Source organism: Acomys russatus, chromosome 30 (genome assembly GCF_903995435.1).
Source record: "Acomys russatus chromosome 30, mAcoRus1.1, whole genome shotgun sequence".
Taxonomy (NCBI): Eukaryota; Metazoa; Chordata; class Mammalia; order Rodentia; family Muridae; genus Acomys; species Acomys russatus.
The window spans coordinates 7,776,665-7,848,753 of record NC_067166.1 but is presented as its reverse complement, the minus strand read 5'-3'; the positions used below and the strand labels follow the sequence as shown (position 1 = coordinate 7,848,753).

The 72,089-nt window shown below is 39.9% G+C and overlaps 1 protein-coding gene across 2 annotated transcripts; it reads right to left on the bottom strand.

Annotated features, from left to right (window-relative positions):
- Positions 1-13,109: 13,109 nt before the first annotated feature.
- On the bottom strand, positions 13,110-64,121 carry Gpbp1 (GC-rich promoter binding protein 1). Of its 2 annotated transcripts, XM_051172537.1 has the most exons (12): positions 63,815-64,121; positions 48,037-48,156; positions 42,479-42,602; positions 42,124-42,347; positions 37,101-37,167; positions 36,067-36,126; positions 25,545-25,729; positions 24,198-24,338; positions 22,642-22,809; positions 21,431-21,618; positions 17,840-17,942; positions 13,110-14,152 (listed from the first exon to the last, which is right to left on the bottom strand). In XM_051172537.1, exons 2-12 carry the CDS (start codon positions 48,097-48,099, stop codon positions 13,994-13,996), a joined length of 1,482 nt encoding a protein of 493 aa, XP_051028494.1. In that variant the 5' UTR covers positions 48,100-48,156; positions 63,815-64,121; the 3' UTR covers positions 13,110-13,993. The 2 variants fall into 2 exon arrangements, with proteins under 2 accessions (XP_051028494.1, XP_051028495.1); XM_051172538.1 differs by lacking the exon at positions 36,067-36,126 and having other exon boundaries at positions 13,111-14,152.
- Between the last annotated feature and the right edge of the window lie 7,968 nt (positions 64,122-72,089).

Genomic DNA, 72,089 nt, shown 5'->3' with positions numbered 1-72,089 from the left:
AAAAGATTGCAGATTTGACTGGACAGATCGAAAGGCTGAGGAAAGAAAATGAAGGGATGGGAAAGCAGAAAGAATTTTTGGTAATTAGTAGTGATGAAGGACAGGAAATAGACCGGAAAGCCAGAAAAAAAACAGAAGAGTCAATAAGCTCTATCCTTTTGGAAAGAATTACTGACTTGACTGAACAAATGGGCAAAATACAGAAAAGACTGGAAGGGCTGGAAAAGCAGAAGGCACCTGTGGTTAAAAAGGATGGAGAAGGTCAGAAACCAGAGACAAAGAAAGCCAAACCGACCAAAAGGTCTTTGGAAGTAAATGTCCCAGTGGAGGATACCTCCACAGTAGCCCAGACACCTTCAGCTTTTCCAGTCACTGTAAGACATGTGCCTGAGCAAAATGGTGCTGAGGGTTATGATGAAATGGCCTGGCGTCCTGTAGACATGATAGATTTAAAACATTTTAAAGAATCCGTCGTCAAATATGGTATACACTCTACATTCGTTAAACAAATGTTAAATAGCTGGGCCACACAAAATAGACTTGTTCCCCAAGATTGGGAAAATTTAGTTTCAGCGGTATTGGAAACAGCACAACAATTACAGTGGTTATCATGGTGGCGAACAGAGGCTATAAAAATAGAACAGGAAAATACGACACAGGAAATAAATATTAATAGAGATCAATTGCTTGGTGAAGGACAATATACTAACATTAGAAAACAAATTCAAGCTGAAGATAGGGTGATTGAACAATGTCGTAAGGCAGCCTTGAGAGCTTGGGAGCTGGTAGAGGAACCTGGGAAAACAACTATTCCCTTTACTAAAGTGTTCCAAGGACCCTTGGAGCCCTTTACAGAATTCTTACAGAGGTTAGGATCTGCTATGAATAAGGTGATGCCAGAATCTGACAACAAACAGGCATTAAAACTTATCATGGCTTATGAGAATGCAAATACTGACTGTAAGAGGGTGCTTAGACCATTAAAGGAAAGAGGTGCTCCATTAGATGACTGGGTAAATGAGACAGTTAATATCAACTCTCAGGAGTATCAAAATAATATTGTGGGACAAGCTTTAGCCAGAGAGCCCAGATATCCTAATACTCGGTGCTTCAATTGTGGTAAAATTGGTCATGTGCAAAGAAACTGTAGAGATAGAAGGCGCAATAACCCAAGAGAATATGTAACTCATAGGAGAGAACAAGGAGGTTCTGGTTATGATGGTAATGAGGTGCCAAGACTCCCAGGGTACTGTAGTCCCTGTGGAATAGGGAAACATTGGTCTCGGGATTGTCAATCTAAGAGAGATGTGCAAGGCAATATCTTGCCGACGGGAAATGGCAGGAGGGGGCCATTGGATCGGGCCCCCATAAACAATGCCAGCCAAATTCCTTTGGCCAGTCAGGAAGTGCCAAACCCGCAGGAAAACAGGAACTGAGTGTTAGTGATCTAATGCATGCTACTGAAGGCAGTGCAGCCTTGGATCTGGCTTCAAATATGTCTCTTACCCTATCTCCCCAGGTTGAATGTTACAAATTAAATACTGGTGTTTTCGGACCTTTGCATTCAGGCACAGTAGGAATGGTTGTGGGAAGAAGTGGACTGACTTCTCATGGTTTTATTGTGCATCCTGGTATTATAGACAGAGATTCTAAAGAAGAAATAAAAATCATGGCATGTGTGAAAAAGGAGATGAAAATCAATGCCGGGGATAGAATTGCTCAACTCCTACTGTTTCCTTACATTAAGGGCAAAGCCGCTCCAGTGGAAAGGACTGGTGCATTCGGAAGCACAGGGACCCGGGTGTTCTGGCAAACAGTAATTAATGATCAGAGACCTAAGTTAATTGTACAATTAAATGGTGTTAAAATAAAAGGCTTGGTAGACAGCAGAGCCGATGTCTTCATCATTTGCCAGAAGTCTTGAACTAAAATTGGCCACTTAAAAAGGTTTATACAGAAATTGTAGGAATTGGTAAGCTATCTCAAATAAAACAAAGTGTACAGTGGCTTGAGTGTGTGGGACCAGACAGGCAGATAGGGAGGCTGAAACCCTATGTGGCTGACATTCCCATAAATCTATGGGTAAGAGACCTCTTACAGCAATGGGGTACTCAGATTACTATTCCTGCAAATACCGAGATAAACAAAGTTGAAACTATGGGTGAACTAGCACACGCTTCTGGGGAAGAGATTCATGTAAGTGATCAGGGGCGACCACAAGCTATGCCCATTTTCCAACATCAGAACTCTTCAGGTTTAGAGTGTCAAAATTTTTAAGGGGGGCCACTGCTGAGATACCAAACGCCTTGCCCCTAAAATGGATTTCAAACAGACCTGTATGGCAGGAGCAGTGGCCCTTAACAAAAGAAAAGTTACAGGTGCTTCACGGTCTAGTGAAAGAGCAGCTGGAGGCTCTACACATCGAAGAATCATGCAGTCCCTGGAATTCCCCTGTGTTTGTGGTAAGAAAGAAATCAGGTGGATGGAAAATGATAACAGATTTGAGGGCCATAAACAAAGTGATTCAACCCATGGGTTCACTTCAACCTGAAATTCCTTTGCCTTCCTTGCTACCTAGGTCTTGGCATATAATTACAATTGATTTAAAAGATAGTTTTTTCACCATACCTTTACATGAGAAATACAGGGAAAGGTTTGCTTTCTCAGTACCTACTCTGAACAGTAATTCTCCAATGAAGAGATATCATTGGAAGGTACTTCCACAGGGAATGTTAAATAGCCCAACTTTATGCCAATATTTTGTGCAACAACCTTTAGAAATAATTTGTAAGCAGTTTCCTCAATCTATCACATACCATTACATGGATGATATTCTGCTAGCTGATTCTGATCCTAGTGTTGTAAAAAAACTGTTTCAGAAGGCACAAAAAATTCTACCATGCTGGAGATTACAGATTGCTGTGGAAAAAATACAAAGAAAAAAATTCAATTACCTATTTAGGCTACAAAATAAATGAACAAAAAATTCGACCACAAAAGGTACAGATCCGTATAGATCAATTACAAACTCTTAATGACTTTCAAAGATTATTGGGAGATATTAACTGGTTAAGGCCTACAATTGGGTTAGCTACCTATGAGCTAAGTAACTTGTTCCAAACTTTACAAGGGGATTCGGATTTAAACAGTCCTAAATGTCTGACTGCTGAGGCAGAAAAGGAGTTAATTCTGGTGGAGCAAAAACTTCCAAAGGCATATGTGAATAGAATCGATCCTGAACTTGGTTGCATTCTGGTTATTTTGCCTTCGAAACATTCTCCAACTGGGCTTCTTATACAAAGAGAAGACAAGATCATAAAATAGATATTTCTGGCAAATAAACAGAACAAAAAATTAAAAACATACATAGAGAAAATTTCTGAATTGATTACAAAAGAAAGAATAAGATTGCGCCAACTGTCAGGGATGGACCCGACGAAAATTGTAGTGCCTCTTACTGATTCTGAGATTATGTCTTTATGGATAATTAATGAAGATTGGCAAAAAATTTGTAGCAACTATTTGGGAGACATTAACAATAGATACCCAAAAAGCAAACGTATATAGTTTATAAAAAGAACTAATTGGATCCTTCCACGTATTGTAAAGAGGTCACCAATCTCAGGGGCACCCACCTTTTTCACTGATGCAAATAAATCAGGTTTGGTTGGTTATAAGTCTGAAAAAATGACCAAGGTGATTAAAAGCCCATTTACCTCAGTTCAAAAATCAGAATTATATGCAATCCTTATGGTATTGTTAGATTTTCCTGAATCTTTTAAAATAATTACTGACTCTCAATATGCTGAAAGAGTTGTTTTACATATAGAAACTGCTAAATTTACTCCTGATAACACAAAATTGACTACCTTATTTATAGAACTACAATGGGTCATGAGAAAGCAATAATTATCCCTTGTATATTTCTCATATTCGATCCCATACAGGTTTACCAGGCCCATTGGCACAAGGAAATAAAGAGATCGACAAATTATTAATAGGTAATATATTCAAAGCCTCAAAATTTTATGAAAAACAACATGTCAATGGTAAGGGGTTAAAAAAAAGATTCTCTATCACTTGGTAACAAGCCAGAAAAATAATTAATAAGTGTCCTACATGTTCCTTATATAGTCAACTACCTTTACCTGAGGGAATTAACCCTAGAGGTAACAAAAGGAACAAAATTTGACAGATGGATGTGTTTCATTTTACAGAATTTGGGAAAATGAGGTATGTGCATCATACCATTGATACATATTCAGGTTTTCAGTGGGCAACTGCCTTAAGTTCTGAAAGGGCTGACTGTGTGATTACTCATTTGCTGAAAATAATGGCATTTATGGAAATACCTGCACAAATTAAGACTGACAATGCTCCTGCATATGTGTCCCTTAAGATGAAAAACTTCTTTATGTATTATAATATAAAACATGTTACTGGTATACCTCACAACCCCACATGACAAACAGTTGTGGAAAGAGATAATCGTACCTTAAAAAAATGCTTATTAAACAAAAGGGAAGGGTAAAGACACCCCGGGACCGATTAAATAATGCTTTGTTGACTCTAAATTTTCTTAATGTGAATGATGAAGGGACGTCAGCTGCGGAGAGACATTAGGTGATAGAAAAAACTAAAGAGTTGGGACAACCAATATTCTACAAGGACTTGTCAAGTGTGAAATGAAAACCTGCGGTAGTTTTGAAATGGGGTCGTGGGTATGCGTATGTTTCCACAGGAAATGAAAAAATATGGCTACCAACTAAACTTATAAAGATTAGATCTGACCATATAACAAGTGAGTCTTAAGAGCTACCTGGTCCTTAACAACTTGACATTGTTTCTTACAGCTTGGAGAACTAATGCCCTCTTCTGTCCTGTTGGTGTATATGCAAGTAGAGCCCTGTATTTACAAAAAACAGGACAAGGCTGTAGACAAAACAGGCAGCGTGGGTGATTTAACCTCAAAAGCATGCCTCTGGCATCTTGAGCAAGGTGCCTCAACTGATGTTTCCTTGAAAAATTATACATGTACTAACATCCGTATTAATGATTTCAAAAGTCTGCTTCCTTTCAGAGCAAAAAACAGGACAATTATAAAGATCGAACTTCTGCCACTGGCACTACTGCCTCTTCCCAAATTTACATGCATATTAACAATAAATCGGCTAGCCAAAAGGATCGATCCCAAAAGGACTGGACAAAAACAGCTAGCTTTTCCAACACTTGGCCAATATATTATTTTTCTAGGGTACCCGAAAAAGATTTTTCTCCGAAACAACATAAAGTAATTTTGAGAACACGACACCCCCATTCCCAATAGGTGGAATAGGTGTTTTTGGTGGGTTACTAATACTCATCTTTGCCTAACGGGGTTAGTTATAATTAATAAACGTTCATTTGGAAGTTTCTTTCTTCTATCTTTCTTTCTCTCTTACTTTCTATCCCTTTTAATATTAAGGGAAAGGGGGGAAGGAAGGGAGGACACATGATTGTAGACTTAAAGTAGATTATTGAATCTACTAACTTCAAAAATCTTACATTGGTATTGTAGATTAAAGAAAATTTAAGACTTTTGATTGATGGAAATTTAAGACTTCAACTTTTGCTTCATTGATAAAAATTTAAATTGTATATTGTCATTCATTTTTGCCTTACGTATTGTATGTTATATGTTGACAAAATATTATATATTGTATGTTAGAAACTTAAGTTCATTTTATTCAATGTTTATTTAATGTATTATTCATGTACCACTAATGTCTTAGGAAAAACTGTTCAGAAAGATTGGGGATAAAAGTTGATATTCAGTTACGAAGAAATCCTACTAGATACTAACTTACTTTGTCATAGAACAGGTTTGTTTAATTTCTTGTATATGTCTCCAAAGGTTTAGTAGCTAACTGTAGGAATAGATAGATTTGGTTTTCAAACTCTTCAGAAATCCAGAGAATATGGCATTTAAGGATGAGGGCTTTCCTGACAGAGAGAGACATCCACTCCTGGCCACTTCTCCATTTGCATCACTGAAGATGGAGGCTTCAAGAGATGCAGGTGACAAAATGATCACTGAACAGAAAAAATGCTCTTATCTCTACTGCTGATGACAGGCTGACTGGCTGCAATGATCAACAGTGATACTGGAAAGTTGACTTTCCATCTTTGATGAGACTAGATGAACCAGACCGTCAGATTTCCTGCTTCAAAAAGCAGTTTGTTGGATGTTTTGGGCCGATAAGGCTGAAGACTGATTGCCCCAATGAAGGAGAGACTTTGGTAACTATCCAGGTGGTCTGCTCTCTCGGTCCTATGCAACTTAAAAGTTGCCTGCCAGCACGTCCTTTATTAGATAGATTTTCCTTCTTGGGTCTCTGATGGGATTGAAGACTAGATAGCCACAGTGTTACTAAAAGCTTAAGTTTAAGAATTAAAAACGCATTTATAGATGGATAATTACAATTTCTCATAAAAAAAAGAAAGACTCTCTTTGGTAGGATAGTGGAATATTTTTTTCTCAGGTTAACAAGTATAAAAAGAATTGGTTATGTACTTGATATCTGATGATTATGTATATATGTATATGTGTGTTTATAGTTCTTAAATTTTTTAAAGGGAAGGGGGATGTGTGGGAAGGAGTAAGCTTTGTCACAGGTGGGAGCACTCTTGGCGGGCTTCACCCTTGGGGCTACCACATGAATACCTTGTGACAGACTGAGTGGAGCCATCCTGGGTCTGGAATTCAGGAAGCAGACCTGGGAACCCCACCTGGACAATTGTCTTTCTAATGGACCCTCACCGGGAGAAGGAGCCGGTCCTTCCCACGTGACTGAAGGAGTTGGGAAGAGAGAAAAACAAAGTCGGCTGCAGGGAGAGGGTGCAGGAGCAGCGGACAAGCTGGATCAGCACGCCTGCCAGAGAGACACCTAAGGATCCGTCCCGTGGAACGGCTACCGGAAGGTTCACTCTTTCGTCCCTTTAACCTTTTTCCTTCTTTTATAAGCTAGTTGGGTTGCATAATAAAGTTTAATTGCTAAGAAATAGAGTCAACAGTGTGCACCATTATATGCCAAGCAGGGGGGTTGAGAGGGGGTAGGAGCAGGATTTATAGGATCACTTTTTCTTCTTTTCATGAATTCCAGGCTAGCTTTCAACTCACTATATAGTCAAAGGTGACCATGGAGTTTTGAGTCTCCTGCCTCACCTCAAGTGCTGGAACTGTAGGAAATGTACTATGGATCAAGCCCATGGCTTCATACAACAGTTACATTAACTTCTTTAAATGTCCAGGCCCTCCATCCTAATGTCCCAGGAAGCTTTTCACAGCTAACACATGCTCTTCTAGATGACTTTAGTTAAAAGTCGCACCTGATGAAGGCAGTTGCAAGTTTTCCTTCTTTACTCATAATGAAGTCTTTTTGGTTTTTCAAGACAGTGTTTCTGTGTAGCTTGGCTGTCCCGGACTCGCTTTGTAGACCAGGGTGGCCTCGATCGAACTCACAGCGATCCACCTGTCGCTGCCTCCAGAGTGCTGGGATTAAAGGTGTGCGCCACACCTGGCTTCATAATGCAGTTTTAAGCAAGCGAAACATGGAGCTTGAGAGTAGAGATAAATTGAAGTTATAGTAAATCCATAGATACACGGAAGGAAATTTACGTCTAGCATTCTAGCTTTAACATGTGACAACTCCTTGCTGTAGTCCGCTCATCTTTTACTTCCCCCTTTTCTGATAGGTTCTCATGTAACCAAGGCTGGCCTCCATGTCCCAACTGCTGGGATTAGAGTACCTGTGTCTAGTTTCACCAGTCTCGTTCCCTTAGATCTTTTCTGAACAGCGTGAACTTTTTTAAACCCAAAAAGCTCTATGTATGCCTCTGCAGACATTTCTTTTGCCTGCAAATTCCTTCCACTCTTACATCCCCTTAGTATCCATTAAACCAAAAGATGCTTTAACATAGGAAACTATTTTTTCCCTACCTGCCTAGCTGATGCTGTGACTGGGAGTAATTTCCTTGACTATGAAGTTATACAGCTTCCAGGGTGGAGCATGTAACTGACTTGTTTTTGTATGCCCACGCCATTGATACTTTGCCCTATCTTATCCCCTATAAAACATTTACCGCAGAGAAGCTGAGAAATTATCTTGCAGCAGAGTATGGTAGCACATGCCCTTAATGCCAGCACCCTGGGGACAGAGGCAGGCAGATCTGTGAGCTCAAGGCCAACCTTGTCTACATAGTCTTAAAATCAAATAAAAATCTCCCTTTTGGGGGCTGGTGAGATGGCTCAGAGGTTAGGAGTAATGGCTGTTCTTCCAGAGGACCCGGGCTCGATTCCCAGCACCTACATGGCAGTTCATATCTATCCGTAACTTTCCGTTCCAACTAAAACCTCACAAAGACACACATACAGCAAACCACTGATGTGCATAAAATAAATAAAACTTTTTTAAAATCTCCCTTTTGGAAAATGGAAAGGTCTGTCCTTTAAGTGACCCCACATTTCACCAGTTTCCCCATTTTCTCAGTAAATTTTCATTTGGATCGTGCTTATCAGTTTCACTAATTTAGAATGGAACATATTCTAGCTTTGTGACTACACTACAGATGCTTAAAAGCACAAGTAATGTGACAGAGTAAAACTCACACCTTAAACTTCCACTTCAAAGTTTCTAGAGGCCTAAACTGTAAGATTTCTAACAGGGACCAGCAGCCAACTGCCCACAAGGAGACACTCAAAGGGAACTACCACACAGCTACTTAATTTCCACAGCTGCGCCTTTCAACATGTTGTAACACAGATCACAGAGACCACAGGGATATTGAGGGAATTCCAATGTTAACTTCTTATAAACATTTAACAAAAAGATCCTCCTCTGTTAGCTCACTAATGAGTTTCCCCTTCTCTGTTGACATTGGAGAAACTATTAACATGGCATTAAGGTGCTTAGCAGAGTAGCACATGGCCTGTAATCTCAAGTTTTAGAGGCTTTAGGATTGATGGCAGCTGTAGGTCCAAAGCCACTCTGAGCTAAAGAAAGAGTTTACTACCAGCTTTGGGTTACTGAGAAAGAAAAAGAAAGAAAGAAAGAAAGAAAGAAAGAAAGAAAGAAAGAAAGAAAGAAAGAAAGAAAGAAAGAAAGAAAGAAAGAAAGAAAGAGAGAAAGAGAGAAAGAGAGAAAGGAAGGAAGGAAGAGGAAGAGAAAAAAAATGTTTTAATCCTGGTGGCTGGAGGATTCCCAGCACCCACCACAGAAACCTGTCACAACCACCTGTAACTCCCTGTAAGGGGATCCAAAAACAGTTCCTTGGCTTCTGCAAACACTCAAGTCATGCAGGCATATTACTGCCTACTGAGAAATAGCACACTAGAATCAGCTTTTTTTTAATTGGCCTTAAATGTCAACGCTGACATCCTACACCTAATTTTCTCAAAACATCAGTCACCTAGACTTACTGACTTGAGATACCAAAGTAACCATTACATGTGGACTCTATAGCTCGTTACCTTCTACTTTCTAGCATTCCAGAAAACAATAAACCTTCAAAGAAATGAGTTGGTAAAACATACCCAACTTACCTTATATTGAACTTACCTTATTCCCACAAAGTTTGAAGTGGTATGGCTAACAAAAATAACTTCATTTTCAATTATTGTCACTGGAAATATGGAAGACGAGCCTTCCAATTATTTCACAAGAAAACGGTTTACCATTGGAAGCCCAACGATCACTCTTTATCAAAACAGTCAACCTTTTAAAGGCTGAATAAAATCAAACTACCTAGATTAGAAGTGAGGATAATGCCAAATACAGCTGAATGACTGATGTTTTAAACTAATGAGAACTCAGATACTTCATGGCATTGTGTCAGTTTATAATTTTAAACAGCCTTAGGTTCAAGCCGAATAACAATGCTGTTTATAAAATAACAGCTAGAGCCAGGCATTGGTGGCACACAGCACACACATGCCTTTAATCCCAGCACTTGGGAGTCTGAAGCAGGAGGGTCTCTGTTCAAGGGCAGTCTGGGTCTACAGAGCTAGTTCCAGGAGTCAGAGCTACCCAAAGAAACCCTGTCCCAAAAAACAAAACCACAAACCTTAAGTTTTCCTTGCCCCCTCCCCCTTCCCCCCCACAAAAAACAGCTAGAACATATGGAATGCTTACTACAGTTCAGTTGTCAAACCAAGTGCATGAAATGATTTTTGCTCTCAAAATAATTCCATGTGGAAGAGAGATTAATGTCTAGGGTTAGGTATCTGGATTAAAGTCACAACCCTTCAAAAGTTATAGTGGGAGCTTTAATCCAACAACCCAGGCTCCAACCATCAAGCAGAACTAAGTTCTGAGAGGGGTGACAGAGTCAGAACTGTTGTTTTAAGCCCGTCAGTACACCTCCAGCATGCAGACAATTTTGAGAACCACTACTGAAGTCTTAGGAGCCAGGGCCCTGCTGTACAGAACACACCTTAACATACCTAACAGTTCAATACCATGAAGCATGGGAAGTAAGACTAACAATAGGAGGAGGAGGGAATAATGGAAGGGGAAAGGAGTATGACCAAAATGCATTATGTTCATGTAAGAAATGTCATAATGAAATCAATTATGTGTAGGATGTTCCAAATGGTACTGGAAATATTCCACAGATATAGGTTATACCCAGTAAACAAACACTAGTAACTATAAAACCTAGGTTAAGTACTGAGCCATATACTCCTAAATATGAAGCATGAGCTGTGGGTTAAAACAGCTCTGCTTGCCACACCACTATCCCATACCCCATCACTATGGTTAAATCTTAGCATTCAGGCTCACCTATGAAACTTGTTAGACAAACAAAACAAACAAACAAAAAGAACAAACTGAAGCCTCTGCACCACTTGGGCCTTTGTCAGTTTTTTGTCTTTTGTTTTTGGTTTTTCAAGACAGGGCATCTCTGTGTAGCCTTGGCTGTCCTGTAACTCACCATGTAGACTAGGCTGGCCTTGAATTCAGAGATCCTCCTGCCTCTGTCTCCTGAATGCTGGCATTAAAAGGGTGCACCTGGTTGTCTTTTACAGCTTTTGCTATTGCTTGAAAAGCACTCTGCCCATCGCTTTCCCAATTACTACAAATTCAGAGAACCCTTCCAGTTTTCAACTGCTGATAATTTTAATTTCCATAAATACATAAAATTAAAATAAACACAGAAAAAAAATAAAATAAATAAATAACTAAAATAAAATAAACACAGAAGTATAAACCCACCCACCGGGCATGGTGGTGTGTAGGCCTTTAATACCCGCACTCAGCCTATCTACAAAGCAAGTCCAGGACAGCCAAGGATAAGCAAAGAAACCCTGTCTGGAAAAAGCAAAACAAAACAAAAAAAAGTACAAACCCAAATATAGATTGGTTTATAAACGAGTTTTATGTTAAAAAATTTAGGCCATTAGTCCAGCTGGGACTTGAGGTTCTAGAGTGGGTTGGTATCCCTTAGGGGCACCCCCTCCTCTGAAAAGTGGGGGCACGGGGAGAGACGACATGAGGGCAGGACTGGGTGGTGAGAGAGGAGAGGGCTGGTATCAGGCTGTAAAGTGATTAAATAAAAAATTTTTAAAAAGGCCGTTAGAGGTTTTTTTTAACTTTCTGCTAATATTTGAGTGCAGTTAGGCTACTATAGAAACATTTGAAATTTAGGGATATGCCAAGCTTATGTGTAACAACAAACTTACATTACAATCCCTTTGATTGTTCCACAATCTCTTCAAAACTTCCTAAAAAAGTTTTAAGATATAATTTTGTCAGAAGCCAGGAAACTAAGCTAGAAAAGACAAATAACCAAGAAACTGTTTCAAATAAGATTTGTATTTTACTCTTCAAATAAAATTAGTTTTGGAGTGAATTTAATATACTTGTGAAAATCAAAATCATTCTAAATCAAACAGGATATATTTTTGAAATGCTATTTTAAATAGCATTACCATAAGGATTTTGCTCATTAATTACAATTATTGTAAATTTTAAAAATGTGAGGAGTCAAAGGACTTACAAAGAGTAAGTCCAAAGAAACGTGGGGCAGTGTATTTTTGTTCATTACCTCAGTGTGGAAATGAGTTTCAAGCATTCAAACTGCACTTCCCCTGACAACCAAGAGCAAATTCTATTCAATAATTCCGCATGGGATCTACAACTTAACCAATCTGCACTTGTAGGGTCTCTTTTAATATGATCCAAACTTTTAACAGGAGCCCATTCTTTAGGCACCAAGTTTAAACTATGCTGGCTTTAAACAGTCTTAAATTACATGTCTCCATCCCCTTGATAACCAAATGTTCATGTCATCACTTAATGGGTAGAATTATACTGCTATAACATACTATATTTATAAAAACAGTAATTCTATTAAAGGATAATAAACCTTAGCTAAATGCTATCTAGATAGGAATGAAGGCAAAAGAACTGCCTGAACATAATGATGCCCAAAGTAAGTTTTCATTATCCTATTATACAAATAGTGCAATTCAACAACGTCCAACATTACACTGCCAGTTTTGTAAGATATTCTTGTGGCTGATATATTCTCCTTTTCCAATTTAGAATAAATTGTGGCAAATTTCAAAAAAGGGCGGGAGGGAACCCACCCTGTTGCCACCCGCCACTCCCCACCATCCCTGGTGTTTCCAGGCACCCTGGCTGCCCTGGACTTAACTTTGTAAACAAGGCTGGCCTCAAACTGCCACCTGCCTCTCCTCCAGGTTTAAAGGCGTACACCACCATGCCTAGCCTAAAATCCCTAGTCTCGGTGGGGACCAAAACAAGAAAAAAATTTAGCTTCTGGTCAAAGCTGGGCGTGCTTTATAAATAAAGTATTTTAAATAAGAATGTCCTGATATAAGTGAGGTTGGGATAGAGGAATACGAGCGACTGAGAGTAAACAAAGCTTGAAAATTGGTAACAATTTTACAGAGCTAATGATCTAAAACACCAACAAATGACTCCAAATTTTATGTGCAAATGAAAACAGTCAACATTCATTCAATAACTTTGTAAATTTGATTTTTAAAAAAAACCTATGCTTTCTTTTTCTAAAACTCAAAGGAATTGCATTTTTAACAAAGTGTAAACTTAAGAAATTAACAAATCATGTTGTATAGACCAATACCTTGAATACTACAAAGAACAACAATATTCTGAAAATCCAGTTTATTTTCCATGTTGTGGACAGATCCAGTCAGTGTGGTCAGTTTTTCTGCATGTGTAATAATTTATCAAAATAAGTTTCCCTGTAACTCTTCCAATCAGCTCTGAAAACTCTGGTCTGACAATACACGAATAAAGCTCCTAACAAGCACCTGCTGGAGCTTGGAAGACCACCTGCAGTCTCCTCTCACAGCTACTGCACTATGAAGGGCTAAAGAGCAATCGGTTTTGAAAGGTGACTTAGTATAAGAGTTGAGTTCGAGAAGTTAATGTTTTTAGTGCGTTTTGTTCCAGTTTTAGCCAACATGCTACATTTCCTTTCTGCTGTTTTGCTTTGTTTTAGGGGGAAGTGGGGTGAGGAGGTGCACAAAGTAGAGTTGAAGACTTCCACTGTTCGAAAAAGAAACGACTCTGCAAGCAAAATTGTAAGCTGCCTTTTACCTTAAGACCTGAACATTTTAAGACAGAAGCTTTGCAAAACATTACACAATTTTTTATTATTAAATGAGAAAATCTCATTTGTTACATCGTCACATTGCTAGTCAGAGAAAACGCTGCAGTGATGAAGAAAGTCAATGTTGGATCAACCAAAGTCCTCATTTCTACAACATTCATTTACAAAGAAATAATGTTCAACACAGCCCAACACAACATTCTTGGTTTTCTTCATATTGAAGTCCCCCAAAAAATCATCTTCTAATGGGGTAGATTCACTACATAAATTATAGTTCTTCATTTTTACAATTCACCCCAAACTGCATGAGAGATGTATCACACTAAAACGTCTAAAGCTGTTAGGAAATCCTTCACACGTCGTCGTCATCTGACGTGTCACTGCTACTTGTCTCCGTGTCCTCATTCTCGATCGTGGGTTTGAAAGTGCTGTTTTTCCAGGGTCCAAACTTGAAGTCACAGATCAGGCCATTTTTCAAAACACCATTTTTTCTCAGACCATTCTTCTGTAACTGAAATGTCAAAAATAAGCCAATTAACTTTTCCCCAAGAATTAATACCATAACAAGCATAATCATGATTATAATGAAGTTATGAAGTTTTCATTGCATCTTCCCCTGAAAATTCCAGATTTAATTACATCAGACGCCCAAATAAGCAATTTCAATAGTCACAGGTAAATGAACAGCAACTAATTTATCCTTAGCTGCACATAGTGGCCTACATCTGCTCATCCCAGTAATTGAGAGGCAAGATCATAAATTCCCAGTACGGAGCAAGATGTTATTACAGAGTGAAACAAAATGGAAAGTAAAATCTATTCTTTGAAAAAACAAAACCAAAATCAAAACATTTACTTCTTATCAAACTACGAAAACGTGTTGTAGTTGTAGAGTGAGAAGTAGAAAGAGATCTTGGAAGTAAAAAAGGTTAGATATGACTCAAAACTGTTACACTTAAGTTTTTAAACCTTTCCAAACTTTTGCCATCATTATAAATATGCTTTCACGTGCTACTAAGGGACATAATCAGCAACCATTAAGCTGATCTCTTTATTACCATGACCTAAATTAACAAGGCTGGCAGCTGGTTTTATTCAGCTTTGCAGACTAAGTAAAATGAAACAAAGTTACACGTCTTACGCTTAACCAAACAAATCAAGATACGAAAAAGTCTTAATACCAAAAATGAGAAATAAAAATAGTAATAATAATAATAATACCCGAGTAAAAAATATCACCTCTCAAAAAGCTATAAGCAACATTAAACACACCACACACAGGCATGTGCATATGCGTGCGCATCTGTGTGTGCATGTGTCTAGTGACTTCAGCTTTAAGTTCTCCTTCCCTTTTTTTTTTCACAGCATGTTTTCTGTTTTGATTTAATACTGAAGCTCACTTCCCATCACTCTGAACATACAATGTGTCACCATCTTTACTTTGAAAAATAAAATCTCTAACATTCCCATCTACCATGACACTTACAAATATGCTTGGCCTCTCTGAAAAAGGTTTCATCTCCAGTTAATATTATACTCTTACTTCATACAGTCTATGAGCCAGTAACATCTCATCATGCCACAAGCTTAAAGTCATCTGTGAAAAACTACACTGAAAACAAAATATGCCCAGCACTCAAGGCAGAGGCAGGTGAATCTCAGTGAGTTCGAGGCCAGCCTGGTCTACAAAGTGAGTCCAGGACAGCCAGAGCTACACAGAGAAACCATGTCTCCAAAGCCCCCCCCCCCCAAAATGTGATGGCACATATGTGTGTGTGTGTGTGTGTGTGTGTGTGAGAGAGAGAGAGAGAGAGAGAGAGATGAGAGAGAGAGAGAGAGAGAGAGAGAGAGAGAGAGAGGAGGCGAGGAGAGAGGGAGGAGAGAGAGAGAGAGAGAGAGAGAGAGAATGTGTGGGTGGCGCGTGTGGGCCATTAATTAGGAAAAGGGCAGACTTCAATAAAGGCTACTGAAGAAAAGGCTGTTACATCTTTGTCAACCTAACTAGATTAAATATTATATAGGGGACATACTTCTGGGCTATTTGTGGGAGTGTTTCCAGAGAGGCTTGACTAAAAAGTTTGACTCACCCTAAATGTTGTTGGCACCATGCCATGGGCTGAGAGTCTTAGACTGAATAAAAAGGAAAAAGGAGAAGCCAGCTGAATGCCTGCATTCTCCTTCATCTGTTTCCTGACTAGGGACCGTCATCATCCCTAGCCACCAGGGTAATATCTTCAAAACAGTGAACCACAATCAACTTTCTATCCATAAGTTGCTTCCTTTGGTACTGGGTCATATTAACACAAAAAGTAAATTAACATCCATAAGAGATTGGGTCTTTACTGTACACTACTATAGACAGAAAAGCTAAACACTAAGATCTAAAACTTGAAAGATACAGATGAAAAATCCTCATAATCTTCATAAATACAAGCAACTAAATTTTTAAAAAATCAGATGGCTCAGAGGCAAGCCTCTTTACCCACTGAATCCATCATCTTGCAACCCTTAAAACTTTGCTTTTGGGGCTGGAGAGATGGCTCAGCGGTTAAGAGCACTGTCTGCTCTTCCAAAGGTTCTGAGTTCAATTCCCAGCAACCACATGGTGGCTCACAACCATCTATAATGTGATCTGGTGCCCTCTTCTGATGTGCAGGTGTACATGCAAGTAGAATACTGTATACATAATAAATAAATAAATTATTTTTTAAAAAACTTTGCTTTTTTAAAACATTTATTCAGAGTGTGTGTGTGTCAAATGTGTATGCAACACATAAGTATATAGTATACATAGCACTTATGGGCAGTTCTATCCTTCAGTCATTTTTTTTAAAGACACTTATTTTCATGTGGTGTTTTGTCTGCATGCATGTTTGTGTGAAGGTGCCAGATACCCTAAAACTGGAGTTAGACAGTTGTGAGCTGCCAAGTGGGTTCTTGGAATTGAACCCAGGTCCTCTAGAAGAACAGCCAATGCTCTTGATTTTAGTCTTTCCAGTCCCACACCATGTGGATTTTGAGGAGCTAAGATAGGTTCTCAGGTTCAGTAGCAAGTACCTTGACCTGCTAAGCTATCATCACCTGAGCCCAACTTCTTTTCAGTAACAATTCTACTGTAGATATCCCCCCAAACTGAAATCAAGAGCTTCTACATTTGTAGCAGCATTACTCGTAGTAGCCAGGGGTAACAGAGAAATGAACAAACAATATATGAAATATGCACTAACGGAGTAAGACTAAGCCTTATCCTAGGACCTACTACATACAAAAAACTTGGGGTAATGATACCAGAAGAAATAAGAGCATCACAAAAAGACATAGCACATGACCACAGTTATATGAGGCATGGAAAATCAGCACATTCATATAGACAGAAAGCAGAATAGTAGTTTCCAGGGATGAGAGGACAGGAAGTTATCAATTAGTGGCACTGGAACGAGAAACACGCACGCACGCGCACACACACGATGGATGGTGGTGATGGTTGCCGAACAATACAAATACAATTAAACCAGAGCTGAATGTGGGAGTGAAAATGGTTAAATTAGTAAAACTTATGTGGTATATTTTTAAGCAGTCTTTAGAAGTACAATGAGGAAAATACTAAATTCACTTTAAATGTTTTATACTAAAAGGATAAAGTCCACACTGTTATTATGGAAACTTCGTGAAAGACACCATTCAAAATATTTAGGCAGGGTTTATAAAGTTAGGTCACAGTACCAGCCATAATATTTCTATACAGAAAAAGCAGTCATATATGATGAGAACTATTTTTTTTTCATTTATGATGGATTGAGAAAAATAGCTTTTTGATCCTCTTTCAAATATTCCCTACTATTCTTTCAGAAAAGAAAGTACGGAATCTAAAGATGGTTTCAAATATTATATATTCTTTTTCTAATGGATCAAAAGCCAAGTTAGTTAAAACTTGCCACCCATATCAAAGCAATAAACAAACTATATGTTTGGATAACAGAAATTGGTGAACATTTTGTTCACTTAGATACTACACACAGTAAGTCATTGCAGATTTGTCTCAAAGGAAATTCTGGCCTATGGTATGACGGATAGTAAATTCCTAAACAAATAAAACTTAAACTGCCCCACCACTACCACCACAATGTTTACCTATAATTTGGCTGCTCTACTTAAGGAAAGGCAATAGAGTGAATCTAGAAGCCTCGGGTTTCCTTACCTGTTCACTAATAACTTGGAATTCTCTCATTTCATCCTCAGTTAAGGGAGCACACGTTTCATCATTTTCACTGTCCTCCTGCCAGCCCATCTCCTTTAATAATCTGAAAAGGAGGAAAGCATGCTGAATTTGGAGCTTCACCTGAGTAAAGCAATTATTCCCTTTATACTATGTACAAGAAAACATGATCCAAGATACAAAATGACTTCTGAACTTATGTTCTTTAAAATGAGTAATTGGTAAGTAAACCCTATTTGGTAGACAGTACGACTGAAGTGCTTAACTGCTTAATCTTTAGGGTCAAGGTTCTCTATGCTGGAAACCCTCAATAGGGAGAGGCAAAAGAAAAAGTGGGAAATCCTTGTACAAGTAGTAATAATTCCACTTTTGCCTTTTTTTCAATTACCACCACATTCCAACATATTCTTGACTGCTCATTAGGTTTTCTACTTGAGAAAGAAAGAGGGCAAAAGCTTGCCCTATCTTGTACTTTACAATTAGTTCTTCAATAGATATGTTTTCGGTGTATTTCATTACCATTTTTAGTGCGCAATCCACTAAAAAGTGACATGTTTAATACAGAAAAATGATTTTTTTCAAAAGTTCTCAACCTGAATAACTTTTACACTTCTTTGAAAAAAATTAAAAATACTTCAATTTCAGGAAAACAAAGCTAAGAAAAGAGAACTAACAATTTTGACTTGTTGGATAAGCATGTAGCACATGAAGTAGTGACTTTAAAGTGTCTGCCTCTTAACACTCCTTAAGTATTTGTTATTTCTATTTGCACATCTTTCAACCTGCATCTATTACATATCAAGTTGCTATCGATGTCAGACATTTTTTCCAAGGTCTCAAAGAAGAGCCCTGAATAGTATCTAACATGCTAGTCATATTTTACAGAAGAATTAGGGTTATTTAAGTAAAACAATTTGCTTACTTCACAGTAAAGAAGGAAAAGAACTTTAATCTTCAGTCTCCCAATCTTAGGAGTGACATTTCTACTTAGCCCTAATCTTTCAGTATCACCTAATCCAAAGCTCATAAACTAAGAGTAATAAAGATTATGACAGTCAGGCAGTGGTGGTGCACACCTTTAATCCCAGCATTCAGGAAACAGAGTCAGGTGGATCTCTGTGAGTTCAAGGCAGGCCTGGTCTACAAAGCAAGTCCAGGACAGCCAAAGATACACAGAGAAACCCTGTCTAGGGTAAAACAAAAAACAAAAACCAAAGTATTGCTTTCCCTATGGCCACATTTTTACTTCTTTTACTTGTAAAATCTGACAAAACATTGTGACATAGTGGGTTAAATAAGAAAATGGGGAAGGGAGCAAGTATTCTTAACTCTCCAGCTAATAGATGACGGTTTCATATATGAAAAACTAAATTATCTTTAGGAACTATTGTTCATAACTGATAATAAATAAATGCATTCACTATAAGGGTATATGTACTTAACTGCAAAGAAAGTGAAATCTGAGGTTATGAGAAACATCACATTTTCATTTTTTAAAAATTTAAACCTCAAAACAATAAATAAATGCCTCACATTCAAAAGCTATAACTTTGTAAGTTTAAAGGAAAGAAGTACTGTATGTGTTTGAAGTGCAGGCCCTAGGTTCAGTCTCCAAGTCCCAACTCCCTCACAAACAAAAAGAGGTTAAGAATGACCATAATTTATTTGCCCACAATCATACACAGCAGTGAATTATGCTTCCTAGATTTAAATGCCAACCACACAATTTACTGACTTTGAATAATCAACACATGTCTTGTCTCCTCTGTGAGACAGAAATAAAGTCAATGAATGACATACACGTGCGTATCTTTAAAACAAACCAAACCAAACCAAACAAAAACCCTGCCAGGGCTGGAGAGATAGTTCAACATGTAAGAGTCCTTACTGTCTGCTCTTCTAGGGGTCCTGAGTTCAATTCCCAGCAACCACATGGTGGCTCACAACCATCTATACTGGGATCTGATGCCCCCTTTTGTCATGCAGGTGTGTATGCAGAGAGAACTCATACTCATAAAATATATCTTTCCAAAAAAACAAACAAACAAACAAACAAAAACAACTGCCAGGTGGGCATGGTGGCCCACAGCTTTAACCCCAGAACTCAGAAGGCAGCGGCAGACAGCTGTAAATTCGAGGCTGGCCTGGTCTACAAAGTGAGTCCAGGACACCAAATGCTACAGAGAAACCCTGTCTCGAAAACCCAAAAAACTGTCTATGTATGTATTTATTCATCTGTGTGACCACATATATTCATACAAATGTTTTCATTAATCCAAATGAACATGTTATTTTTCCTTCGCATACCTAATACAGTGTTACTATTATGTAATATGTACCCATTTGGAGACTATTCCACATTAATACAACTAGAAGTGCTTAGTTTTTACAAATCCTACCCAGTGCTATATAGGATATGTACATTCTTCTAGTAACAGCTTTTTAGATTGCTGCTCATCGTCAGTCTCCCAACAATATCTTCCTATTATATACTCCATATACCTCACCGTGCACCACTCAGTATTTACATGTCTCTATGTGCAACCTCATTTAACTCTGGCCAAAGCCCTATTAAGGTACGTGTCCCTAAGGTAATTTTTTAATGTTAAAAAAAAAAAAAAAAAAAAAACTTATACACAAATTCTCATACACATGCACAATGCATTATTGTAACAGTTAGGCATGGAAGATAAAAATGATGGCTTAGCAATTAAGAGAATTTGCTGAAGACCAGGGCTCAATTCCCAGCTGTCAATCATCTGTAACTCTAGTTCCAGGGTTCCTGATGCCCTCTTCTGGCCTCTGCAAGCACCAGGCATACATGTGGCACAGACATAAATGCACACAAAAACTTAAACACATAAATAAAGCTTAATCTGAGTATAAAGTCAAGCAGCCAAGCAACCTAGCAATAAAAAAGAACAAAATACTGACATATTCTTTTTTTTTTTTTTTTTTTTTTGGTTTTTCAAGACAGGGTTTCTCTGTGTAGCCTTGGCCATCCTGGACTCACTTTGTAGACCAGGCTGGCCTCGAACTCACAGCGATCCGCCTGCCTCTGCCTCCCATGTGCTGGGATTAAAGGCATGCACCACCATGCCCGGCTTAGTACTGACACATTCTCAACATGAATAGAAATAAGGTTAAAGCCAGCATAAAAGATTTCCATTAAGTCCAACACAAAACAGATCTTGCTTACCTAAGTCAGAGTGAATAATTAAACCACAATGGAAACACACTATGAATGCAATAAAATCATCTATTTAAAAGCAAAGGAAACTTATTTTTAACAAATATGTTAAAGGCAAATAAATTAGAGCTAGGTGTAGCGACAGGCACCTTTAAACATAGCACTCAGGAGAGGTGAGCCTGGTTATATGCTAAGACCCATTGTCAAAAAATAAACTAGGAATTGATAGTATAGTAAAGCCATATAGTACATGTATAGAACACATGAGAACAATACCCAGAATAACAAAAAAAAAAAAAAAAAAAAAAAAAAAAAAAAAAAAAAAGCTTATCGATCATTTAAACTTGATAATAAAAGGCCAGAAAACAAAAATAATTACTAACCTGTGTTCTGCCTCAAGTGAACTGGAAAGAACATCAGTTTGTGGAAAGGTTGAAGAACGAATGATCTGCTGAGAAATCATTGAGGCATTGCCGTTCTCTTGTGGGATTTCATTTTCATCAAAGTTTCTGTTTATATCTCTTTCTTGGTGAGTACTATTGCTGTTATGCAAATTAAATGAGTCGTCATCCTGATTTTTAGGGAGTTTAAAAAATAAAAAGTGAGTTCTAAAGAACAGTTACTGACAACTAACAGAACCAGTGTAGACTATCATGAAAAACATGTAAATCTAAATTATATATTACCATTAAATTTCAAAGGCATTCTTAGAAAAATAGGTAAAGCCAGGAAGATAGAGCTGAAGAAAGAAAAAAGTGTAATTATGCAGCCCTGGTACTTGCTGTACAGTCCTTGCTAGACTCAAGTCTTGTGTCAATATTCCTGCTTCAGTGGACAGAGTACTGGATTAGCGACATGTACCACAGTGCCCAAAAACAGGATATTTTTAAGAATATATTTGTGTCCAGGCATGTTGTGCACACCTGTAATTTCAGCATGTGACTAGGAGTTGCGAAGGCAAAGGATCCTAAGTTATGTGTCAGCCCGGACTACATAAGACCCTGTCTCCAAAAAAAGATTAAACAAAAACAATAAAATCCATATATTTTTACATAAAAAAATACAAAATGAGAAAAGGGAGATGAACTTTTTAAACTGCAATTTCAATGATTAAATAGAACCACCAAAAATGTCATCAAGTACATTTGAAACAATGTGCAAAGCTGGCCTAATCTTTTAACACAATAGTTATACACAACACAAATATTTTTGCCCAAACCAGATATGATGGTGCATGTCTGCTCAGCTTTTCAGAGGTAGAGGTAGGACAATAAGACCTTCCACGTTGCTGGGAGGTGATGGAGGCACAACCTTAATCCCAGTGCTTAGGAAGCAGAGGCCGGTGAACTACCTCTGGTTCAAGGACAGCATGGTCTACAGAATGAGTTCTAGATTGGCAAGGGCTACACAGAGAAACCCTATCCTAGGGCAGGGGGCGGGGAGATCCACCCAGAAGACAAAAACTTGTTGCCACTGGCTTGGCAGAAAGAAAACCAAAGATAAAGTTTTAATTAGTTTGCCATGGTTGTACATATTTACCCATGTATAAAAAAATATTAACGTCAAATCAAGAATCAGACTGCAATTCAATTACCTTTTCTGAGCCTGCATGGCTTTCGTCCTCATGTTCCTCTTCTACTCTGTCCCTTTTCAATGCTTTCAGAAACTCGCTCTTCTTATCACTGCGCATTCGTGTCAGTTTAGTTAAACGAGGCTGCTGAGTAAGTTTGTCAACAGGCGAAGAAGAATTCGAACGATTACACTAATGGGAAATTCAGAAATACTAGTTAACATGTAACCGGGTAATCAATGTCACAATAAAGTTCACAATTATCACAGCTTCTTATTGTACATTTATTTATAGGGTAAATTTGATTTTAAAGTATAGTTCAAAGCAACCCATTAAATGAGTTAGCTAAAAAAGACTTTCTTAGTCTAGAAGTAATGAGGGTCAGATAACACTCAGAACTTTAAACATAAAATCAGGATTTTATTGGCTTTAAATATTTATATAAATTATAAACATTACATATAATTGTGTATGCTTTTATGCAAATAGAATGTCATTGGATTTCCTCAGAGATTGCTGGAAGAGGAAGGAGAAAAAGGGAAAATGACATTGACTGAAGCCCTTTTGTTTATTCTTGATGTTTTAGTAGTAGAATAAACATAATTTGAGTATTAGAACTGTGTGACAAAATTTTTAATCAAAAAAAATAAATCATTATTCAGTTTAATTGCTGGTATTAGCGTGTGCATTATAATAAGGAACAGTTAGAAATACTGGCCCTAGCCAGGTGTGGTGGGGCACACCTTTAATGCCAGCACTCAAGAGGCAGAGGTAGGTGGATCTTTGTGATTTCAAGGCCATCCTGGTCTACACCGTGAGTCCCAGAACAGCCAGGGTTCTGTTACAAAGGAAACCCTGTCTTGAAAGACAAAACAAAACAAGAAAGAAATACTAGTCCTATCTTAACTCAAAAATTCTACAGATTAGAAAATAAACTATATATGGTTTTGATGTTCCAATGTGGGACCTAAAACAATTTAGTCCAATAATAGATGTAATGGTCTCTGTGGTCCTAGATTAGTCCAGAAACACCCCAGTTGGAGTTTCAAAATATAAGACCACGTGAGCTACCTACGACATACTCAAATACACCTTCCTCTTCTCTAATTCACTGTTATTGCTATTAGTGTCCATCCCTTCCAAAACAAAACTGTAGAAATCCTCATTCATAGTCAAGGTATAATCCTACATCAAACTTCCACAAAAATCAAGTGAAACTGCAATTTTTTTTAACAAGTCTTTCTAATGAAGGGTATATATGGGAGTGCCACTATTTTCTCTGTTGTCTAGAATGCTTAGGAAATTAAATTTTTTAATTATTTCTATTCCTCAAAGTATAACAATGCAAATAAAATGAGATTATCTGAACTAAATTCACTTTAAAAGTTAAAGCATCTCATCTTTCATGAATTGGTAACCTATCAGGATTTAGCAACTGGGTATCTAAGCACAGCCTATGTCAGGAAGCTAAAGAATAATACTTATTTATGAACATGAGCTTCAGACGAGTCTGTGCAACACAGCAATACCCTTTTACTTTTAAATACATTACATTCCTCAAGAAATGTTCAGTGGCATACCTCTCTCACAGAATTTGTTGATGGACTAATATTCTTGGCTGTTGACTTAAAAGTATTAAAGTTGCCAACACCATATGTAGATTCATGAGGAAAAGAAGTCCCGACTTTGTTTTCTTTAGTTTGGCTTTTCCATTGTGTAGGCTAAAGAAAAACAGAAGAATCAACAGTTACCAAAAACAAATTTACGAAAACAGAGAAAATGTGAATGCACCAAGCAGTAATATATAACTCATAAAAGTTATTTTTATACTACTTTCTCCATCTCTCCATGGTTCTTTGACCCTTGAGCCAGTTTCTATGTAGCCCACAAGCTAGCCTAGAATTCACTATCCTCCTGTATCAGACCTCTCGGTGTGGCGATTACGATTGTGAAAGACAACATGGTTCTATCTTTCTACAAATAAAATAGAAGTTTAATATGGAATAAAAATGTCTAAATCTGGGGTTGAAGAGATACCTCAGTGGTTCTTACAGACAACCCAAGTTTAGCTCCCAATATCAAAGTCAGGTGGCCCATGATCACCAATAATTCCACCATTACCTTTAATACCTCTGGCCTCTTCAAACACCTGCACAAACCCACACACAGACACGACCATACACATGATTTTAAAAAAATAAAGGGAACCCAGGTATGCTAGCATATGCCTTTAATCCCAGAACACTGATGGCAGAGGCAATTTGAGCCTAGCCTGATCCAGCCAGAGCTAAACAGAAACCCGCCTCAAAACCACAAAGAAACAACAATGGCGATGATGAAGAGAACTGGCAAATGGCTCAGTGGATAAAGGCACCTGCCTAGGAACCTGAGTCCAATCCCTGGGCCATATATGTAGAAGACTCCTGAAAGTTGTCCTCTAAATTTTACCTATACATTGTAGCACATGTAAACACAAAACAACTATACACAAATAAATAATGTGAGGTTTTAAACTAATACAAAAATACCTTTTTTAAAATCTAAATCACTGTTATTTTCAAAACTTTATAAAGTTAAGGATTTCTTTTGTCTTACAATAAACTCATTAGCATTTCAAAAACTTTAAAGCCGAGTACCAAGTAAATAGTACAATACATGTAGGAAGCAAATACACCCTAGCATCCAGTAGAGTAGAAATTATAAGTTTAATTTTTAACTCCTAAAATATAGAGGAAAAAAGTGAGTGTGAGTGTGAGTGTGTGTGTGTGTGTGTGTGTGTGTGTGTGTGTGTGTGTATCAAGCTTCTTTTTGCAGCAGACAGAGACTACTAAAGAACAGCAACTGGCCAAAATGCGGAGAGTAATTGTAGTGTGCCAATTGACAAATGGGGCATCTATAACAAATATGGCTTATACACAAGAACTTACTTTTGTAGGTGGAACAGCAGGTTTGGGAACTAAGCCTTTATAAACACTCGGACCAGTTCCATTTTTAACTGGCTGTGACTGGAGGTTTCCTGCTACTGGGAATCCAGATAGCTGTAAGTCTTTTGTATTACCTTTCTTAATGACCAGCATTCTTGGAGTTCTAGATTTAGGATTCGGGGGATATTCTGCATAAATAAAGCACAAAAATGCGTTACATACAATTCAAATTTTAAATAAAATCATCCCACCGAAATCTTAACTGCATTTTAAAAATATCTTAAGCTGGTTTGGGGGTGAAATAATCTAAATGAGTGAGCCAATTCCAGCTCAAATAATAAAGCTAAAAAAGATACTCTTATGAAGTGTAAAACTGGGCAATGACAGCACTAATACAGGTGACTGCAGTTTAGAAGATATAACTGGAAAACCAGAATTAAAATCTACACATTTTTCACTTATTAAGAAGAAAACTGCCAATTCCTGCTAATCACCCAAGGCTTACAATATGACAGTTCTATTTTCCCCTTATGATAGTCTTTAAAGGCAAAAATTCCTATTCTAATACTTTCATTAATCAGTGAGTGAGGACCAATAGTCCCAGTATTTTTAAACGTCTATTAGATCAACTGTTAGTTAAAAATAAAAATTATGATCATAATACCAATTCAGTCAAATATTGACATTCCATCTAATTATAAAAGAAGGCAACACATTTGAGGTCAGGGCAACCAACTCAATCTGTTTTCTAAAGCCAGTATTGGAAATGACTGCTACATGAAGATTTTTTTAAGGCTAGTGTCCTTGCTGAAAATATAAAATTTTTTCCTGGGATTTTATCAGTTTGTATGTATAATTAAACAGATATTACACATACTCATGATTATTACAATTAAGTATAATCTCCATGCCTTATTTTAAAAAATTCTGGGGGCTGGAAAAATGGCTCAGAGGTTAAAGGCACTGCCTGCTCTTCCAAAGGTCCTAAGTTCAATTCCCAGCAACCACATGGTGGCTCACAACCATCTATGATGAGATTTGGTGCCTTCTTTTGGTGTGCAGGTGCACATGCAAGCAAAACACTATAAACTTAATAAAGAAATAAATCTTTTTTTAAAATTCTGAAAGTATCAGTTTCACAATTAGAAAATTTGCAATAGTCAACTTAGATAACTTAGGAGCCGGGCGTGGTGGCGCACAGGTTTAATCCCAGCACTTGGGAGGCAGAGGCAGGTGGAGCTCTGTGAGTTCAAGGCCAGCCTGGTATACAAAGCGAGTCTAGGCCAGCCTTGGATGTTACACAGATAAATCTTGGGTGGGGGCTGGGGGGGGATGGAGAGCCTCAATAACTAACTTAAATCAAACTCCCTGAAAAAAATCTAAATTTAAATTATTTTTTGAGATGTTTATTATTATGTATACAGTGCTCTGCCTGCGTGTACACCTGGAGGCCAGAAGAGGGCATCAGATCCCAGTATAGATGGTTGTGCGTCACCATGTGGTTACTGGGAATTGACCTCAGGACCTCCAGCAGTCAGTGCTTTTAACCCCTGAGCCATCTCTCCAGCCCCCAATTAGCTCAATATTAATGACCTACTTTATCGACCAATAATCTGAGTAGACACTTGTGCTGATAATCTGCTCCCCAACTACCAATTTCTTACATCGTAAGAAAACTGTAAGGGCTCCTAGGAAAACCTGGAAGGACTCAGTTCATCTACAACTTTGAAATATCCAAAAGATAAAACTGGCACTCGGGAGGCAGAGGCAGGTGGATCGCTGTGAGTTCGAGGCCAGCCTGGTCTACAAAGTGAGTCCAGGACAGTCAAGGCTACACAGAGAAGCCCTGTCTCAAAAAACCATTAAAAAAAAAAAAAAAAAAAAAGATAAAACTGGCATATCATCAGCTGGAGAGGATGCAATTTCAAATCACCCAAAAGGATAGCTTACAATTTTGTAACTCCAAGATCTGACACTCTCACACAGACATACTTGCAGGCAAATCATCAATGCACATAAAGGTAAAAAAAATTATTTGGGAGGGGAGAGAAGGGGAAAGAGAGAGAGAGAAGATTGCCTGTGTCAAATTGGTATAAGATCTCATGCAGGGCATGGTGGCACACACCTTTAATCCCAGCAGTCAGGAGGCAGAGGCAAGTAGATCACTTCGAGGCCAGCCTATTCTACAAAGCAAGTCTAGGACAACCCGGGCTACACAGAGAAACCATGTCTCCAAAAATCAAAAAAAACAAAAAACAGATAGTAAGATCTCATCTCACGCCAGGCGTGGTGGTACACGCCCTTTAATCCCAGCGGGGGGGGGGGGACACACACACACACACACACAGATTGCTGTGAGTTCGAGGACAGCCTGGTCTACAAAGTGACTCCAGGTCACAAGAGGAGAAGGAGAATCTCTGAATCTCTGGTAGTCCCATGGCTAGGAGATTCAGTGCCAGGGGAAGAGTGAGTTTAAATATAAGACAGTATCTTAGCCTAGAATTTTAAACAACGCCAAGAAATCTTAGGCATAACTGATGTTTACAAAATACAAAAGCTAATGTGTCAGAGACATGAGGACAATTTGTAGAAGCTTTGCTAGACAAAGTTCTGAAGTCCTCTGATTACCCAGCATGATCTTTAGACAGCCAGAACAGCTGTTGAGGTTTTACTTGACAAAGTTCCAAAGATCTCCAGCTGCTCACCACTGTCCTTAAATTTTATCCAGGTTTAATTTTTGTGTTAAAAAAAAAATCTGCCTTTTCTCCTAAAACTGCCTTTCTATTTCTCGCTTTGAGTACAGCCCTAATGAAATATACACTGAAAGGCTTTTTCCCCAGAGGGTGTTGAAGGAAGGCATCTGGCCAAAGGCTTGAGACAATGAGAAGGTTTTGGCTCTGACTATTGTGAGTAGCCAGGCAGAACTATTTGAAAACAAAGTTAGGATTGTAAAGTTATGCGTAGCCGGGCGTGGTGGGCACGTCTTAATCCCAGCACTCAGGAGGCGGAGGCAGGCAGATCACTGTGAGTTAGAGGCCAGCCTGTTCTACAAAGCAGTCTAGGACAGCCAAGGCTACAGAGAAAAACCCTGTCTCAAAAAACAAATAAGCAAACACACACACACAAACAAACTTGTTCTTATAATGAATGCATCAAACTTTTCTTCACAATCTGCTTTGAGAGCAATAGAAGGTGGGCTTGGAAGGTCATGCTTTATAGATATTTTACAATAGATGAACCCTTAGCAGTTAGCCTAGGCTTAGATAAAGATGATCAGCACACCTGTTGGTTTGGGAAGTCGAGTTTTTTCCTTCTTAAGGATATTTAGTTTTACATTATGTTGCTATGACAATCATGTAAACACAATGGCTTAAATGTCAGGGAAATTTATGATTAGACTTTCCTGAGTATTGTTTAAGAAATAATAATCAGGTCATGCTGACCATCTCTTGGAAATTTGATTGATTTTTGTTATATGCCTTATTCTGTTTGTAGTTTTGTTGTTATTATTTTCTTACTCTTGATTTTTAAATGCTCAATTGATTGTAAAAGATGAGAAAATCATGATGTAATCTGTAATGAAAAAATTGAACTTCGCTTTAAATAAAGTACTGGGGTTGGCCCAAAGGGGGGGAGGGCAGGGAGAGATTAAGTCCTCCTGGACTAGAAGACCTTTCGGTTTTCCACCACAATTCAAGCCTGCTCGTCACTATTTTTCTCCTCTGTTCCTCAATCTCTCTTCACCAAAAGTTAAGTTTCTCTGGCCAGCTGGCGCCCCCCTGCTCCACTCTTCCTAGCCCAGAACCACCAAGACTCTCTTCTTTCTTCCTGAAGTTGGTCTACGGGAGTAATGAAAGGACCATCACAGGCATTTGAAGCAGGAACATTTCAATTAGTATACCACAACTAAATATAACTGATGACTTCTGAACAATATGGCTAAGCAACTAAATTCAACTCCTTCCCTCAGAGAATCTTATACATGAAAAGTTACTGTAATAGAAGAGTAAAACCAAATAAACTGTGTACAAGTGGAGTTATCAGCAAAGAAGTGATCAACACACATTGGTAGATAGGTGTGAAGGAAAAAGATTCAGTTTATAATGTGCATGGAGAAATTTAACGGCTGAAAATGGTCTGATATCTGCCCTGTGGACTTTCAGAAGCAAGGAAAATGAAATGAACATGTCAAGATATGGCATGATGAACCTGGAACCTTTCCAGGCCAAATTATGTAATTTACAACCTACTCTCTGTGCTTAAACAGCAAGAAAATGATTTTAACAGATTTAAACAAGAGAAGTACAATGTTTACACATATATGCATGTGTTTGTTTTTTTAATACAAACAAGATAGGTGCATGCCTGCAACTTTAAAATTTTGAGGGAGAATCACAAGGTTTATGTCAGAATGCACTGCATAATGAGATTCTAACTAAAAAAAAAAGAGTATGCAGTAAGTCCAGTAGGAGGCAGAGAAGAAATAAAGTAGACAGACCCATTTGTGTTGTTTTATTTAAGCCTCAAACTGATTCTGACTACAAATTTCACTTTTCCTAAATTTGGGTTCCTTGAAGCAAGAAACATTCAGGCTGTTTCTTCAATGAGGTACAAAGAATGATGAAATGTCCTATAAGGAAGAAAGGTTAAGCCTAAGAAATCACTCTCAGAAGATTAAGTAGCAAAAGTAAGATATAACAAAGCTGGAAAGATAGAGTAACGAGAAGTATCGTGATGCAGGGGGAGACAGGATTTTGTTTATGATTAATCAAACTAATACTAACTTCCAAGTAATTCTTCTAACCTTATTGTACAACTTTGTAGAAGTTGGCTCTCCACTCATACACTAAATTTTGTCTCAGAATTATTATAAATTTTTGGTATTTAAATAACATACAAAATATACAGAAAGGGCATATGCCATCTTCGACACAGTAACAACTCAAAAGGGTATGTTTTTCCTAGAACTTAAAGTTAACATCTAAAAGCAAAGAAAAAGGCCAGGTGATGGTGGCACAAGTTTCTAATCCCAGCACTTGGGAGGACGAGGCAGGCTGCTCTTAGTTCCAGGCCAGCCTGGTCTACCGAGTGAGTTCCGGGACAGCCACATAGAGAAATCCTGCGGGGGGGGGGGGGGGGGGGGGGGGGGGGGGGGGGGGGGGGGGGGGGGGGGGGGGGGGGGGGGGGGGGGGGGGGGGGGGGGGGGGGGGGGGGGGGGGGGGGGGGGGGGGGGGGGGGGGGGGGGGGGGGGGGGGGGGGGGGGGGGGGGGGGGGGGGGGGGGGGCGCGGGTAAAGATGGTATTTTAAGGGTAATGTGTAACAGCCCAATTATATGCTGCAAAGCTATTCTGAATAAACTATAAACAATTTCTTCTCGAGGACAGTGAGATGGCTCAGCAGGACACTTGTCACAACATCTGACAAACTCAATTTAATACCTAAGGATCCAAATGTTAGAAAGAGAAGTGACTTCCACAAACTGTCATCTAACCTCTACACACGCCATTGCCATTTGTATACGTGCAACCACAAAATAATAATAAACAAATGCAATTTTTAAGGGAGTTTTCTTAGGGACTGGAGAGATGGCTCAGTGGGTCAGAGCACTCACTGTGCAACCATAAAGACCAAAGTTCAAACTCTGACACCTACACAAAAGCTGATGTGACCTGTAATCTCAGCATTGTGGGGAGCAGAGACAGGAGGACCACAGTCTTCATAGCTGCCAGCTTCTCTCCAGGTTCAGTGAAATAATCTGCCTTGAATAATGTGGATAATGTGGCCTCTGTGACCAAGTATGAACCTAACCTGGGCTACACAGTAAGACCCTATGTCAAGCACTCACACAGAGAGCGGTGCTCTTATTGCAATAATGATCTGTAAATAATGGAAGAAATGATAGACCAACTTTAATTTGTGGACCTTTCATCTTATATTGGGCTTTTTTTTTTTTTTTTTTTTTTGGGTCTCATTAGATTATTTAATTCTTATACATCTTTTTTAAGTATTAAGCTTTTAGACTCAAATTATCATCTCAGAACTTTGACAGCTATTAAACTTAATGAACTTCCATTCAAGAAGTCTGAAGGTGATTATGTTTGGTTTTTTTTCTATTATCTCCTTCTATCTTCCTAAATAATTCGCCTTATACTAAGTGACTTTTTATTGCTGCCTTGTCGTGTATGCCTTCCTTATACCCACCAATACAGGAATTAAATTTTTAATTCCTTAAAAACAAAGTGACTGGTAGGGGAAAACCTGGCTAAAATTTTCAAACAAATTAGAATACTGCTACAAGTAAGAAAAAGAACTCACAGCCAGACACAGTAGTGCACGCCTATAATCCCAACACTCAGGGAGGCAGACAGGCAGATCTCTGTGATTTCAAGGCCAGTCTGCCTTCAAAGTGAATCCAGGATAGCCTGAACTATACAGAGAAACTGTCTCAGGAAACAAAAAGGTAAGGAAAGGAGGAAGGAAAAAAAAGAAAAGAAAAGAAAGAAACTCAGGTGGTCGAGACAGGAAGACTGAGCAGCTGAGGACAATCTGACTAGAGACCTTGAACATATCAGTTCACTGGTTCGTTTTTGGCTGTTTTCTCTGTCTTTCACTACAGTCTTCATAGTCACCCACTGCCTATAATCTGATTCTATCACTGCATTTATTACTTCCCATTTACAAGTTCATTTTTGCCTTTTAATGACTCCATAATTCCTTTCACTTACAGGATGTGAACAAAACAACTACTGACATCGACCAAACACCTGAGTCATGAGAACAGTTTCTGAGTAAGAAACAAAAGCAGTAATTTTGGTTTTTATGATCATCCTTGTCTCAAAGGTAAGGGAATTCATTCAAAAATAAAGAGACTAAGTTATCAGTCCCATATCTAAATAACCAGTAGAAGATCTAATGCTGGGGGTGGGGGCCTAGATCTAGCTGATTCCAAAGCCAGTGGTCTTAACAACTGTATTGCTAAAGAAAATGGAAATCAAGATATCAAAATGTTTAGTGTCCCCAACTAAAAATATTATTTGAATGGCCCAGACACAAAACTTGCAATGTATTTCCAACTTGCGCCAAGGCTAGCACTGAACTGAAGCATGTCGGTTTATTTCTTGTATGAGTACTTTATCTGCAGAAGAGGGCATCAGATCACATTCTAGATGGTTGTGAGCCACCATGTGGTTGCTGGGAATTAAACTCAGGACCTCTGGAAGAGCAAGCAGTACTCTTAATCACTGAGCCGTCTCTCCAGGTGGCCTTGTCTTAACAGATGAGTGAACTTTAATATATAAATACATACAAACAAGGAGAAAGTAAGCAGCATTTGAATAGTTTTCAAAAAATTTTCAAAACTTCCTGAGACAATGACCATCCACTAGACTCGAAAGAATCTATATCAACCAGTTAAATCAAATTCCTACTGTGAAAACTTATTTTAACAGAGAATAACAATCTGCTAAAGAGTATCTCTATAAAAAAGCAGACACTGAATTTTTTAGTTTTTCAAGACAGGGTTTCTCTGTGTTGTCTTGGCTTTCCTGGACTCCCTTTGTAGACCAGGCCGGCCTAGAACTCAAGTGAGTGATCCGCTTGCCTTTGCCTCCAAGTGCTGGATTAAAGGCGTACACCACCATGCACAGCTGTTATGAATGTTTTTAGTTAACAATTTGCAGTTGATTTAATCAGGCACGTTACACTGCTTGAACACACTTAGATACTTCACAAACCATGTGCAGTTTCACACGCCTGTACTTCCAGAAGTTGTCAAATATAGGCAGGAAGATTAGCAGAATTCAAGCTGACTCAAGGTGGGTAGAGAAAGGTGAAGGAGGAAACAAAGTGGATATAAGGGTACAGCTGAAATGTCTTTCTTTTCTAAATCCTTTCTGTCTGTGCTTCCTGGACATTACGATTACAAGTGTAATTACAAGTGCTACCACACTCGACTAAGCAAATTATGTTCCTGACAGATTTCCCTTAAGTTGTCTATCCATACTCCATTAGTGTCTCCTACTCTGTCTTAAAACTGTTGCATTCCCTTTTTCTTTTTTTTTTTTTTTTTGCATTCCCTTATTCTTATGATACTAAAATAATCACTGTTTTTACAGTAAAGACAGAAAAGGAATATATTTCAACACTCAATCAAAATGATCCATCACCATAATACTGTTAATCAATTTTCTCAAAAAACAAAACAAAACAAAAACAAAATCCGTGGTTATACTTCATTTAATGCATTTCATTTCTCAGTCTCTATGGTTTAGGCTAGCTATGTTTGTTGGGGGGGGTTGGGGACTGGTCATTAATATGCTTTTATTTATAAAGCTAAACAAAATGGGTTTTTGGAGGTGTTTGTTTGTTTGTTTTGGGGGGGTATGTTCGAGACAGGGTTACTCCTGTGCATCCTTGGCTGTCCTGGACTCGCTTTGTAGACTAGGCTGGCCTTGAACTCACAGCAATCCACCTGCCTCTGCATCCTGAGTGCTAGGATTAACGCCTGCACCACCATGCCTGGCTAACAAAAAGGTTTTCTTAATAATGTGCCTTTATACTAAAAGGTATTATATCGGCTATGAGCAAAAGCCAGAAAGACATACTATCAAATACATATAGATATAAATGCTGACCAAAAAATGATGTTAATTAACAAACTGTTCTTGCATGACTTTGTATCTTAAGCACTGACTATTAAGAATAATCCTTGTAAACTGAGCACGCTGGTACATGCCTTTAATCCCAGCACTCAGGCAGAGGCAGGTGGATCTATGGAGTCTGAGGTCATCCTCAAGTCCAGGAGAGCCAAGGCTACACAGAGAAATCCTATCTCAGGGAGAGAGAGAGAAAAAACAACAACAACAACAACCAAAGAGCAATCCTGGAGAGATGGCTCAGTAGTTAAAGAGTACTGGCTGGCTGTTCTTCCAGAGGACCTGGACTCAATTCTGGGCATTCACATGGCAGATCAAGCTGTCTATAACTTCAGTTCTAGGGGATCTGACACCCTCACATAGACATGCATGCAGTAAACACACTAATGCAAATGAAATAAAAACTAAAATAATCCAGCTGGGCATGGATTGGTATTCAGTGGTCAGGAAAGTCATCAAAGAGAACAGTCTAAAATTGCACCTTAGGAAAAGGAGAACAGAGAAAGAGACAGAATAAGGAGGCTAAATAGGCTTAATCAACATCTCCTTAAGAAATTAAGGAGTAAGTCAAGCGTAGTGGCGCATGCCTTTAACCCCAGCACTAGGGAGGCAGAGGCAGGCAGATCGCTGTGAGTTTGAGGCCAGCCTGGTCTACAAAGTGAGTTCAGGACAGTCAAGACAGAGAAACCTTGTCTCGAAAACAGAAAGAGAAAAAATAAAAACAAAATAATCCTCTCAAATAAATAAACAAATAATCCTGGTGATATGCTGTTAGTATATAGCATAATCACTAGGACCTCTGAAAATTTCCAAATCTATTATAGCCACTGTGTCCTCGATTGTTTATACATATATAAACACCATCTTTCTTTCTCTTTGTTCCTCAACCTTCAAATAACAAAGTAACACAATCATTTTTAAATTCAGTTACACACTGCCAAGTATCTTAAATTGCTATTTTAGCATTGTGTTATTAAGAACATAAAAATTACCTAATAGTCATTAACCTTTTGTGCCAAATAGCTGTGATCCAGGTAAAAATACTATATTTTTACCTCGGTATATAAGCTTGGATAAAGGTGTTTCCATTCCAATAAAGCCAGCTAAATCCTAAGTAAAAATAAACTTAGGTAATAGCTTTATTTCAAATGGCTTAATTAATTTCCCTCAAGTCATTTTTAAAATTGGAGTATTCTTTCAAAAATAGGCCCACCTGTGATTGACAAAGTCATAGGTTTTTCTTTTTATACATACTAAATTTTTTGTAAATGTTTGCTTACCTGGAAGTGTCACTAGAAAAGTTCTATTGAAGTCTGCTAAAATCCTTTCATCTTCCTCAGGAACATAGCTATACTAAATGTTGCAATAAGGAAAAGCATGCTTGGGAACCCAAGGGGTAAAATGCAAACGTGGTAGTGAAGTGCGGTACAGTGAGGAGTTTCACTGTACTCCTATGGGAAGCACTCAAAGTTTAACAATTAACCATTCCACAATTGACCTTGTTTTATTTAATGCAGACAAATATCTTAGTTTACCTCCCACTTAAAAATCTTTTAAACTAGTATTCAAAATCCTTAATCAACTGAAACAGCAGAACCAAATCTTTGTATTAATACATTTTAGTCTAGTTTTCAAAACTATCTTTGTCTCTGAATCATACCTAAGATTAAGTCAACCAAGGACAGTACCACAGTAGCATCTTATAGTTTATATGACAAATGCTGACATTCGTGATTTTTAAAATTTATTTGCATTCCACGAAAATCCAAATTATCCCTAATTTCTTAGAGTCTATTTAACACTTTTCAGGTGATTCTATATTCTTATGCAATCAGCTGTTCCCAGAAAAACTGAATAATAAGGAAACATACCTAAGAGAGGAGCTTGGGAGATTTTTTTGGTTGGGTATGTGTGTGTCTGGGCGTGTAGGCCTGGGGAGAGTGGTAGAAATACTAATTTGCAATACAGAAAAAACAATGCCATTCACATGGTTCTAACAAAAATGTCTGACCACCCCCTCCCCCACCCACAAAAGCCATTAAACGGGAAATCAAAAGAAAACAAAATAATTCCCAGTTTCACCCCATAAATACAATTAAAACCAGGGAAGTGGCAAAGTTTAAAATAATGCCATTATCATTAGGACTAGCATGCTATCATAAACCACAATCTTTTTATTTAGTAGGTTATTGGTATTCAATTTAAAAATTACAAATGAACATGTGTACAAGTTTTAAAATGGATACCAACTTTTAACTTGGTATCAAATTCCAAGTTTATTTTTCAGAAATCTTATAAATTTTTCATTATTTTAAACTTCACTTAAATCTTTTCAAAGCTTTCTAATTGTACTATGATCGCAGTTTCTTCTGTAAGATACTATCAAATTAAACTCAGCAGTTTTAAAGGGCGTTATTTACAGAAACTCTCACTAAACTTTAAAAAACCAAATCAAATCATTTCAAATATAAACTACTCAAAGGAAAATGTATACAATTAGTTAAAACAGTATAAGCACAACCAATTTCATACATAAAGATTAATTTCATGTTACAATGACTAGAAATACTTATTTTCCCAGTTAGCCAAATTTCAATTGTAAGAAAATAAAATTTTAACTATATATTGAGTTGTTTGAGACTATTAGGCTGCTCTCAAAACTGCACTAACTTGGAATCATTCTCAAAAAGATCAAATACTTAATGTCACTAGCATTTATAAATTAAGTATTTCAAATCAAGTTTATACCCCAAATTCCTCCCTTTTATAGGTATTACTTCAATAGCTTAGCAAAATTATTAAAGAGTTTTACTGTACCCTATTGTGTACTCTTCAACAACAAAAAAAGGAAATCTACAACTACAATATATTCTATCCTTCAAAAAACAGATAAAACATTACTTACCCCATACACCTGCAGCTAAAGATTTATTCTGATTTGGTTCTCTCTCATATTCAGGATTTAAAGATGGCTGAAAGAAAATAAAAAATTTAAATGTAGCAAGGTCTGTGTTTCACATATCAAGGGTCCTTGAAAACAATCACTTGGTTACACATCTTATAACTGAGGAAGATCAATTAGTTATAATAGCTATAATAACTAATTAGCTATAATAACTAACTCTCTATAAACTAGTAACTACTAATTCTCCATAAGTTGCTTTCAATTTTCTCTGCTAACCACTGCTAGTGGGAAACAAAGAGAAATCTTTATCTTCATCTAACTATCCAAGGAATGTTTAGAATAAAGTGAAAACATAAGACACAAAGGTGGGAATGTAGCATAATTATAGAGTGCTGGTTTAATACATGCCAAGCCCTGAGTTAAATATTCAACACGCCCAAAAGACAAAAATCTCAGAGAGCCAAGTTGCCTACTGGCCCCAAGAGTAACTGCTATTTAGGAAGAATAGGGAACAATGACTTTAGTCAAGTAGTTCAAGGCAAACTAAGCAAGACAGCAAAAACTCCAGTCAGAAGTAAAGTGTTCTCTGCAATATATGAGATGAAAATTATACTATTCACTAATTCTATTAGATGTTGTATCAATGGACTGCTCCTGTTAACATACTTGGGAGGATCAGGCAAGAGAATTCACAGTGCCATCCTGAGTACATTAGATTAAAGACAGCCTGGGATACATGAGAGCCTGTCTCAAAGAAATAGCAAAAAGAACTAAATAAGACTGTATGCTTGCTAGTCACCTTTTTGTGTAACTTGCATATAAGACAAAACCTGTCTCAATAAAAAAAAGAAACAGAAGCAAACACACATTTCCAAAAGCAAAGTATAAAATTTCAAGGGATGCTAAAAATTATTTAAAAAAAAAAAAAAGCAACATTAATGGGTACTCTAAAGCTAATCTTGGTAGGTGTTTACACTGTAGAATCATAGGACTTACAGCATTACACCAGATTACTTTTCATTTTACCTGATAACACAGCCTGCCTTCATTAAGACACTTAATACTTAAAATGAATAAAAGTACAAATATTTTAATTATGCACAGAAATAAATTTATTAGCATGGAACTAACATTACTATAAAGCACCATAAGAATGTGTATGCAGGGGGCTGGAGAGATGGCTCAGAGGTTAAGAGCACTGACTGTTCTTCCAAAGGTCATAAGTTCAATTCCCAGCAACCACATGGTGCCTCACAACCATCTATAACAAGATCTGGTGCCCTCTTCTGCTGTACAGGAGAATGCTGTATACATAATAAGTCTTTAAAAAAAAAAAAAAAAGAAAGAAAGTGTATGTATACCAGTGTAAGTAATTCCTCCTCAGAAAACAGTTATATATCCTTTTAATTATACTATAGCATTAAACATACTATTGTATGGATCTGGACCCAGGGGGGCCTGCACAAACTACTGTGCCAACCAAAGACAATGCATGCAGTAAACCTAGCCCCCCTACTAGATCTCTAGCCAATGGACAGCGCATTCTCCACAGCTGTGTGGAGAGTAAGGACTGACTCTGACATGAACTCTGGTGGCCCCTATTTGACCAATTAATTCCCTTTGGTGGGGAGGCCTAGTGGCACTCAGAGGAAGGGAAGCAGGCTATCCAGATGAGACCTGATAGGCCGTGACCATATGGAAGGGGAAGTCCCCTTTTGTCACAGACAGGGCAAATGAGGGAGGGAGGGGGAAACAGAAGATACAAGTGAGGGGATAACATTATCTGAATAAATTATTTAAATTTAAAAAGTAGAGCCAGGGGTGGTGGCACACACATTTAATCCCAGCACTCGGGAGGCAGAAGCAGGCAAATCGCTGTTAGTTAAAGGCCAGCCTGGTCTACAAAGGGAGTCCAGGACAGCCTAGGCTAACACAGAGAGACTTGAGGAAACAAAAAAAGAAAAGAAAAAGAAAAAGAAAACAACATACTATGGTAGACTATATGGTTGATATATATAGTTTATATAAATATATTTTTATATAAACTATGTCTGTGTCTCAGGTCTAAAGTTACAATTAACAATTACCATTATTGCCGGGCGTGGTTGGAGCACGCCTTTAATCCCAGCACTCGGGAGGCAGAGGCAGGCGGATTGCTGTGAGTTCGAGGCCAGCCTGGTCTACAAAGTGAGTCCAGGACAGCCAAGGCTACACAGAGAAACCCTGTCTCGGAAAGAAAAAAGAAAAAAACAAAAACAAAAACAATTACCATTATTATTAGGACAGGAGGAGGTAAGAGAACAATAAAATAGCATCAATTGAGCAATTACAGTAGGGTGTTTTGTTTTTGGTGGAGAACTGAAACAAGAGTCTCACTCTGTAGCCCTGACTGACCTGAAACTCACTCTGAGAAACAGACTGGCCTCAAACTCAGAGATCAGCCTGCTTCTGCCACCATGCTGGGGCTGCATTAGTTTTCATTAGCTTACTATGTTCGTTTTCCGGCCTGACCATTCAATTTAGTCTCGCACAAATGGTACAAGTAACAATGTATGGACTCAATTTAGAGACTCTTACTTTCCTCTCTCCCACCCCTCTTCCCGTCTTCCTCCCTGACCCACACCTGTCTCTTTTCATGCAAGCTCAACAAAATTTAAAGAGACAAGGTGGTTTTACAAAGGATAAGAAGGGAGAAATTACATAATTTTATTATAATCCCAAAAATTTAAAAAAATTAAAGAGCTGACAATGTGCTTACTATGTACTTTACTCATTACACTATTTAATGCACTGGGAGAGGACACCTGTCCCCAGTTTGATTTTTCTGGTGATTATCAAGTGGGAAAACAGAGCATTCAAACAGTAAGGGGAGCCGGAGAGCTGGCTCGCTGATTAAGAGCACTGGATGCTCTTCCTGAGGTCCTGAGTTCAATTCCCAGAAAACACATGGTGGCTCACAACCATCTGTAATGGAGTCTGATGCCCTCTAACAACTTTCAGATGTATATGCACACAGAGCATTCATATAAATACACACACACACCTACATCTTTAAAAAGGATTTTTTTATAAAAAGATAAAAAATGTCCAATGTTACTTGTTAATAATACCTAAAACAAATCATTTATTCTTCCTTTTCCCTAAGCATTCTCCTGCCTTAGTCCTATCTGTCCATTTTCCCCCTTAGCTATCTGGAATAACAGCCGAAAGATATCCAAATACCTTATCTTCAGTTATAAAAAGTCCCAATCAAAGCATTACATTTAGAAACTAAAATCCTTTACACTAGACTACTCCATTCTTCCTCCCAGGTCTTGTTTTGGTTTCTATGGGTCTGAGTTTCATAGTGCTTCCAAGACTTGTTCCTTCTGGCCAAGGCTCAGATCCAATGTTACATAGAAGACTCTTCATTTCCCCCAACAAAGGAACTGAGCTACTCAGTCATTTCCTTTTCAAATTCCACACAAAATACAATTTATTTTTCATTTAATTTTTTGAGTCTTCCTGCTAGGAATAAGAACTCAATGAGAACACTTCACCTATCATATTAGTAACTGTAGATTCTGTGTGCCATGAACAGCAAAACACTGATATAGCCACTCAAATAGTAATGTAAAAAGAAAAGTGCATGTGAATTCTAAATTATCAGGAATGAATCAGAGCCAAGGATGGTGGTACACACCTACAAACCCAGCACTTGGGAAGTGAAGGCAGAAGGATCAGTTCAAGGGTATCCTGAGCTACATTAAGTGTGGGGCCAGCTTAGGCTACACAAGACACAAAACAACAAGACCCAAGTAATGTTTACCAAGTCATTTTTCTGTACCTTAAACACAATGTTCAACACTAGCACTCAGGCAAGGCAGAGGCAGGCAGATCTCTGCAAGTTCAAGGCCAGCCTGTTTTACAAAGCAATTCCAGGACAATGAAGGCTAAAAGGGCAGGAGATAGATGGCTCAGGAGGTAAAAGAATCTGCCGTCCAACCCATCACCTGGACACACACTGTAGAAGGAAAACCAACTCCAAAAAGTTATCCTCTAGAGGTTGTGCCAGGTAGCTCATGCCTTTAATCTCAGCACTTGGAAGACAGAGGCAGACTCTGAGTTCAAGGCCAGGCTGGAATATACTGTGAATTCTAGGGTAGCAAGAGCTATATGGTGAGACCCTGTCTCAAAACAGACAGAGTTTTTTCTTCTCTGTGTAGTCTTGGCCATCCTGGACTCTCTTTGTAGACAAAGCTGGCCTAGAACTCATAGATTCGCCTGCCTGCTATGTTTTAAGGCATGAGCCATCACACCCGGCTCCTTTTGTTAGGCTTATTGTATTAGTGGCCATGACTAAATGCCCTAAAAAAAAAAAAAAAAAATCAAAGGGAGGAAACTTTTATTTTATCAAATGGTTTCAGAAAGCTCAGTTCACTGGAGTAGGAAGGTCATTGTGGAACAGAGAAATTCTTATCATAGGTATAGAAAACAAAGAAACTGCATCAGCTTTCTTCAATTCCTTGTATTCCATTTAGACTCCAAGAGTCTCATGCTACTCCCATTCAGGTTGAGTTTTGCCCCTTAGTTAATCGTCTCTGGAACTGGCAGCCTAGTCTACATGACAAGTTCTAGGCCGTCCAGGGCTACATAGTGAGACCCAGTCTCAATAAAATAAGAGTCAAAGTTATCTTGACCTCCACAAACACACTGTGGCCTACACCAACACACACATGAGCACATACACAAACTAAAAGGTAGTAAGTTTGTGACTCCTTATAAAATATGAGATTTAAAATAAAGTACACAAAACCAGGCAATAGTGACTAATGTTTGAATTCAACTCAGGCTAGGTAAAGCATGAAACCCTTATTCAATACAAAGCGCCCACAACTGGACAAGCACCTATTAGGATGACTCTATAGAAATTACTTGGACTAATTAAAAACAAAAACAAAACAAAAAAGAACCTAGGAGTGCCTCAATACTAAAATGGCACTTTTCAGAAACATCATGTGTATTAAAATTATGAGAAACTTACAAAGTCCTCTGCCTCAAACTGTCTGCGTTCTCTTTTGTCTTCTTTCCTCCCCATCTCATTGTCAGGGATGTTGTTTTCATGTAGTCCTTGGCTTTTTCCAGAATGGAAAATACTGCTACGAGAACGCGAATTTCCACCATGGTATCCCCCTCGATGATTTATGTTTTCTGTACCATTTCTGCCATGCGTACGCCATCCATTTTTTTCTTTCCTCCCAAAGTTACCTTTATTTGATAACAGTAAAGTAATATAAATTCAAAGACAGTTACACTTAAAGATTAAATAGCAATCAAAACATCCTAAAAAGATTATATAAAAATTATCATGAATTCTCTCATTTCCTAGAAAATTTTACCTCCATTAGGACGTCCAATACCAGAATCAAAGCCATCTGAAGAGTTGTGTCGTCGGCGACTCACATCATAACGATTTTCTGTCCATGAAAAGTTTTCAGAATGCTTCTCAAAATTCAATGATGACTGCAATAAATAAATATTTATTAAGCCTAAACTTAACTTTAAAACTAGTAACACACCAACTTATTTCTAAGAATTTAAATGGTTACTTCCAAGGTATTTGGTCTGATCTTTGGTATGTGCCCCCAATCACACTCTTGGTCTCTTTTGTTTTACAGAAAAAAGGCATAGTTTTCTGAAAATTTCAAGAACTAATCTATTTTCCCAACAATAGTAATAGCAGCAATGCAATACTCCAAGAAAAGAGAGTTAAAATATGGTGCATTTTTCTTGTAACAAAGTATAATATTCTGTACTACACTCTACTTGATGTAAGCATTTTCATTCTTTTTCTTCTACATCAAGAAAAATTGTCAGCTGGGTGTGGTGGCCCAGATCTTTAATCCCAGCATTTGGGAAGCAAAGGCACAGGTGGAGCTCTGTAAATACAAGGCCAGCCTGGTCTACAGATCAAGTTCCAGGACAAGTGGCAGTACACAGAGAAACCCTGTCTCGAAAAAAATGAAAGAAAAAGAGAGGAGAGGGAGGAAGAAGGAGGAGGAAGAGGGGAAGGAGAAGGAAGGAGGAAGGAAGAGAAAGAAGATGATGAAGGAAGGAGGAGGAGGAGGAAAGAAATTGTAAAATGTAAAACTTTTTTTTTTTAAGTTTCCTAGACGCTTCATAAAGGATGAAGTACAAGAGAGAATACAGAAAACCAATTTCAAAATTTAGAACTACAAAGTACAAGCTATTTATAATGAATATATATGTAAATTTTATATATATATCACAATCAAATTCCAAGACTTCTGGCTTGTTTTGTTTTTCGAGACAGGGTTTCCTTGTGTAGCCTTGGCTGTTCTGGACTCATTTTGTAGACCAGGCTAGCCTCAAACTCACAAAGATCCACCGGCCTCTGCCTCCAGAGTGCTGGGATTGCTGGCGTGTGCCTCCACACCCGGCTCAAAACTTTTAACTTTTATGTATCGATTTATAGTCATCAGGGGGGAAAATGTGTAAGCTGGGTATATAGTAGGGTCCGCTCCTTTCTTCCTTCCTCCTTTCTTTTCTTTCGAGACAAGGTCTCAGTGTGTACCCTTACTGGGCCTAGACATGGTAGATCGAGTTGGCCTTAAGATGTTAAATTCGTTGATTTTGAGACACAATAGTACAAATAAGGATACCCTAACATAGAAAGTAAGCAAAGGCTACAAAAAGCTATTCTCAGACATATGAAAAGCTCAAGAGGGAAAGCTGAAGCAGTGGGGCTACCCATTTCCTTTGGAGCCCAGTTACGTGTAAATCCCAGATGCTGAACACAAGAGTTGCAGGACTGCCCTTATGGGTTTGGGACTAGCTTTGGTCTGACCTTTGGTATGTGCCCCTAATCATCCTCTTTTAACGTCGAAATGCCTACTTTGTGCTATTATATACTGAAGAAACTTATTTTAAAGGACGATTATGCTGAGTCTCAGAAGAAACACTGGATTTGTGACTAGTGTTGGGAACTTCAGAAGGTGAAACACGTGCCTTTTGCATCATGAGATGGCTCTGTGCAGAGTTCAGTAACCCTGAGTAGAAGAATGTTGTAGTTTGAATGTTTGGACAGTTGGTTGCCAGCTGGTGGCAATGTTTGGAAGTTATGGAACCTTAAAGAGGAAAGCCTTACTTGTATGTCTGGGGGGGGGGGGGCAGGGAGGGGGCACAGTACAACCCACTTGAAATTTCATAGAACTCTACTTCCCAGTCACTCTCTGCTACTTGACTGCCTGTGGAATGCAACCAGCCTGTCTCCAACTCCTGCTGCCATAGGGTATGACTCCCGTAAAACAGAACCCAAAATAAAGGAGGGAGAAAAGAGAGAAATGCAACAAAATGGCAAGAACAGAATAGGATTTTTGTAACCAAGTGAAACTAACAAAGAAAAAATTTAGTAATACAGACTAAAGATGGCTGGTAAGAGTATAAACAAAACAGACATGCCTACAAAATTATGATGGATTGGCCAGTTTCCATATTCAAATGACACAATCAAATGTTTTTACAATTAATGAAAATAGACTACATGTAAGTCAACTTTAAAATACCAATTAGTTTAGAGTAGAGGTATTAACTGCATATGAGGTTATAAGAAGGGAACTGGGGCTGGAGAAATAGCTCAGTGGTTAAAAGCACCACCTGCTCTTCCACAGGTCCTGAGTTCAATTCCCAGCAACCACATGGTAGCTCATAACCATCTACAATGTAATCTGATACCCTCTGTCTGACACATACAGACAGAACACTGTATACATAATAATAAATAAATCTTTTTTTTAAAAGGGAATTGAAAATTGCTGACAAGCTGTTTCTTTCTCTCTGCTCCTTTCTTTTACTTCTAAATTACTACTTCCATTAAAGAATGGATTGAGTACTCAGTTTTAGTGACAATAGAGACCTCAGTACTTTATTAGTTACAGACAAGGTTTGAAATCTGACCAAAGTGCCAATCTGGAGACAGATATACAACACAAGCCATTCTTTTACTTACGGCAACACTAATGTTACTTGAATACATGAAGCTAGTTACTAACAGGCTCCATGAAACTAAACAATGCTTTAGGATAACAAACTAGTTTGGAAAGGTATGTGGCCATAATTTCTAATTATTAGTGTATTTAAAACAAAAGCAAAAACAAGAACTACGAGCCGGGCCTGGTGACACACACCTCTAATACCAGAACTTAAGAGGGCAGAGGCAGGTGGATCTCTGTGAATTTAGAGATCTAGGCCAACCTGGTCTACAAACCTGTTCCATGACAGCCAAGGCTACACAGAGAAACTCTGTCTCACCAGAAATAAATAAATAAAACAAAACAAACAAAAAACTACAAATAAATATTCATAATATTCCAAATTTGGTGAGTACATGCACGCATATGGAAATATTACTAAACTAAAACTAAAAACCCCAAAAATATTAAAATTACATTCTACCTACTTTATCTTAGAGAAATTCTTTTTCTATCATTTGGAATCCCTAGATCCCAGTAATAGCATGACTTTTTTGGTTTCCATATTCACTAAGATTCTAAAAACAATCTGTTATCGTGTATTATTCTGCATTTAATTGCTAGCATTTAAAGCAGAAAATAAAACCAAGTTACTGGCATTAACATACATCTTAATTCAATCTTGCTGTTTCTAAACCTTAAATACATCATTAGGCAATTAATGGATTTTGTTTATTATAAAGCTGGTTATGAAAATATTTCATGTCTTTGTGGTGGGGAGGAGGACAGATAATCAATAGAACCTGCTAATCTATGGAACTGTTATGCCCCAACATGAAAACTCAAACTCAAACCTCAGCCAGTGATTTTCATTGTCCAGACTCTACAACTTACTGTTTCTTCTGTTATCCTCTTCTTCCTCCCACTCCCTCAAATTTTCTTTTACGACAGAGTATCACCGTGTACTGAAACTCACTATGTAGACGCCCCCAAACTCAAGACATTATTCTGCCTTTGCCTGCTATGCTAGGATTAAAGGTATGCACCACAATGCCTCGTTGCCTTATTTATTTTAAAATATAATATGATTGATGTTTGCTGTCTCAAAAACTACAATAAGACAATGGCTCTTTTTATCCTCATTCAGCCATCATGGTAAGAGAGAACAATTCCACAAGTTATCCTGACCGCCACCCACACACTGTTGAGAAAACAAATACACACACACACACACACACACATCTTCCAGCAGACCCACACAGTAGTTCAGCCATCTGTAACTCCAGTTCCACGGCATGGGATACCCCTCTTCTGGCCTCTGTAGACACCATGCATGTACATGGTACCCAGATACACATACAGGCTAAATACTGGTACACATACAATAAAGTTGTTTTTAAAAATTAGCAGAATAGCCGGGCATGGTGGCGCACGCCTTTAATCCCAGCACTCGGGAGGCAGAGGCAGGCGGATCGCTGTGAGTTCAAGGCCAGCCTGGTCTACAAAGTGAGTCCAGGATGGCCAAGGCTACACAGAGAAACCCTGTCTCGAAAAATCAAAATAAACAAATAAATAAATATTAGCAGAATAATTCAGAATAAAATTAAAGCAACTGCTTAAAAAAAGAACCACCATAAAATTGTGTACTAGTACACAAAGGCAAATGAAACTTGTTTTAGATTTAGGTAAATGCAAAAACACTTAGTAAACTACCCTAAGGCACAAGCATAATCAGATGCATGTAATTTATATTTTGACCACATGATGGGGCTAAACAACTACATAGCTTTGAAAGGCACACGGGTGCACTTACTAACATTCTCAACCTCAATCCATCTATCTGTGTATCATTCCAAAGAAAAACTGAGGGCTATCATTATACTAAACTAAAGAATAATACTGTTTATTTACTTATTCAAGACAAGATTAGAGAACAAGCAGTTAATTACAAACAAATCTAAGATTAGTGATTTTTTTTTTTAAATAATGAAAAATAAGTTGAAAGGGTATTTAAGGAAAAAAAAAAAAAAATCAGGCCCTGAGTGGTGGTGCATGCCTGTGATCCCAGCACTGGGGAGGTAGAGGCAGGTGGATCTCTTTGAGTTCAAGGCCAGCCTGGTCTACAAAGTGAGTCCAGGACAGCCAAGGCACAGAGAAACCCTGTCTCAAAAACAAAAAAACAATGCAATAAGCTAAATCAGAAAGCCAGACAGCACAGAGAAAACCGGGTAAACAACTAAGAAGCGATTTCTTTCTATGGTCAGAACAAACCTCAAAGACTGGCCTCAAAAACCACCCTTTATCTAATTAAATTGTGTCAGGCCAAGGAGCTGTTTAATCCCCCAGGCCTTTGTGGGGGGAGGGGCGCGCAGAGGGGAAACCATAGCACCCAACAATCAATTAATGAAGCCTAGCAAAGAGTTGTGACATCAAATGAGGCAGACAGCTTTACAGAGAAATCAGTATGCAATACAGAAGCTTTTTTTAAAAAAAAAAGCTTCATCAGAGTCATGGGCCTGATTGACTGTGCCCAAGTCCTTTACCCTGGAATACAATCATTTCACTTTCCTTCTGTCAATTACAGAGGTCAATAATTAAAATCCATGGAAGAAGTAGGAATAAATCTAAAACATAACATTTATAAAATTATGATCAAATTATATATTTGGCAAAGTACTCTGCAAACTTTACAGTACCATTACTACTTAGCATCAAAGAAATAAAAATTATTTTAAGGCAGTAACACATGAAGTTCAAAGATATAAACTCTACACTAAAAAAACAAAAACTGTGTTCACTTTTCTCCTTATATTGTCACTTAAACCCAGGCCCTTATGCAAGTTAGAGAAGGACTCCTCCCTGAGCCACCCCCCACTGTACCTTCACACTGTGGGGACATTTGTGTAGAACATAAGCAAACTAGAGGCAGATAGAAAGGCACAGAAAGATGCAGGGGGGAAAAGTACCTTTGTTGATGATGGCGGGGTAGGAAAATTAAGCCAGGCTGGAGCAAAGTCATGCTGCGCCATTTAGGTCCAGTCTCTCCAACGCAGTGAAACAAGGCTTCAACACCTCATGGCAAGTCCCTGTCATATAAGAATGGAAAAAAATTACACCTGCAGTTTCTGGCCAAAATGATATCCTAATGCTGTATCTCCTTTAAATTACAACTGCCTGAGCACTATGGCTCATGCATTTAAGCCCAGCACTCAAAGGCAGCCTGATCTGTCTAGCAAGTTCCAGAACAGCTGTGGCTACATAGAGACATCTCAAAAGACAAATAAATAAATAACAATGACCAGATACCTTGGGACTAGAGTTGCAGATGGTTGTGAGCCACCCCATACGTGCTGGAAATAGAACCTAGGACCTCTGGAAATACAGCCAAGCGCTCTTAACCACTACAGCATCTCTCCGGCTCTATAATATATTCTTAGCCACACCCCAAAAAGATTTTTAAAATAATTAACTGCCAATGTGCAGATAACAAGACAAGTGTAACAGCAGCCAGCACTGATAATGTACAACTTTAATCCCAGCAGTCAAGAGGCAAAGGCAGGTAGATCTGAATTTGAATCCAGTCTGGTCAACAGAGCGAGTTCCAGGGCAACCGAGGCTATACAGAGAAACTATGTCTCAATCAATCAATAGATAAATAAATAAATAAAATATAAATAGGAAAAATATATGTAGGACATAACACAAGAACTCCAGATGAAAGGCTATTATAAAGGTCATGAAACTAAGAGAAAAACCAAATTAGTCCCTCTAGCTTCACTTGCTTTTGATCACGTTTTACAGGCAATATTAGAAGTCATCTAACCAAGCAATAGTTTCATGAGCTTTGCTATACTTAATGTCTCTAACGTGCTGGCAGGATACTAACTGCCTAATCAGTTTTAGCAACAAGTTTTAGCAATTTCAAGACAGCATAAATCATTCAATGCCACTGACCTTTCACTTTGACCTACAACAGTGCCTGATGACTAATATTTTTGTTAACATTAGAGAGAAAAATCTCCACTTTCTGTACTTGGTGTCTATGTATAAGGTATGACTATATATACACACATAACCACTGCTTTCTTAATCTCCAACCACCCCTCCCTCTCTGTACCTCAAATCACCCAGAGTTCCTTGATCCCATAAATACTCTTTTTGTTTTTGTTTTTGTTTTTCACGACAGAGTTTCTCTGTGCAGCCTTGGCTGTTCTGGACTCGCTTTGTAGACCAGGCTGGCCTCAAACTCAGAGATCCGCCAGCCCCTACCTCCCAGGTGCTGGGATTAAAGGCGTGCCCCACCACGCCCGGCCCCATAAATACTCTTAAAAGCTGTCCTCAGTCACATTTTAGATTTAAACCTCCAAGTCTGGCCACACTGTGAATAATATTCCTTTGCACAAAACTCATTATTTTAGTAAATAGCATAATAAAGAGCAAAAAAAAAAAAAGGGGGGGGCTAGCTAGTTCAATAACAAGTAAATAAATTGGTTTTTATTATATTGTTTTGTGTTTTTAAAGGCATATTTATTTATTATTTATACAGTATTCTGCCTACATGTACACTTGCATGCCATAAGAGGGCAGGTCTCATTATAGATGGTTTGTGGCTCTTAACCTCTGTTTTTTACTTGGCTTGAGATAGTTTCACTTTATAGCACAGGTGAGGCAGGCCTCACACTTTTGATCCTCTTGCCTCAGCTTTCCTAATATTGGGATTATAAACAACCAAATACAATACTCAGACATTGTACAAACAACTACTAAACAAGCTAAGCTTTACCAAAAAAGGGGAGGGGGGAGTAAGGGAGAGAAGTGTAGCACAAAGGGAAAGGCACTTGTCAACAAGCCTTATGACTTCAGCTCTATAGGATTCATATACGGAAGGTTAGAATCCACTCCAAGATATCCTCCTCTAACTCCCCACATGAACACATACATACACAAAAGATAATTAAGCTAAAAAGTTTAAAGTTTTCAGAAGAAAACAAGGAGATATAGCTTCTTGACCCTTAGCCATAGTCTTAAAATACAATTGCAAACAAGAATAACGAAAAAGTATATAAACTAGAATTAGAAATGGAAAAGGTCTAAATAAAGATTATCTAATGTGATGTGAACCTGATGTAAACAATCAAGGCCCTGAGTGCATGCCATGTCTAGCATCAAGATTTAAAAAATAAAAGCAAAAACAAAAAACTTAAAATTCAGCAACAAAAGCTGGGCATGGTGGCATATGCTTTTAATCCCATGAGGCAAAAGCAGATGGACCAACAAGTTTAAAGCCAGCCTCCACAGGGACAGCAGAGGCTACCCAAGACCTTGCCTCAAAAAAGGAAGGAAGGGAAGAAAGGAGGGAAGAAACACAGGAACAAAAAGAAAACACTCCTTCAAGATAAGCAAATAGGTAGCTAAATATTTCTAGTTATTTCCCCCTAAGAGCTACAAATGTTCCAATACTCAAATTTTAAAAAGAAAAAGAAAAAAGTCCTAAGCATTATGAAAAAAAAATGTTCTTTAGAGAAATGTAGCTGAAACTACCATGAGATACCAGTTTACACCCACCAACTAGGATAGCCATATAATCTTTTTATAAGTAGGAAAGAAAAAAAGTGGTATTGAAGATGTTAAGAAACTGGAACACAGGCCAAGCATGGTGGCGTACGCCCGTAATCCCAGCACTCAGGAGGCAGAGTTCCAGGCCAGCCTGGTCTACAAAGAGTGTCCAGGACAGCCAAGGATACACAGAAAAACCCTGTCTCAAAAAGTCAAAAAAGAAAAGAAACTGCAACATACCAAGCAGGTGGATCTCTGTGAGTTCGAGGCCATCCTGGTCTACAAAGTGAAACCTGGACAGGCTACACAGAGAAATCCTGTATTTAAAAAAAAGAACGAAAGAAAGAAAGAAACTGGAACAGAGACGGGTATGGTGGCGCACACCTCTAATCCTAGCAATAGGGGAAGCAAAGGCAGCCGGGGTCTCTATGAGTTTATAGAGTCCACGACAGCCGAAGCTACAGAGAAACCCTGTCTGGAAAAACCAGAAAGAAAAAAAAAAAAAAAAAGAACTGGAACCCTTGTATGTTACTATTGTGAAGATAAAATCACGCAACCTCTATCGACTGTACTTGGCAATCCTTCATGAAAGTTAAATACATAATTACCCTATTATCCACAATAGGTTTATTCCACACACTCAAAGAATTGAAAAGCATACTTACAAACCTGTAGACCAATATTTGCAGCAGCACTTCACAATCACCAACAGGCAAAATCACCCCCAAATGTCCATAAACAGACAAAAGAATAAGAGAAATTGGCATACAGTGGAATGTTAGTCATAAACAAAAGTAAAGATTAGTATATGCCATGAATATGAAACAGCTAACTTTGCTGGGAGGGATGGTGAATGCCTTGATAATGCCAGCATTTAGGAGCAGAGGCAGGCAGATCACTGACTTCAAAGCAAGCCTCATCTACAGTGTTTCAAGCTACAACTGGAGCTGCACAGAAAAATATCTCAACAGCACCCCCCTCCCAAAGAAGCACGTTAATCAGAAAAAAGGCAAACATATACACAAAATCACGTGATTCCAATTACATCTCTCTCTCTCTCTCTCTCTCTCTCTCTCTCTCTCTCTCTCTCTCTCTCTCTGTTTGTTAAGGTTTTTTGAGACAGGGTTTCTCTGAGTAGCCTTGGCTGTCCTAGAATCGCTTTGTTGACCAGGCTGGCCTTGAACTCAAGAGATCCACCTGCTTCTGCCTCCTGAGTGCTGGAATTAAAAACATGTGCACTATGCCCAGCTTCAATTACATCTCTTAAGAAATAAATCTAGGGGCTAGTGAGATGGCTCAGTGGTTAAAAGCACTGGCTGCTCTTCCAGAGGTCCTAAGTTCAATTCCCAGCAACCATCTAAAATACAATTTGGTGCCCTCCATGCAGATACAGCACTCATATACATACATTGTAAGTAAATAAATCTTAAAAAAAAGAAGGAAATCTATAGCAAAAAGAGAAAAAGGCAGGCATAGTGGCACACGCCTGTAACCCCAACACTTGGGAGACAGAGGCAGGCAGATCTCTGAGTTCAAGGCCAGCCTGGTCTATAAAGCAAGTCCAGGACAGTAAGGACTACAAGAGAAACCCAGTCTTGAAAAACAAAAAACAAAAACAAAATACAAAGAGAAAAAGATGGTCAAGAACTGGTGGAAGGATGAAATCGAAAGTACTAACCACATAAAATTTTCTTTTAGGAAGATTAACACATTATGTAATTCCCACTGTATAATGGCCGTACAACTAAATTGTCAATAAAACTGCACCTTAAGTGTTAATTAAGAATGTGACTTTTACCTCAATGAAAATAAGCAACAGACCCGGGCTGTAATCCCAATGCTCTGCAAGGCTGAGGCTGGCGGATCTCTGTGAGTTCAAGGCCAGCCTGGTCTACAAAGCAAGTCCAGGACAGCCAAGGCTACACAGAGAAACCCTGTTTTGAAGGAAAAAAAAAAAAAAAAAATACAGACTACACAATGTTACCATATGTTAGATAAACGTTTTCTGCTTTTAAACATAATGGTGTGATTGCAGGAAATGACTTCTTGCTTTTTCCTATCACCATCCCTCATCATGTACCAAATCAACAGAGATCTTTCTATAGTACTGTATTAGAATGTTTGGTGTGTATATACACCTGGGAAGCGTGGTGGCACGTGCCTGTAATCCCAGCACTCAGGAGGCAGAGGCCAGTAACCGGCCTGGTCTACAAAACTAGGCCAAGACAGCCAAGACTACAAAGAGAAACTCTTGTCTCAAAAAATAGGGGGGGGGGCGCTGCACACCTTTGATTTTTTTTGGGGGGGTTTTCGAGACAGGGTTTCTCTGTGTGGCCTTGGCCATCCTGGACTCACTTTGTAGACCAGGCTGGCCTCGAACTCACAGCGATCCGCCTGCCTCTGCCTCCCAAGTGCTTAAGAAGTGTTATTTGAGAGTCAAGGAGTTAGTATAGTAAAGTTAAAGGGGTCAAACCAGACTTAATTTACCAGGACACATGGGAGAGCGCAATTCAACTAGGTTGTTCCTTGACCTCCACATACATGCTGTGGCACTCACACCCACCAACACAATAAATGGATGGACTGGTGGGTGTGTAGGTAGGTAAATTTAAAAAATAAAAAAATTTTAAAACCACAGAAACAATTTGAGTTGCTAATTTTTAAGGTTTTGTTGAGAAAGGGGTGTTTGTTTTAAATTGAGAGGTTTACTTGATGCTTTTTGGTTTTTTGTTGTTTTGAAGATTTCACATAGAACAAACTAGCCTACACAGCTGAACTCCTGATCCTCCCTCCTCCTCCTCCTCCTCCTTCTCCACCCCCTCAAGTCCATGGATAGTAAGAACTCACCACCATGCCTGGCTGCTGGCAAGTTTAATAAATTAACTATTAAATGAACTCTAGCTTAAGATTAGGACATACTTTTCCAACAATTTATGAAATAGCCTTAAAGACCCTTCTGCCAACATGATCTGTGCTTCCAATAACTGTAAAGGGCAAGGAAGCTACTTGTGATATGGTACTGATGACTGCAGCCTCACCATTGAGAAAGGGGAACATAGAAGGCTTCCTTGACAACTCCTAACCAACCCACCAACACCACCAAAAAGTAACAGCCTAGACAGAAAGCCATTGAAGAGGATTTTAATAATTGTGATAAGGATACTAAAATGTAGCTCTCCACAACCAATGGCTTCTGGCTGGAGGGCAGGTAGCAAAGGACTCGTTTTCTTTATGGGGCTGGCCACCAGGAGTGTGACCATGCTCCAGTGAGTATATGGGCAAGAGAAATTGTACTTGGTTTTTGTTCTGTCTTGAATCTTTTTCTTTTCTTTGAGGGGGAAGAGTCAGAAACAGAGGGGCTGACATAGGAGGATTGGAGGTGAGTGTGCTTGGAGGTCATGATATAAAATTCCCAAATAATCAATAAACACAGTATAAAAAAACACCACCATTTTATTTTGCACTGAGTAGTTAGAATACATACTAATGCGAAAATGTTGAAGACACTTTATGATGGAATGAAATAATGATAGACTTTTCTAGGTTCAGACATGGCACTCTAAAAAGCAAAACTACATAATACGCATGTTATTATATATACATAAAAGACCAGTGCTTTACAGTTAAGTTATAATAAAACAAGTTAACATTCTTGGGCAGTAGTTCACAACCACGCCCAGCTTGCATTTCTTTATTATAAATCCGCTCATTTACCTTGTTTATCATAAATATATATTATTTTGCCAGGCGGTGATGGCGCACACCCTTAATCCCAGAACTTGGGAGGCAGAGACAGGCAGATCTCAGAGTTCAGGCCAACCTAGTCTAAAGTGAGTCCAGGGCAGCCAAGGCTACACGGAGAAACCCTGTCTCGAAAAACCAAAATAATTTAAAATGTTTAAGAAAGTATATATTATTTTGATCTAATATGAAAAGAGGTATTCTACTTCAAAGTATAATTGTTAATTCTATCAACTAAACTGGACTGAAAAGAGCCTAAGTGATTAAAAAACACTGTGCACTTCCACAGAGAAGGGAAGGGTCTACCTTGAATATAGGTGATGCCCAAATGGAATTAAAGAAGGGAGGGGGATTTTTTTAAAAAGTCAGTGGAGTTAACTAGTGCAAGCATTCTCTGGTACCCTCTCTCTGCTTCCTATGTGCTCCCTCTGAGCTACACTTTGCACCATGATGGACTGAAGATACAGACTACAATAACTCTTTCCCTATTTGAAATGGTTTGACGGTTGTTTGTTTTAATGGTTTTGGTGTTTGTTGTTTTTGTTTTTGTTTTTGAGACCGGGTTCCTCTGTGTAGCCTTGGCTATTCTGGACTCACTTTGTAGACCAGGCTGGCCTCAAACTCAAGAGATCTGCCCACCTCTGCCTCCCTGAATGCTGGGATCATGGGCATGTGCCACCTCACACAGCCTTTGAGGTTTTTTATCACAACAAAAGTCTAACAGGTGACTTTCAAAAGGACTTACAGGACTAAGATATAGTTCAGTAGTGTAAGCTTCCCTAGGTGCTTTCCTTTTTGTCTTGCCCTAAGCTCCATCTACAGCTCCAAAAATACATGAAATACACCTAGGCATGATAAACACTTGTGTGTACACCTAGAACTTGGGAAGCTGAGCTATACAAGCTCAGGGCTAGCATGGGTTACAACGTGGAGCCCTGTTCTTCAAGAGAGGGAGGAAGAGAGGAAAGGAGGAAGAAGGGAAGGCAGGAGGCAGGGGAAGAGGAAAAAGGGAGAAGAGAGAAATGGAGAGAGAAGGGAAGGAGAGAAGGAGGGAAAAGGGGAGGAACACAGCAAAAGATCTCTAAACAGAGTTCTAGTGGGCCAGAAAAGTAAGGGATAAGAGCCACTACTGGGACACTGTGTTTATTGAAACAGAAATTACACTTGGCAGAATTCGATCCCCAGCCCCACTAACTCAAAAGAAAACAAGCTTTGGGGAGAGGTGGAGGCTTGGGGAAGGTGTGTATTTGCTGATTTTTATTCTAGTTTTTCTCCCTCCACCCCAAGACAGGGTTTCTCTGTGTAACAGCCCTGGCTGTCCTAGACTCGCTTTGTAGACCAGGCTGGCCTTGTACTCACAGAGATGCACCTACCTCTGCTTCCCAGTACTGGGATTAATGGCCAGTGTCACTGCCTCTGGTTAGTTCTTCATTAAATAAATTTACCTTTCTGTAATTCACGGTTTTTTTCCTCTTTTGTACCTTTTAAGTTAGTGGGTTTTTTTTTTTTTAATTGATAACTATGTCAGAAGTTTGTGTTCAGTATTTTTTGTTTGTTTATTTTTGCTTTTTGAGACAAGGCTGCTCTGTGTAGCTTTGGCTGTCCTTTGTAGAGCAGGCTGGCCTCAAATTCCCAGCCATCCTCCTGAGTGCTGGGATTAAAGGCATACACCAACATGCCAGGCCAGTACATACTTTCTTTTCCTTCAGTTTATTAGAAATATTTTTAATTCAGCCCTTTTATCAAAATAGGAATTCCGGAAAGGAAAGGTAACAGCAGAACAGCTGAAACAAGTGTCAGATGGGTTTGTCTCTCATTTGGGTCACTGTCCTGTGTGAGCCACACTGTCAGGCTTACTCTTGGAAAGGTTAGGTTAGGGAGTAAACTCTGATATATACAAATATTTTTAAAAATCAGGCTTTTTAGGCTACCAAGATAAGACTTGATAGCCTATGACCATATAGTGGAAGAGGAGGTCCTCCCTTGGTCTTAGACCTAAGGGAGGAGAATAGAGTGAAAGAGAGAGGGTGGAAGGGAGGAATGGGAGGATATAAGTGATGGGATAACAACTGAGTTGTTACCTGAATAAATTAATAAAAATAAATTTTTTTAAAAAATCAGCCTTTTCCTCTCTTCAAATGTCTTAGTCAAATCACAAGTTGAAATCGGTTCTTGTAGCCATGTCATGGGGCTATGGTGGTGCACCCCTTTAATCCCCACACTCAGGAGGCAGGAGGATCGATGTGCGCTCCAGGCCAGCCTGGTCTACAAAGCGAGTCCAGACCAGCCAAAGCAAACCCTGTCTCCCCCCCAAAAAATAAATAAATAAATCCCACCAGTACCAGGTAGTCCTGGACAGCTGATACTATTTAGAGAGGGGGGAGGGGGAAAAAAGGGAAAGAAAACAAAAACCAACAGAAAATTCTGGTTTTGTCACTTAACCCCTAAGGTAAATTACTTAATCCTGGGCTGAATTTGTGTGGCTAATTTTAGATACCTCACTTTAGTTAATGTTCACAATGACAATAAGAATTAGTTATGCTTGGCTAGGAGACATGGCTGAGAGGTTAAGCGCACTTGCTGCTCTTGCAGAGTGCACATGTTACTGAATGAGGATTATCAACCTGCAACTATATTATCTTCACCTAGGAAAAAAAAATTTACTTGCTTCCCCAGATGAAAATATCTTCTGAAGCAGAAGAGTATTTTACTTTCTCATTAACACCTTAAAAACTAACTTTAAGCCTTGATACAGAAATATGAATTAAAAAGAAACACTAGCTGGGCGTGGTGGTACACACCTTTATTCCCAGCACTTGGGAGGCAGAGGCAGGCGGATCACTGTGAGCTCGAGGCCAGCCTGATCTACAAAGCGAGTCCAGGACAGCCAAGGCTTCACAGAGAGACCTTGTCTCAAAGAAACCAAAAAAAGAAAAAAGAAAAAAAGAAGCACTACTTGTATAACCTTGGCAAAATGATTAAAATCCCTGTGCCAACATTTTCTCAACCCTTCCCATACAGGGTGCCTATGAGGACTAAAACTTAAAAGGCTCAGAATAGCCTAGAACATGCTATAAACACTGATTTTTTTTTTAAGTATTAGTTTTTTTTTTTTTTAAGTATTAGTTGTTAGGATTAATTCGCTGGTGAAAATGGTGGTAGACCACCTTGTAATCTCAACATTCACCAGTCTCAGGCAAGGAGAAAAAAAAAATCAGAGTTCAAGGCCAGCATGGGATAGGTGGTAAGAGCCTATCTCAAAAGATTCACTCATTATAATCAGGGTTAATATCTAAAATATAGGACTGACTACAACAACTAAGTTTTAATAAACAATGCCAGGTATGGTGAAATATGCCTGTGATCTTAGCACTAGGGAGGCTGAAGCAAGAGGATGGTAAATTTCAAGCCAGGCTAGGCAAGGAGGAGGGGAAACGGTAAAGAGGAGAAGGGGGAGGGAAGGACAGCAGTGCCAAGTATTTAAATACTTCTCTGAAGATATACAAATCCTATTAGTCATTATTTGAATGCATATAAAAATTACAGTTTACATTGACAACTAGCTGGTGTAATCTCAGCACTCAAGAGGCAAAGGCAGGTGGATTCCTGTGAGTTCAAGGCCAGCCTTGTCTACAAAGTGAATCCAGGACAGGCAAGGCCACAAAGAAACCAAAAAAAATTTTTAAATGTCCGGTGTGGTGTGGTGGTACACACCTTTAATCCCCAGCACTCAGAGGCAGAGGTACACAGATCTCTGTGGGTTCGAGACCGGCCTGGTTTACAAAGAGAGTCCAGATTAACCAAGGCTACACAGAAAAGCCCTGGGGTGGGAGGAGGGAGGAAAATGCAAGCAGACAACCAGGGGCTGGAGAGATAGCCAGTGGTTAAGAGCCCTTGCTGCTATAAAGGACAGGTTTTCCCAGCACCCACATCAGGCACCTCACAACTACCTATAACTCCAGCTCCATGGGACCTGGTGCCTCTGGCCTCTAGCATGCACATACACAAATGATTTTTTTTTTTTTTTAATTAGAGTGGTGGCGGTGCACACCTTCAATCTCTGCACTCAGGAGGCTGAGGCAACTGCATCTGGTGAGTGGGGGTCAGCCTGTTCTACAAAGTGAATTCCAGGATAGCCAAGGCTACAAGAGACCCTGTCCGGAAAAACCTAAAAATGTTAATGAGGAAGGGACTAGAGAGTTTGTGATTAAGAGCACTGGATGGTCTTTCCACAAGACCTGGGTTTTCAGCTCCTAGCACTCACATGGCAGTTTACAAGTATCTGTAACTAACTCCAGTTCCAGAGGATACAATGCCCGCTTTTCATCAGGCACAAATACTGTATGGTGCACATAAAAATATTCAGGCAAAAACTCATACATATAAAAAACAAAATTTGGAGCCGGATGTGTTGGCACACGTCTTCAATCTCAGCACCAGGGAGGCAGAGGCAGGTGGATCTCTGTGAGTTAGAGGTCAGCCTGGTCTAAAGTAAGTTCAGGATAGCCAAGACTACAGAGAAACCTTCTCTCGAAAAACTAAAACAAATAAAATTTGGGGCTGGACAGATGGCTCAGAAGTTGAAGAGTACTGACTGCTTTTCCAGAGGTCCTGGATTCAATTTCCTGCAACCACATGGTGGTTCACAACCATCTATAATGTGATGGTGCCCTCTCTCCTGGCCTGCAGGTGTATATGCAGGCAGAGCACTGTATATATAATAAATAAATCTAAAAACAAGCCCATGCCTTTAATCCCAGAACTTGAGAATTCGAGGCTAGCCTGGCCTACAAATCAAGTCCAAGACAGCCAGGGAAACCCTGTCTTGAAAAACCAAAAATAAATAGATAAATAAATAAAATAAAAACTAAAAACAAAAACAGAAACAATCTGCCAGGCATGGTTTCATAGGCCTGTAATCTCAGCACTTGGGAGGAGGAGGCGGGCAAATCTCTGAGTTCAAGATCAGCGAAGTCTACAAAGTAGGTTTAGGACAGCCTCGGCCGTTACACACAGAGACCATTTCAAAAACTTTTTTAATGAAAAAATAGAAAAACACAACTCCTTCTTTTTAGTTCATTTATTATGCTAACTGAAAGACCAGTGAAAAACATAAACAATAAACACCTGGGGTTACAGCTCAGCAATAAAGCACTTGACTAGATAGAATGTGATTCTCTAGGCTCACCCCTTAATACAGCATCCTAAAAAAAAAAAAAATACTTTCCCTCAAGTCATACAACAGGTGGGTAGTAAGCCTGCTGAGTCCATACAAATACAGAATATACTCTCCCAAAAACTATGTAACAGCCCATTCTGCTTTCATAGGACAAAGATTTTGACCATTTATGTGAAAAGACTTCTACCCATATGTACTCTACAGATATATAAATCTTTTGATGAAGGTATGAGTTGGAGTCCTTTTTACATCCCTTCTCTTAAATTAATAAACTTAAGAGACATTTAAATAGACAGGAAGCGGTTAAATCTCAGGCATAAGAGGTATTGCAGCTTTCCTTCATCTTAGACCACCTGCTTTAGGAGATCCAAGTGGATTATGGCCCTAGCTGATATTGACAGCTATTTAGTGAAAGACCAAAAAGGAGCCAGAACATCAGCTAAGTTGTTCCCGATAACCCATGTCTAGGGAGGTTTATGAGACTTTTTACAGAATTGGATGAAAAGCAAGTTAGCTGCTTTAAAAAAAAAAGAGGCAGAGGCAGGCGGATCACTGTGAGTTCAAGGGCAGCCTGGTCTACAAACTGAGTCCAGGCAGTCAAGACACAGAGAAACCCTGGGGGGGGGGGGGGGAATCCTAGGATAGCAAATGAAAATTTGAAATGGGGAAGCAAAGCTGTGTGTCCTAAGAAGTAAAGTAAAAGCAGGGAGTGGTGGCACATGCCTTTATCCCAGCACTCCGGAGGCAGAGGCAGGATTGCTATGAGTTCGAGGCCAGCCTGGTCTACAAAAGTGAAAAAACAAACAAACAAACAAAAATGGACATCCTGCCAGGCAGTGGTGGTGCATGCTGGGAGACAGAGGCAGGCTAATCTTTGTGAGTTTGAGACCAGCTTGGTATACAGCAGTCCAGGACAGCCAGGGCTACAGAGAAACCCTGTTTTGGAAAATAAAAACATCAGAGAATGGATGTCATGTAAAATATGTAGTAAAACACATGACACCATAATCTATTAGCTGGTAGCTATTGTAATTATTGAAAAAGCTCATTAGGACAAGAGTAAGAGAATCTACAAAAGTGAAGTAGAGACGCAGTCCTAGAAGTGCTCTAATTAGTAACTAGTGATACTATACAGTTATCTCCAGGAAACACTGAAAAACTGTTAAAATATTCAGATGGGGTGGAGATGGAGCTCAGCTGGTAGAGCACTTTAGCTTGCCCAAAGCCATAGAACTCTTCCCTGTAGTGGTAGTGGAGGGGTATGCCTATAATTTCAGCTCTGCAGAGGCAGAAGCAAGAGATCAGAAGTCTAAGGTCATTTATGGTTTTGAAGCCAGCCTGGACTTCATGAGACCCTGTCTCAGAAAATTCATGGGCTGGAGAAATGGCTTAGGGACTAGTAGCACTGGCTGCTCTTCCAGAGAACCTGTTATGGTTTCCAGCACCCATGTGGAGCAGCTTACAACCGCCTGTAACTCCAACTCTAGGGGGCTCTGACACCCTCTTCTGGCCTGCACAGGCACTGACACACACTTTACAGATCTTTTTTAAAGTACATACCTCTGGGCTTTTGTCTTTTGAGACTAGTTTCTATGTGGTCTTGGCTGTCCTGGAACTCAAGAGATGCACTGTGAGGCCGCGTGCTGTGACTAAAGGGGTGCAGCAGCACAGGGCACCAGCTGTTGAACAACTGCTGCAAACAAGCTCACTACTCAGGGCGTCAAGTGTTCAAAGCTAATTTCTGTAGTGACTTACCCTGATACCACACTGAAAATGTCAACATCACAAGGGTCACAAGAAAACAAATGTGGTTATTTTCTATGAATAAAGGTTAGGACAGCACTCGGGAGGCAGAGGCAGGCGGATCGCTGTGAGTTCGAGGCCAGCCTGGCCTACAAAGTGAGTCCAGGACAGCCAAGGCTACACAGAGAAACCCTGTCTCAAAAAAAAAAAAGAAAAAACAAAAAACAAAAACAAAAAAAAGGAAAGGTGACCTCAGTTGTTTTTTTTTTTAAGATGTATTCATTTATTTAGTATTTATACAGTATTCTGCCTACATGTGTGCCTGCACATCAGACGAGGGCACAAGACCTAATTGTAGTTGGCTGTGAGCTACGATGTGGTTGCTGGGAATTGAACTCACGATCTTTGGAAGAACAGCCAGTATTCTTAACCTCTAAGCCATCTCTTCAGCCCCTCGGTTCAATTTCTGCTGGGTAGTTTTCGTTTCTTTTTCTTTTTCTTCTTCTTTTGTTTGTTTGTTTTGTTTGTTTTTGTTTTGTCTTCTCCACCTGCAACTTTTTTTTTTAGCTTGACTGGTCTGAAACTATGTAGACCAGATCTGCCCGTTTTCTGAATGCTGGAAAGAAAGGCTCACAACACCACTCCAGACCTAGTAAATGTCTTAATTTCATTAAATATACTTTTATATATAAGTAATTTGAAAAGCCAATAAGAATGCATGGATCCGGGCATGGTGGCACACACCTGTAATCCCAGCACTCGGGAGGCAGGCAGAGGCAGGTAGATCTACGTCAGTTCAAGGCCAGCCTAGTAGTCTACAAAGGGAGTCCAGGACAGCCAAGGCTATACAAAGCCTGTCCTGAAACACCCTACACCTACCCCCACCCCCAAAAAAGAATGCATGGAATACAGGCTCTCCAAGTAGTAAGATGAATGGTCCCATCAGCTTTTACATAAATTAAGATTAAAAAAACCAATAAAATACTGTACACAAGGCCTGGCTTGGCAACATACAGGTGTTTGAATTTTAGCACTGCAGTTAAGTCAGGAGGACCCCACATTCCAGGCTACTTTCAATACATAAACGCCTCACTTTTTTTTTTTTTTAAGAACTACTAAAGATCTTTTAACACAGAAAACACATGTAATACAGTCTGTTAGAACATAAGGAACTGAATTCTAATTTCAACTTCAGAGCAGAAAATAAATGTTAAAACATGAATATCAAAATACCAACTTTCATTTAGATGACTTCTTTAAAGGATCAAAATTCAACAGGTTAGAAAGGTGGGGAGTTGTGTAGTAGTTAGCAAACCTTAGAAAAAGTGTTGAAAAGTACAATTTTCTACCTCAGAAAAGGCAATAGATAAAATAAGCTAAAGTAAGCTATATCAATCTATTTAATAATTGTGTGAAAATGCACTTTAGTGATTTTTGTTTAAACACACTGGAATGCCCCAACTCATGGAAAAATTAAATGTAGTAACTAATAGCAAATAAAAAATATTCAGGGTTGGAGACGGCTCCGTGCTTAAGAGCACACACATACTGTTCTTGCAAATGACTGGAGTTCAATTCCCAGCACCCTAAACAGGCAGTTCACAACTGCCTGTAACTCCAGCTCCAGGGGATCTGATACCCCTCTAACCACCACCACCTCCTCCCCGCACATGCAATAAATAATTAAAATCTTTAAAATACAGTTATCACTAAAAAGTCATACACTTGTTAAAAAGAATTCAACTAGAGCAACCAATATTCACAACTTAAAAAAAAAAACTTTCTTTGAACTTAAGCCTGCACATTATTCCTGGGGGGGCGGGGGTGTTAGGGAGGGGTGTGTGTGTGTGTGTGTGTGTGTGTGTGTGTGTGTGTGTGTGTGTGTGTGTGTGTGTAAAATCATCATGCTAGCTTTTTAAACTACTCATCTTTAAAACTTGCTCAGGTCCTGCTTTTTTCCAGTAATTTTTATTTTGCTGAAGAATGTGAAGTACAAACTGCTTCAATAAAATTTCAAAACCATGTTTGTAAAGTTTTAAAATAACTGTGCCTAAAAACAAGCTATGTCCTAATATCAGACGTAAAAGCCGAACTTGCACTACTTCGTAGGAGAGCTCTACACTTCATGTTTAGTAATGCAGTCTAAGCTCACAGCACAGTAGGATGTTAGCAATCAAAACTCAAGGCATTTAGAGCGTAAACCCAACCAAACATGGCTAGGGTTTTCCCTGTTTCTACTCTTCTGTTATTCATAAAGTCTAAAGTGATTACTTAAGTTTTTCAACTTTAAAAATACAAAACCTTTTAACTTAAGGCTCTAATAAGTTTGAAACATTGTAAGCCTTAAAATCTTTTCTTTTCAGTTTACTATATACCTAATGGCCATTTTCAGACTATCCAGAAACTGAATCAGAAGCAAATTTTTCCAAGAAACTGAAAGGTTTCCAAGAGTAACGAAAGATCAATTTGACTCTTATTACAGATTACAAATGAGTATCTAATTTGCTCACTGTAAGAGTACTTACAAATTCCAAGAGGACTGCGCAGGAAGGTGTTGGTTTTTCCTCTATAAGCTTTATGTTTTCCAGTTTGTTTTTTTATTTTGTATCCTCTGAAATATCCAAGTTCTTTGAAGATACTTAACCTGTGACTATTTGACATAGAGTTATTTGAAGTCAGCTACCCATATTTGTTTTGAAGTTTTCATATGGCCAGATGCAGTATTAGCCAAGTTCCTTGGATTCGAGAGCAAGGTCTTCTTTATTATTCCATGTATTTGTCACTGTTGTACTTATCCACTTCAGATGAAATATCCAATTTATGTGCCAAAAAGCAGGGGGAAAAAAAAAAAAGAAAATTTCACATCTGAAGATTGCTTCTAAACATCAGCGTATATTGACATACAAATAGCTATCTCAAAACTACCATGCTGGTGTGAAACTGGAACATCTTACATTCCCAAGTAAATAAAAGATAAAAAGAAAAAAATTCTGTATTCTTTCAATGTCTTCATTTAGAAAAGTTGTCCCATTGTAATATGAAAAGAGCTGAAGTCAAAAATTACTAAAACTTTTAATTAAGGTAAAAAGAACCGCCACGAAACTTCAGCAATATTTAAACGGTAATTTGAAACTGCTGAAAACTACTCAGTACACAAATCAAACATATCTTACAGTTTTGGCTGAAGAATACCAACAGAAGAGGGGGAAGAGACAAAAATAATACCAGATGAAAAGACTTATATAATCCGTTTGAACCAAAATACTGAAGAAATGAGTGGGTCTTTTAGTAGCTCGTTGTATTTGTTTGATACTATCAATTCACTTCAGAGATGATTCTTCTCAATTCTAATAAACTTCTTGGGCAAAACTGCCCAAAACAAAAACAAAACTGTAATTCCAAAATGGCCACTTGAAATATCCGGGGCCTTTTAAACAAAACCTAGATGATGATCTTCATATCAGCATAATTCAATCACCTGTAAAAGTTATAGAAAAAAAAAACTTATATCACAGTATTTACTTTCAAATAGAATCAACCCCCACTCTGGAAAAAAATTAATCTCTAGCAGAAATTGATTTCTATATAACCCTAAAGAGAGCTGAGAAAAGAGCCCATTCCTAGCATGTGGTAAAAACCTACTGAATGAAAAGGACCTCAAGGTAGAGAGGGGCAAGAAACAGTGAGTGACAGAATCACTGACGACAAGCCCGGGTTGGAACTGGGAACTGGGTACAGGTAGAATGCTGGAGGTTGTTATGTGGAAAATTTAAAACTTTCTGAGCAAATATTAATTAACTATTAAACTATTATTAACTATTAAATTGGCCCACAATCTTATTATTCATCTCCCCTAATTCTATCCCAAGTGCGAAAAGGAAAACAAACGGACAGGTGGTGTGGCCCAGGAACATTAGTAACCGTAACTCGGGAGAGGGAGAGGCAAAAAGGAGAATGACGCTCCATTCCAAAATGCAGGGTCGGGGGGAACGGGGGAGCTGGCTTTTACCCACTGAGGCTGGCTAGCAAGGTGGGAGGGGAGCGCGCGGCGAGCCGAGTAGCTAAGATTCGCCTCAAGGGCGACTTCCCAGCCTCAGAGAGCGGCAGCAGCGGGACCAAGGAATAAATTCCCATTTCCTTGAATTAAGCAAACAGGTTTCGGGCAAAACTCAAGGTGTGGGCGGTGCGGGGCCCCACTCGCTACCACGTTACAGACGGTGTTGTCCCCGGGAAAAAGAAAACAAAAAACAAAAAACAAGTCCCGTCGGACTCGGGAGTCCACACGACTTCCAAGCGCAGGTAGTAGCGCTCGCCCGAGCGAGCAAACTACCCCGGCAACTGCCACGGAGCCCGGGCGCGGCGGGGAGGGCGAAGCGCCGCCGGGCGGGCACACGGAGGGAGGCCGCCGCTCGGCCGCGACTCCCCCGGCCCCGGGGAAGGCGCGTGCCGGAGCCCGAGGCAGCTCGCCGCCGCGGGCGCCCCGGCCGTTCGCGGCCTCCGCCGAGCACCCCCCACACACACACCCGCCGGCCGCCGAGGGCCCCGCCGCCCACCTCTTCCCCAACAGCCGCCGCCGCCGCCGCCGCCACCGCCGGGCTGAGTCAACGCCGAGGGCGGGCGCCCCGAGCCTCACGCCGCTGCCCCCCCCCGGCCGCCCGCAGCCTCACGCCTCGCGCCGCCACCAACGCCGCTCCCGGCCCCTCCAGCCCCAACGCCGCCACGGGCAACCCCCCCCCCGACACACACACACACACCCTCGTCCTCCCCGGGACTCCGGTACGGGACCCAGGGGACTGTGTTACCTTCTGCCCCACCAGAGGTGCCCCTGGCCTGGGGGTGCCGCTGCGCTCGATCCCGGGAGGAGGTTTTCGGTACTTTGAATAATCCCCTTTTGCCGCTTTTCCCTCCCCCACAACCAGTCTCGGTCCCAAAATGGCGCCGACCCGATCCGCAATGTTCTGGGGCAAGTCTCGCGAGATCGTGGAAGGTTGGCGAGGCGGGGAAGGAACCCGAGAGGTTGAGAAGTGAAGAGGAGGAAGGCGGGGCGACGGAGGGGGGAGTTTAAAAAGAGGAGGAAGAAAGGGTGTGGAAGGAGCCGTGCAAACGAACCCGCTGGGCGGGGCAGCAGGAGGAGGGCCTCCACCACAGAACCTTCTGGCCCAAGCAACCGCTCACGCCCCGGTCGGAGAAGCTCCGCCCTCTACGTCAGACGCCTACGGGAGGGGGAGGGGCGTGGCCAGCACAGGGGCGGGGCTTTGAGGAGGACCCGGAGGCTGGGCCGCGCAGGGGGTAGCGGGGAGGAGGAGGCTCGGCGCGGTGACGTCAGGAGCAGCTGGAGCCGGGGATTACCCCCTGCTGCTGACGTGAGGGCTGGGAACAATCCCGAACGTTCGGTGGAAGGGGGAATTCCCGGCCGTTCCCGGAGGAGCGCCTCTCTCCAGCCGCGGGCCCTCCCCGAGCTCGGGACGGTGGGGTGGGGAGCACGCGAGCGAGCGGGCGGGCGGGCTCGCTGGGCGCGCGGCGCTCGTGCCGGGTCGCGGAGCCCCGGACGGCGCGCGGCGAGCGACACTCGGCTCGGCCCGAAGCCGGGCGACTCGCAGGCCGCTCGGCGCGGGCGCTGGCTCTGCGCTCCGTGGGCGGAGCCGGCGCTGCTGGTACCTGAGTGATTGATTGGGCGCCGCGCGGAGCGTGCGGGACGTTAACACGCCGAAAACCGGGTTCCTCCGGAGTGCGGAGGGCTGCCAGATAGCATCGCACTAGTAATTCATGTTTCTGATAACCAAAGGAGGTGATTAATGAACATAGTGGTACTGGGATTCCGAATAGCACAAACAGTTGTTATTAAAAAAAATAAACGTCTTGTGGTACTCGGTTTCCCTAAACGTAACCCAAGGTTCACTTTGGAAAAGGCGAAGTTGGCATTCCAAGAGGAAGAAAAGTAGTTTGGAAGAAACGAGAGGGCAACGTCTTACAGAAAATAAATATTTGCCTCTACCTTCGCCCGAACTACAGGAGCATCATATCCCAGGAAAGAAGTCTCCTTCTATATGCATTATAGGGTTTGTAGTTTACTGCAAGGCTCCTAAAAGTTTGCCGAAAGACCACTGCAAAGTAAACGAAACCCATCTTAAATGTGTACCTCAATCTTGGATATTGCCTGCCACCTTGGGCATTTAATAAATCCCCTCTGGGTACAAATACAGAGTATTCTAAACTTACTGCTATCTGGTTTTGGTTGCAAGTTTTTTTGGGGGGTGTCGTTTTGTTTTTCATAATGTGTTTCTCATTCTAACTTAAACTCTTTTGCCTTCAGATTAACCAGCTGCCCCGTGTTTGCACAATAAAAATCCCACTAGTAATTATTGTACCTGTGTATTTATGTGGCTTTGATCAGAGTGTCATAGAGCAAAAGAATTAAGTCCTTTGGTTTTTCTGGTTTTCTGTCTGTGTTTTGGTTTAGTTCGATTTGTTAACTTTCAAATAAGAAGTAGATTCAAGCTATAGAGAAAAATAAAGGCTCACATTAGTAAGTGGTTTTTCGAGACAGGGTTTCTCTCTAGCCCTGGCTGGCCTGGAACTCACTCTGTAGACCAGGTTGGCCTACAACTCAGAGACCCTCCTGCTTCTGCCCCCCAAGTGTGGGATTAAACGCGTGCACCACCACTGCCAGGCTACCAACTCACTCTCTCATTCCTTTTTTCAAATATAATTTCTCTGTGGAGATCTCCCTGTCCTGGAACTTGCTCTGTAGACAAGGCTGTTCTGGAACTGTCAGGGACTCGCCTTCCTGTACAGTGATCAAAGGCATGCACCACCACCGAACAACCAACGTGGGTAACTGAGGTGCCACAGAAAGGAAATCTAGAAGGTAGCCATTCTTCCTCTTCCTGCTTTCCCCCTACTCCTTCTGTTGTTTGCTTTTGAGGCTGGGACTCACTATGTAGCCCTGGCTGGCCTAGAACTCAATATGTAGACCAGGCTAGCCTCAAAACCACAGTGATCTACGTGCTTCTGCCTTCCTAGGTTCCCAGCCAGGCTGACGTGACTTTGCCTGGGGGCCCAGGGACTCCACCTCTCCTTGCTGAGCTGAGTTTTTCAGATATTGTGGCTTAATGATTCCAGATCTTTTCCTATTGTTTGCAATCAAGTCCTTTGGCCAGTACAAAATCCAAGTGGGTTTTTCAGGAATAGTCAATGGGTAATGGGTCCGTGCTCGAGAGAGAACACACACACTGGGAGAAAGCCTAAATGCTCTCCTCACTGGTGTGGCAAAAGGCCCAGTCCGGTTTAAGAGCCAGAGAGATGGTTCAGTTGTTAAGAGCACTGGCTGCTCTTCCAGGGAACCCAGGTTCATTTCTCAGCAAACACATGGTGGTTTATAACTAACTCCAGTTCCAGGGTATCTGACACCCTCTTCTGGACTCACCAGACATGCAGATAGTCTGCACATGCAATCAAAGCAAACATACATGACTGGGCGTGGTGGCACACACCTTTAATCCCAGCACTTGGGAGGCAGAGGCAGGCAGATCGCTGTGAGGTCGAGGCCAGCCTGGTCTACAAATCGAGTCAAAAGACAGCCAAGGCTAACACAGAGAGACCCTGTCTCGAAAAACCAAAAAAAAAAAAAAAGAAGAAGAAGAAGAAGAAGCCTAGGCGTGGTGGCATACACCTTTAATCCAAGGATTTGAGAGGCAGAGGCAGGCATGTCACTGTGAGTTTGAGACCAGCCTGTACAAAGCAAGTCCAAGACAGCAGAGAAAACACAGAGAAACTGTCTCAAAAAAAAAAAAAAAAAAAAAAAAGATTCTATAAAGAATGAAATGTGACCACTTTTAAAAGCCCACACCCAGGGCGGTGGTGACACACACCCTTAATCCTAGCACTTGGGAAGCAGAGGCAAGGTTAGTGAGGCCAACCTTGCTTACAAATCAAGTCCAGGACAGCCAAGGTTAAACAGAGAAAACCCTGTCTCAAAAACAATTAAAAAAAAAAAAAAAAAAAAAAAAAAAGGCTGCTGGGGCTAGATAAATGGCTCAGAGATTAAGAGCACTGGCTGCAGCTGGGCATGGTGGCGCACGCCTTTAATCCCAGCACTCGGGAGGCAGAGGCAGGCAGATCTCTTGAGTTCAAGGCCAGTCTGGTCTACAAAGCGAGTCCAGGACTGTCAAAAAAAAAAAAAAAAAAAAAAAAAAAAAAAAAAAAAAAAGCACTGGCTGCTCTTCCAAAAGTCTTGAGTTCAGTTACTAGCAACCACATGGTGGCTCACATCCAACTATAAAGAAATCTGGTGTCCTCTTCTGATGTGCAGGTGTACATGCAGGTAGAGCACTGTATACATAATAAACAAACCAGAAGAGGAGGAGGAGATCTAACTATGCTTTGAGTTGGCGTGCCCTGAGATTCTATCTGCAGTGAAGTCTAAGGTCCGGCATTGCTTGAAAGGCAGTCTCTGACGGCAGCTTCTGGCGCTGCTGTCTGTTGCAGTACGGCCCCAGCTTGTCGGCTGGTCCGGGCACCGCTGACAGAACCGAAAGAGAACATTTGTAGAATTCCAGGTTTGATGGCACACACCAGTAATCCCAGCACTGTGAGGTGGAAGTAGGAGGATCCGGAGGTCAAGCCCATTAACAGCGTTTTTCAAAAAGCCAAGAGATGTAGGGAAAGTTGCAAATGTTTGAGGAAAAAAAAAAAAAAACAACAACAACAAAGTGCTTCTAGATGTCAGACTAATAGGGGATCTTTACATTATTCTTTACACCTGGTAAGAGTTCCTTGTCCCATCACCAAGTCAAACGCAGGGACCTGTTACCAGTTACCCCAGACTTCCCGTTGCTTTATTTGTTTAATGAATTCTCCACAGGGCACATCATATAGCAGGTTGTACGTGAACATGACATTACGCCTTCTGAGGGAAAAGAGCTAGCACCTCTGCAGCAAAGCTCTCCACGAGACTCTCTTTCTTTTGCTCACAAGAAACTTTAGTTCTTTCAGTAACTTCATAGCCACATTATATCAACTAATACAGCCCAAGCTTGTATCAGGCCAAATACACAATGCTGGATATGCTAAGGGTTTTTTCTTTTCTTTTTTTTCCCAACGTAAGGTAAAAGTAAAAACTGAGAAACTGAAAACTCCACCAGCTGAGAACTGGTTTAAAATAGGTAAATAATAAATAAATAAAAATACATGGGCCCTTGCCTGGCACATGCAAAACCCTGGGAACTGACACTCTACAGCCACAGAAATGAGTTTGGTTTTTTCCTCCAGCTACAGATTTAAAAGGCAGAATTTTGAATGTCAAGCAACGTCAAACTTTATTCAAAGGAGACACTTTCATTAGGGTTTAAAGGAAATCGTCCAGGCAGGTGAGCTGCAAACCTCAGCAGCTGCCCCAGAGGAGCCTAGAACCGATAAGGAAAAGGCATGCTCTCTGAATGAAGCCAACAAGGAGGTCAAGCACTTGTGGAGAGGAAACAATAGAGAAAGAACAAGAAGACTCAAAGAAGCCAGGTGAGGCCAGGCGAGATGGCCCACATCTAATCCCAGCACTCAGAAGACAGAGGCAAGCGGATCTCTGTGAGTTCGAGGCCAGTCTAGTCTACAAAGCGAGTCCAGGGCAGCCAAGGCTACACAGAGAAAAACTCTGTCACCAGAAACAAAAAATTAAACCTTTTTTTTGTGTGTGTGCAACAATTAAAATATGTATATGGGAAACTTTTGAGACAGAGTTTCTGTGTAGCCTTGGCTGTCCTGGACTTGCTCTATAGACCACACTGGCCTCGAACTCACAGAGGTCCACCTGCTTATGCCTCCCTGAGTACTGGATTAAAGAATCATGTGCTACCACGCCCAGCTGAAAAAACTTTTTTTTTTTTTTTTTTTTTTTTTAAGACAGGGTTTCTCTGTGTAGCCTTGGCTGTCCTGGACTCACTTTGTAAAAAACTATTTTTTAAATTCCTTGAAATCTGATGTTCCTCTTCTATGTTCTCATTGTAAAGCCACAAATAGATAGGGTCGAATAAAAATAAAAAAATAATAATAATAAAGTGGGTTCTGGGAATGGGGTCCCCTGCAAAAGCAGTAGAGGATCTTAACCTCTAAGCCATAGCTCTCAAACTCCTAGCTGCTGAATTTTTACCCGTCTTTACCACTGGACTCAAAGGATCCTTCAAGGCAGTAGTATTACCTCTCTCAGCTTTATCCACAGCAACCAGTACAATGTCTGCCACAGTCACTCTATGGGTTCCTCCGGAATGTTTGTTGAACGCTCGGATTCCTACTGTGAAGATTAAAGTTAATTGCCAACTTGATTGAGCTGAAGACCGCCTACAAGATTAATGAAGCACACCTCTGGGGTGTCTCTAAGGGCAATTAGAGAGATCAAGAGGACTCTGACCTAATGAACGGATTAACCAGTGATGCTTTCGTTAACATGACGAACGCCATCCTTGGGAGGTGGGGACATGCATGCTGTATTTTGCCCTAGCTCTTCCCCATGCCCTACTTCGCTTCCCAGCCACTATGATGAGCTGCACTGCTTTGCCCAACCTCTTCAGTGACCAGATCACAAGCCCCAATAAATTGTTCCCTCTTCTTGCTCAGCACTGGTAACAGCTGAAATGCACACCGCTGCCTTCAGTCTGTGGGCTAAGCACACACTATCTGTAGTTTATTTTATCCTTGAATGGTCTACCCAAGAATTGTTTCCTTTCTTTGCCTGCTTTACTTCTCAAATCCTTAACTGTCTTCAAAGTCCCAGTTGAAGCTGCAGTCTGTCCTCTGCATCACTATATGCAC

Bases quoted from the DNA above. Each gene is read 5' to 3' on its own strand.
- Gpbp1 (XM_051172537.1), bottom strand. From the start codon at position 48,099: ATGGCGCAGCATGACTTTGCTCCAGCCTGGCTTAATTTTCCTACCCCG. The intron at 24,339-25,544 runs GTAAGTTCTTGT...GTTTTTCTTTAG, and splicing joins CTGCTGTTCCACCTACAAAA to CCTACACAATGGAAAAGCCA. The intron at 21,619-22,641 runs GTAATTGAATTG...CCTAAAAATCAG, and splicing joins GCCATGCAGGCTCAGAAAAG to GATGACGACTCATTTAATTT.